Source organism: Myxine glutinosa, chromosome 8 (genome assembly GCF_964187855.1).
Source record: "Myxine glutinosa chromosome 8, kmMyxGlut1.1, whole genome shotgun sequence".
In the NCBI taxonomy this organism is placed as follows: Eukaryota; Metazoa; Chordata; class Myxini; order Myxiniformes; family Myxinidae; genus Myxine; species Myxine glutinosa.
This window is the reverse complement of record NC_136268.1, coordinates 112539914-112612002: the sequence shown is the minus strand read 5'-3', so window position 1 is coordinate 112612002 and position 72089 is coordinate 112539914. Positions and strand designations below refer to the sequence as shown.

The window sequence follows — 72089 nt, the reverse complement described above, 5'->3', positions numbered from 1 at the left end:
ACGGTTTTGAGATTTGCACATATTGATCATTAAAGGTTAAAGGGTTGCCCCCCATAGTTAGTTCCATGAGCAACACGTAGGCCCACTAGTAGTATTAGTTATGTCATAGTATGTGTAAGTATAGGCCATTTCCCCTATTAATATCTGCGTTGTGTATAGACATGAGATTAGGTCCCGCTCACTTTTGCGTCCACCCTCCAATTCCACCTCAATGGGCATAATTGATCCCGCGCCCCATTTGGCTGCCCACTCAGTTTATTACGCTTTGGCTGCCCACAGCATTTGCTGCCCTTTGCTCGCTCACTAGTCGAGTAACACGAGGTAGGCCCGAGAAGGTGGAGCGTGAGGTCAGGGTGGGGGCGGCGTCAAGATCGGAGCGTCAGAGGCGAAGACGGTAAGAACCACCAGCCAACCAGGGCTCGAACAGAATGACATGAGAGGGCGTGGAGAGGCGCGTCTGGTGAGTTCTAGAAGGTTCACGGGGCGTGCCTATATAAGTCACTGCACAAGGCCCTTGAACAGGACTGGTGGAAGAGGACTTATCAGGAGGACTTGTTGGGGAGGACTCGCGTGCACACGGCAGTGGCGATATGACTTGTTGGGAGAGCACTTACATCGGAGGACTTGAGGGGGCGAGCGCATTGTGAGCACTTGGGAGAATTTACGAGCCGGACTTTGAAGGAGAACTTGACTCGCATCACTCGCTTTGAGGCATTGAACTGTAACTCGCCATCGTATAACGTACGCGCCAGAGGAGAGGAAGAAGAGGTGTTGAGTACACGGCTGCAGCCAGACGCGCCGGTGGCAAATAGCGCCTACTACAGCCACGTGAGTAAACGTGGTAATAGCCTGCCAGTGATTAACCGCCAGAGCCCACACCCTACCGTTCGCCCCGTAATAACCCTTGTGCATACAAACGACACGCGGAGAGCTCCTGCCTTCTCTACTTACCATCTGCACGGGACGAGCCGGAGACCGGACGGAGCTGCAGGAGAGCCATTCCTGGACGCGGACCATCATCCCGCAGCTGCAAGCCCCGTGTGATTGTGTGTGTGATGGGCCCGTTTGTCCTGGGTATTAATTAAGACTGTTTAAGGCTGCAATGTGTCCCCTTTTTCTCTGAACCATTGTGAATAGTTTAAATAAATCTGTTCTTCCTTTTTCCAATTCGACCGCTTTTGTGACTTATCCATTGACTAAGCGTGGCACGAATAAGATCGCTAGAACCGGGTTCACCATCGAAATGGCACGGATCGCGTGTACGCACCGCTCGGCGTCTCAACATGCGTGGTTCGTGCGGGGCTTATTTCCTCGTTTCAGGGCAGCACGAGTAATTAGGTAATAGCGAACTTTAGTCCTAAAACCCTATTTCGCGCTGTCCGGGAAGGACGTCATAGGTCCCGGGTCCCGCCAGGCCAGTCAAAGACAAGGGGACTAATCCCCCCTTGGTAAGGGGAGAAGGCCGGCGTCGAGATCCACAACAATATATATATATACATATATACCAGTATAAAGCCCGTCAAAACTGACGGGCTGGAACAGTTTTTGATTGTGAGCCACATACCGTATGCCAAAGTCTGAAGTCTGGGCCTTGTGTCAAGTGTGCTTTTTTGATTTTTATTTGTTAGACATCCTACAGACGTAAATGAACACTCGTTTTACTCTGTGCGCATTGTACATTACGTGCAGCAAATTTCACCTGCCTGCGCCTTGTATTTATTGTGATTTAAAAAATATCACTTCTGTACACCGACCTTGAGGCTCAGTTTGCAAGCCACCGTCTACAATTCCAATGAAAGAAGCATAATAATTACTCTTCAAGAGGGTTCGGAGTCCTTGGGGTATTTTGTGTCTTCGGGCTCATTTGGGTACTTGGGGTCTTCAGTGTCTTCAGCGTCTTTTGGGTCTTCTGGTTCATCGGTGTATTTTGGGTCATTTGAGTCTTTTGGATCCTCTTCGTCTTTTGAGTCATTCGAGTATTTTGGGTCCTCAATCTGGATGTATGGGGTATTTAAGGGTCTTCGGGGTATTTTGTGTCTTAGGGGTAATTTGGGGTCCACTGGGTCCTCAGGGTCTTTGGGGTATTTTGTTTCTTCAGGGTCTTTTGGGTCTTCGGGGAATATTGGGTGTTTGGGGTCCATTGGGTCTTCAGGGTCTTTTGGGTATTCGGGGTATTTTTAATCTTCAGAGTCATTGGGGGTCAACTGAGTCCTTGGGGTCTTTGGGTCCTCTGTCATTTGGGTCCTTGGGGTTGTTTGGGTCTTTTGGGTCTTTGGGGTCTTGGGGTCTTTTAACCGGTTGACACACAGTCATGTTCAAAGATTGCCTCTCAAACCCCGTTACTCAAATCCCTCCGAAAGCACGACTCAAAGCCTTTAAAACCTAGCCTTATGAAGGGAGACAGACACACAAACACACACACACATTTTTTATATGGTAGATATTGAGGACCCATATATTGATACCCATATACCCAGATTGAGGACCCATATATACATATCAGAACCTATAATTTCCGTTCTCCAACCTAATGAGCGTGTGACATCACCACCACGTAAGTACGCCTTGCCTGCCAAGCTCCAGAGAAGCCATCTAGCAGTGCGTCATAATTTAGATCTTAGTTCAGATACAGTCACAAGTGTATCCAAAACTTGCAGTTACCGACCTGGTTTCGCCCTTGTTGGGGCTTCATCGGGGCAACGCAGTGAGTCTTGCATACACTTGTGAATCTGAAAACCTTTCGGTTATAAACCAGACATCATGAGACTCCACACCATCAGTGGTGAACCGCCTGCCTCACGGTACATTAAGTATCACTCCCATTCAGGTACAGCGATAGCTGGATGTGATACCTTAATGGCGGTTCACCACTGATGGTATGGAGTCGCATAATGACTGATCGCATAATGAATGCGTGATACCTTAATGGCGAGCATCGCATAATGAATCTTATAAACATATTGTTACAGATCGCGGTTAGATGTTATAGACCGAGCGGTGGTGTAAGACCGCGACCTAACAAAACTCACCCGATTCACCCAGACTTTGGCCGTATCGCACCCCAGCTGCTCAATGAGGGAAAAGACGAAAACGACGCAATGCAAAGAGGAAAACGAAGACAAAAAGGTTGGAAATACTACTAAATTTATTTACTATTTACACACATAAGCAAAAAGAAAGCAGTCACGTTTATTTACAAGCACATAAGACGCAGGTGACACAGGGAAAATACTAGCTTATCTAACAGTCTTAATTAACCCAGGACAGAACAAACAGAACACTGACTCACGCGGGGAATGCCAGGAATGGCAGAAGGTGGATGGCTGGAGGTGAACGCTTGGTGGAGCCAACACGGAGCTTGGTGGAGCCAACACGGAGCTTGGTGGAGCCAACACGGAGCTTGGTGGAGCCAACATGGAGCTTGGTGGAGCCAACACGGAGCTTGGTGGAGCCTTGGTGTGACGGGTTCTCTCTTCTCTGTGAAAGCTCAACCGTCTTGTCTCTGGTAAAAGCTCAACTCTTCCAGTCTCTTGTAAAAGCGAATCTCTCTGACTCCTCTCCACGGCTTGGGCTCCCTTGTGTCTGCCGGTAAAAACTCATCTCCTTTGGCCACACCCCTGCCTTGGGTTATATAGGCCCCCGCCCCTCAACCTTTGCGAACCTCCCCGACCGCTCTTCCTCCGCCCTCTGTAGCCAAACCCCTGGCTCATGGTTGGTCGAGCGGGGCTGGTTCACTCCTCCCCCTCTATGACGAGGTGGAGACACGCCTTTCTTCCCCAACCCTGCCTCGTGGCCAATGGCGGCAATTGGATCGGAGGTAATTGGTGATGGGAATGGAAGGGAATCTATCTCTTTCACTGGTGCAATGGAGTACTTCAATTAATGGGAGACACAGCCTTACCCTAAAACACAGAATAAGAGATAACTATCAACAGGTATATTCTATTACTTGGCTGACGTGTATGCTTGTGGACTATGGGACGCCCTTTTGGTCTTTACACAGCTCCGGAGGCAGGAGGCACAGAATAAACAATAATCACAATAATAAAGCACACAATAAAAAAAATATACAGTCCTCATATCCGCAACACTGCACCCTCCTCCTCTTAGGCACGTCCCGGGCCTACAACTTTTATTTAGTGTGACACGTAGGTGTAGTTCCCTCTACTTTTAACCTGACCCTGAGTGCGACAGTTTTAAAACATAAATAAATGTGTCCCACTGCTCCATTGCACCCTGCCGAACAGACTTACGCCCACAGTTAACCGAATTGCGGAATGGTCTTCAAACTAAACACTGACGGTGGGGAGCATTATTTACACTGACGCTATTTTTATTTACAAAACTAACCCAGGACCTGTAATTGTTCTTTCTGGGGGGGAGACAGTCTGCTCTGCATCGACGCACCATGAACGCACCCAAAAACGCACCAATACACACCCAAGCACCAATCGGTGCAGTCACCATTGTTCAATGAATGTTCAATAAAAATAAAATCAACAACCCCTAACCCTGCAGGTGGTCTCTTGCTCTTCGGCTCCCTCTGCTGGTTATTATTATTTCTTCCAGTTGTTGTCATTCTTTTGCTTTGCTTACTGGCGGCCTATTTTCAATAAAGTGTGCCCAATGTGTCCTTTTTATTTGCTTTATTTATGGCCCACAGGGCCGACTATGTGTGGTTCACCTGTGGGGCATCGGTGCCCTGTGGCCAAGGTCCGCCAGCAAGATTTCGGGCCCTCATGGCCGGTTCCAGCAGAGGGGCCATGCCCCAACCCATGGGGTCCATAAGTGGTGCTCGGCCACAGGCATGTGGTCCATAATGTGGTGCATCGATGCAGACAGCTGGTTCTGGGAATTTCGGGCGCACAATGGCCGACCCACGCACGCTCCCCTCGGCGCCCAACGGCGCACAGGTCATGTGGGAGACAAAAGAAAGACAATTGAGCGAGGGGTAAGGTCACAAGGGTACACGTCAATAAGGCAATGCAAGGCGAAATGCGTACGGAGGGCGAAGTGAGAAAGCTCGTCCCTACCGTACGTCACCCCCCTGTCACCTAGCCTACCCTTGCCCTTACCCCATATGTACAAAATCTACACATTACCAATTCGTCACTACTGTCACGTCTTCCCCATATTTCCCCTATACCAAATTCGTCACCACAATCCCTCTACTTCAAAAATTTGCCATCATCAATTCATCATCAATCCTCATAAGGAGGAAGAGATGGAATTACGCACAATGTCACACCCACGTCATGATGCGTCTCACAATCCAAAACATTTGCATCATAAAAATAATTAAACATGGCATGGTGTGGAGTACCTGTCACCTCAGGTGAGTGGATGCAGATGGTGCGAGGAGATCCTTCATCCTAACTATCCTCTAAATGATTTTAACACACTTTACACTACCCGGGGTCTTTCTCCGGCCAAACCATTGGCCCTCTTACACTATGGGTTCTAAAAACCAATTCCCATTGGCCAAACTGTGGTGCTTTTCAATTTGGGGTCTCACTCCCCCGATTCATCTCTCGGTGCCCTCGCACAATTTCTGGGCTGCGACGTGTAACTCTCCCAGCAGGTCTACCCACCTGCACACCCCCACCACTGCAGTTGCCTCCGAGCTTACCTGCTCCTTACCCTAACCTAACTACCTGGGGAAGGCCCTCTGGCGCTCTCCCCACTCGGTGCCCTCTCTGGCACTGGGCTGCCCGATCCACACCCGGGATCCTCAGGCACCCACTCACAACTACCGGCTCCCAGAGCCCACCTGCGGCCTCACCTGGCCGACATCCTCACAGTGGTGGAGTGCCCAACCAACTACACACACTAACAGGCTACATGCCCAGCCATTTCCACGACACTAATGCACCCATCCAAATACCATTCTTTCACCTCGCACCACAGATGCCAATATCCAACCACAATTTACCTATACCCTCGACCTAACACTTGCACTACCCGCCCCGGGTATCCGTGATGGGGGTCCACTCTTCCCCCATTCACACCATCGCACCATCCACTCCACTCCACAATTTCCACCATACTCACTCCACGACCATCCATTCCAATACTCCATACCATTTATTCCATACACCTGTCTTTCATTCACCTGTCGTTGCACACCTGTGCAATCCTACCTGGTGCCACCTGCACCCTCCTCCTCTTCCTGGACCAGTTGGTCAACACAACACACAATCACCACTACTCCCTCATACACTGCTCCACACACCTGTTCAGTTGCACACCTGTGCAATCACACCTGTTCAATTCTCACACACACGGCATCATCTCAGCTAACTACTCCCCTCTGAAACTTGCGCTTCCCAGTCGCCCCTTTAAACTATTGCGCTCCCACGTCATTATAATCCACACTAATCTACCTGCGTCCCCACTACAGGTATCAGTCACTAACTAAACTTAACGTCACCTAATGTCATCTTCGCTAGATCCCTACACACAATATAACCTAACCCACCCGGGCTAGTTTTCACTGCCATACACCCCATAAACTATTGCTCCTTTGCCCCCACTGTGAGGGATGGTGGATTTGCCATCCCACCACATCGGGGGTCTCTCACTATCAATTTTGCTTACCAAATTCCAACCAATCAAAAATTTGCCAATCACTACTCATCATCTGCCAATCATTACTGCCAATCCTTTGCCAATCATCAAATTATGTTTTTCTCTAATTTTGGGTCCAAAACACTATCACTATCACGATCACCATCATCACAGTCCGCTATATCCTAGCCTCGGTGCGTCATGACATCATTAAACTCGGCTTCGTAAAGCCGAGCAATGAATTCGGGTGGTTTGGTTGCCTGCAGGTTGAATCCGTCCGGCTTTCGGTTCAAGGGAGGTGGTTTGGTTGGACCGAGACTCCACGCACCATCTCGGCGCGGCACCTTGCGGTCCCGGGCCCGATGGCTCAATCTCCCCCGGTCGGAACCCCGTCCCCACGAGGGGGCACCGTTCCGCCTCCTCCCACTCGCCCTTGAACCGGACCGGTCGCCTCGCCCGACAAAGCCCGGAAACGACCGTGCGGGGCGGGGCCAAGCCCGAATCGGCAACGACGCTTCGAAGAGAAGCGACGCAGCATCGATCCGCGCCGGGCCTCGCACCCAACAAAGCACCCCACGCCCCGAGTGCTCGCATCGGCTATCCGTCGCCCTAACCACTACCCTGGTTACCGTCGACGCTTTACTTGCATGCTTACAAGCATACGCTACCCCTTTCACCCTCACAAAACCTGGCGTTCCAACGCCGTCCGTACATTCCACCAATGCTCTCTCTGTTACACACCACACCTCTTGCGCACACTTCGGTCCACACCTCTCCTCCGTTACGTCCTCCGTAACACTCACCATGGGCGTGCACTCCGTATTGCTCTCACTCCCTGTGTCACACCCCGTACACACCGACGTGCATTCTCGCTCGCACTCGGTTTCACTCCCACACTTTATAACACACCCACTCGCCGACGCACACTTTTTCCTCCCACGCGTGCCATTTCCACTCACACGGGACCCTTCACCAACGCCCGGGTGCCATATCGATCCCAATCGCGCGACAATTCTTTTGTCGCTAAACATCCATTTACAAAATCTCCCCGCACAATACACAACAGCACGACTCACCTGGGGGATCCTTTTCTCCACGCGAACCTGCAAACTTCCATTCGGGTTAAGCACAGCATCGTGATGTGAGCAGGGACTTTGTACATAATCCATTTCTCCCTGCAATTCTCGGGCTACCTCCGTCATCTCTTCAATTTTAATTCCCGCTACTGCTTTTTCTTTATTAACCTCGGCGACCGTTGGCTTTAATAAAACACCCTCCTCTACCTCAGCGGTCGCCGGCTTTCCCAAACCCCGTGTCGCGATTTCTACCCCCGTCATTGTACCCGTGCTTTTCTCCGCTTCGCTCAACCAGCGCTTTTCGACTCGCGATACCTCCTCGTGCACCCCTGGGACCCTTTCGCCCAACTTGCGGTCTCTGTCCCTCTGCTCCCTTGCCTCTCTATCGGCCCTCATTCCGTTCGTTGTTGCTTCAATTTGGTTACTCAACCGCTCACTGTGAGCCTCCATTTCCTTACTCAATTTCTCCCCGTCTATTCTCAGCATCTCGGCGAATTGCGCCATGAAGGCTTGCATTTGGACCACCGTTGGTAGTACAAAGGGTGCGGCCGCAGCTGCCCCCTCAACCACGTGCGCGAGGCCGCCATTTTGTGCACCTGATACACCCTCAACCACACCTTCTTTACTCTCCTCCACCATTTTTTTTCCTAAGTCCTGGGTCGATTCTACCCCGTCTATCTCTCCCACCGGCATCCCGTCGCCTTGAACAGCCATGGCGCGATTTCAAAATTCGGGTTTTATAAAACAAAACAAATTTCGGCCGCTCCAAATTTTGACCAAATTTTTTTTTTTTTTCCTCTATTCGTTTTTAAAAAAAAAATTTGGTCGGGCCTCGAATCCCACTCCCAGACACCAATTGTTACAGATCGCGGTTAGATGTTATAGACCGAGCGGTGGTGTAAGACCGCGACCTAACAAAACTCACCCGATTCACCCAGACTTTGGCCGTATCGCACCCCAGCTGCTCAATGAGGGAAAAGACGAAAACGACGCAATGCAAAGAGGAAAACGAAGACAAAAAGGTTGGAAATACTACTAAATTTATTTACTATTTACACACATAAGCAAAAAGAAAGCAGTCACGTTTATTTACAAGCACATAAGACGCAGGTGACACAGGGAAAATACTAGCTTATCTAACAGTCTTAATTAACCCAGGACAGAACAAACAGAACACTGACTCACGCGGGGAATGCCAGGAATGGCAGAAGGTGGATGGCTGGAGGTGAACGCTTGGTGGAGCCAACACGGAGCTTGGTGGAGCCAACACGGAGCTTGGTGGAGCCAACACGGAGCTTGTTGGAGCCAACACGGAGCTTGGTGGAGCCAACACGGAGCTTGGTGGAGCCAACACGGAGCTTGGTGGAGCCTTGGTGTGACGGGTTCTCTCTTCTCTGTGAAAGCTCAACCGTCTTGTCTCTGGTAAAAGCTCAACTCTTCCAGTCTCTTGTAAAAGCGAATCTCTCTGACTCCTCTCCACGGCTTGGGCTCCCTTGTGTCTGCCGGTAAAAACTCATCTCCTTTGGCCACACCCCTGCCTTGGGTTATATAGGCCCCCGCCCCTCAACCTTTGCGAACCTCCCCGACCGCTCTTCCTCCGCCCTCTGTAGCCAAACCCCTGGCTCATGGTTGGTCGAGCGGGGCTGGTTCACTCCTCCCCCTCTATGACGAGGTGGAGACACGCCTTTCTTCCCCAACCCTGCCTCGTGGCCAATGGCGGCAATTGGATCGGAGGTAATTGGTGATGGGAATGGAAGGGAATCTATCTCTTTCACTGGTGCAATGGAGTACTTCAATTAATGGGAGACACAGCCTTACCCTAAAACACAGAATAAGAGATAACTATCAACAGGTATATTCTATTACTTGGCTGACGTGTATGCTTGTGGACTATGGGACGCCCTTTTGGTCTTTACACAGCTCCGGAGGCAGGAGGCACAGAATAAACAATAATCACAATAATAAAGCACACAATAAAAAAAATATACAGTCCTCATATCCGCAACAATATATACAGACTTGGCATTTAATATGGAATATTTTTTTTTCTTGACTTGGGTTTACTTTCTGAACTCGGTATATCAATCTGGTGAGTTTGTTTTACGCTTCGGTGATTTCTTTGTTAAAAGAACCATGTCACTGATTGTCTGTCGCAGCAAGAAGTCAATAACAGGATTATATCACAGGTGACGTGACAAAATGTACGGACAGGTACATTTGACGATTGGCTTCACAATCGGGTATATAAGGGTTGTTGCGTTCTGTATTAGTGGAAAACAACTGCTGCACGTCTACAAAAGTTATTGCCGCTTCCCCTGGAGATGGTCCGTCAACTCGACAATGCTGTTTGTCATTTAGTGGTGGCTTTACGAAATTCCGGCATGAAACAGCGTGCTATTGCTTGGCAGTATGGCATCACTCAAGGTCAGGTGTCATATATCCTGAAACGAAATGCTCAGAGGGGTGTCCCTACTCCAATACCGTGGCCAGGACGTCCCCACAGAACCACAAGGAGGGATGATCGCCAGCTGCACCGGTTAGTCCGCAATGGCCGTACCAAGTCAGCTAATCGGCTTAGGGCTGAGTGGCAGCAACTGACAAATGTGCCTGTATCCAGAAGGCGAGTCAACCAACGACTGGTTCAAGCAGGCTATCGTGCCAGGCGTCCTCTGAGAAAGCCACATCTGACCAGACAACACCACCAGCGCCGATTCCAGTGGGCCAGAGAGCACCGTCAATGGCAGCCAGGACACTGGAATCACATGTTCTTCAGTGACGAGTCTAGATTTCTGGTCTATCGTCAAAATGGCCACGTCCGAGTGCGCAGACAAGTGAATGAAGCCTACAGAGAAGATTGTATAGTGCCAAGAGTCCAAGCTGGAGGTGGTGGGGTGACCGTTTGGGCTGCTTTTCATGCAGGGGGCAAAACTGACCTGGTTGTTCTGAATGGAAACCTGAACCAGTTCAAGCACAGGGCCATTCTGGAAGAAACATTTGTTTCCATTTGCTCGTGCAGCCTTTCGAGGAAACTTTGTCTTCCAAGATGACAATGCACGGCCTCATCGTGCTCGCATGATCCAAGACTTTCTTGCTGACCGTGGTGCAGAGCATATGGATTAGCCTCCCATGTCCCTGGAAATGAATCCGATGGAGAACTTGTGGGCAGAATTAACGCGTCAAATCGACAACTTGGACAAGCAGCCTGCCTCTGTGCGTGAATTGCAGCAGGCTATTGTCACTGCATGGCAAGCGATTCCTGTCCAAACCTTGGCAAATCTCGTGAACAGCATGCCTCGACGTGTACGTGCTCTCCTGAATGCTCGTGGGGGTTACACGAAGTACTGAACTGTAATTTTACTGTCCGTAATCCCAGTCGTAATTTCACTTTTGTTTGTTAAAAAAATTTTTGGCTAATGTGCAAAATAAAGAGATACTTCTGGAAAACGCACAGAAGTTTAACACAGTACTGTCCATGAATTGAGTTCGATATCAGTTTACATCACTTTCAAGGATCAATTTATTTGCTTCGAAATGTCAAATGTGGTTTTTGTTTCTTTTAAAGGTCACATTAACAAAATCTAGAATAATTTCAACATATTTTCCAATGAACTTTTGGTTCTAAGTCATCTTGAAAAGTAAGTTCACACCCACAAAAAAAATATTCCATATTAAATGCCATGTCTGTACATATATACATATATACATATATATACATATGAAGGAGCTGTGCTCCAACGCGACTCGAAAGAATTGACGCGACCAAAGACGGAAATTCCTCCGAGTTGCTTTATTACACGTATCAAACTTGGGTACTCTGAAATGCCCGTTTATCGGGCAGCAATACATATACACATTTATGCCCAAGCGTTTGCCCGGGAAAAGCGAGACCGGGCATGCCCGGGTGTCAAGGGCGAGACCTGGAAAGGCGAGTCTGGACATGCCCGGGCGTCCTGGACGCGGCCTGGCAAGTCGAGGCTGGGCGTGCCCGGGCGCTCTGGGCGAGCCCTGGAAAGGCGAGAGCGGGCATGCCCGGGAAAGACGAGACCGGGCGTGCCCGGGAGGTTCGGGCGTGCCCGGGAACAGCGAGTCCGGGCATGCCCGGGAGAGGCGTGTCTGGGCCCGTCCGGACGAGCCCGGCATGGCGATTGCACCCTGGCCGCATCCTGGCAGGTGCAAGGCGATTGTGTACATCCAGCGGGAACCGCTGCACACGCCCCTCCAGAATCGACCTGCACCGGCAGGGTCAATTTAAGGGGGGTCTGGATGACCCGGCCTAAGTGACCCCTGGAGGGTCATGGGGGGGGGGGCAATGTGGTGGTGGGTGGTCGAGCGGGGGGAACTGTGGACGGGGGGTGGCCTCGCCGTGGAGGAAGGGCCAACCGTGGTGGTCGGTCGACGTCCACGTGCACCGGTTTGAGGCGGTCCACAGAAATCCGGTCCGACCGGCCACCGAAGTCGACGACGAATGACTTGTCGCCCCGTCGCAGGACCCGGAAGGGCCCGTCGTATGGCGGCCGGAGTGGCCCCCGGTGTGCGTCATGACGCACAAAGACGTACTCCGCTGTGCGAAGCGCCGGGGGCACGTAGGACTGGGGGCCACCGTGGCGGGACGTTGGCACGGGGGCAAATCGTCGGGCGGCCTCCTGGAGGTCCGAGCGCTGGTGTGCGGCGGACCAGGGACTGGTAGCGTCGGGCACGAACTCGCCCGGGACGCGGAGCGGCTGGCCGTAGACGAGCTCGGCGGCGGACGCCCGGAGGTCCTCCTTGGGGGCCGTGCGGAGGCCCAAAAGGACCCACGGCAGCCGGTCGGCCCAACCGTCGTCCTGAAGGCCGGCCATGAGTGCGGCCTTCATGGAGCGGTGAAACCGCTCGCACAACCCGTTGGCTTGGGGGTGGTAGGCCGTGGTGCGGTGCATCTTGACCGCCAACGAGCGGGCGACCGCGCCCCAAAGTTCGGAGGTGAACTGTGGGCCGCGGTCAGACGAGATGTCCGCCCGTGCGCCGAAGCGCGCGACCCAGGTGGCGATGAATGGTGCGCCATGTCGGCGATGGTGGTGGAGGTGAGGGGCACGGCCTCCGGCCACCTGGTGGTCCTGTCCACCATGGTGAGCAGGTGGGTGAACCCCTGCGATGGGGGCAGGGGACCCACCAGGTCCACGTGGACGTGGTCGAAACGCAGTTCAGGCACGGTGAAAGGTGCCAGCGGGGCCTGGGTGTGGCGGTGGACCTTGGCCCGCTGGCAGGCCGTGCAGGCGTTGGCCCAGTCACGGACGTCCCGTCGAAGTCCGTGCCAGACGAAACGCGCGAACACCAGCTTTTGAGAAGCTTTCCGGCCCGGGTGAGAAAGGCCGTGGATGGAGGCGAAGATGCGGCGCTGCCAGGTAACGGGCACGGTGGGGCGAGGCTGGCCCTGGGAGACGTCGCAGAGCAGGACAGTGTCCGCGAAGGGGATGTCGGCCAGGCGGAGGCCTGTGTCCGCCGCGCGGAGGGCCTGCACCGAGGTGTCGGTGGTCTGGTCGGCCGTCATGAGCGCAAAGTCCACGCTGAGGTGTACCGCGTTCGCGCTGGCCCGAGAAAGACAGTCGGCCACGGCGTTGTCTTTGCCGGCGACGTGCCGGATGTCCGTGGTGAATTCCGACACGGCGGAGAGGTGGCGGTGCTGGCGGGCCGACCACGGCTCCGTGACCTTGGCCATTGCGTAGACCAACGGCTTGTGGTCGACGAAAGCCATGAACGGGCAGCCCTCCAGGAGGTGTCGGAAATGGCGAACGGCCAGGAATAGACTGAGCAGCTCGCGGTCGAACGTGCTGTATTTTAACTCGTTCGGCCGGAGTTGCCGGCTGAAAAAAGCGAGTGGCTGCCAAACCCCGTCCACCCATTGTTCATGGACGGCGCCCACCGCGTAGTTGGAGGTGTCCATAGTGAGGGTGATGGGCGCGTTGAGCACCGGGTGAGCCAGCAGCGTTGCGTCGGCGAGAGCCCGCTTTGCACTCGTGAAGGCCGCGTCCATGGCCACGGACCAAACGATGTCATGCTTGGCCGGCTTGCCCCAGAGAGCCTCATAAAGGGGCCGCATGAGCTGAGCAGCGCGGGGCACGAATCGGTGATAAAAATTCACCATGCCGAGTAACTCTTGTAGGGCCTTGATGGAGCGGGGACGCGGGAACGTGGTCATGGCCTCGACCTTGGTCGGCAGTGGCACGGCCCCGGTCTTGGTGATGCGGTGGCCCAAAAAGTCAACGGTCGTCGTGCCGAAGTGGCATTTGGCCGGGTTGACAATTAAGCCGTGCTCGCTGAGGCGACCGAACAGTGTTCGGAGGTGGAGGAGGTGCTCGGCGCGGGACGTGCTGGCGACGAGGATGTCGTCCAGATAGACGAAAAGAAATGGCACGTTGCGCAGCACGCCGTCCATCAAGCGTTGGAACGCCTGGGCCGCGTTCTTGAGGCCAAACGGCATCCTCAAAAATTCGAACAGGCCGAACGGCGTGATGACGGCCGTCTTCGGGACGTCGGCCGCCCGGACAGGTACCTGGTGGTATCCCCGTATCAGGTCAATTTTTGAAAATATGACCCGTCCCGCCAAACGGGCGGAAAAGTCCTGGATGTGCGGGATCGGGTACCTGTCGGGGGTGGTAGCATCGTTGAGGTGGCGGTAGTCGCCACACGGGCGCCATCCGCCCCCCGGCTTTGGCACGATGTGCAGTGGTGAGGCCCACGCGCTATCGGAGCGCCGCACGATGCCGAGGCGCTCCAACGCGTCGAACTCGGCCTTTGCCATGGCGAGCTTGGCCGGGTCAATGCGGCGGGCCGTGGCGTAGACCGGCGGGCCCGTAGTGGGTATGTGGTGCTCAATCCCATGCCGCACTGCGACGGCCTAAAACGTCGGCCGCGTGAGGGCCGGGAATTCCGCGAGCAGGCGAGCGAACTCGTTCGCCATCGGTAGGGCGCATGCCAGTTCGGTCGGCGCGGAGCTGCTCATCGTACACGCCAGGGAGCTGAAGGTCTCGGCGTTGACAAGGCGACGTCGTTTGACGTCGACCAGCAGCTCATGCGCGCAGAGGAAGTCGGCGCCCAGCAAAGCCATGGGGACGCTGGCGGTCACAAAGGCCCACTGAAAGCGCTGGCTGCCGAAGCAGAGGGTGACGTCACGTGGGCCGAAAGTGCGTATGGCCGAGCCATTAGCAGCGACCAAAGAGGGGCCGCAAACGGCGTTCCGCCTGTCCTGCTCGGAGGCGGGTATGACGCTCAGTTGGGTGCCGGTGTCACAAAGGAAACGCCGCCCGGACGCTTTGTCCCAAATAAAAAGCAAGTTGCCCAAGTGGCCAGCGCTCATGGCTGGGAATGAACGCCGGCCCGGCCGTTTCCCGACTTGCCGAAAGTGCACGGGGGTCGGCATGTCCGAGCCTTGTGTCCGAACCTGGCGTGGTAATAACACCATGCCTGATCAGGTGGAGGCCCCGGCCGTCGTGTCGGAAGCGGTCGGCGCGGCGCGGCGGCCACCAGTTGCACCGGAAGTTCGGCCTCCAACCGCGCAGGGCGCTCGGGCGTCGTGGGCGTCGCCTCGGATGGCGGCGGGCTTCAGGTAGCCGCTCCGATGTGCTGGCCCGCCGAGGAGATCTTGTCGGCTTCCCTGGCGAGGGCGTGGGGATCTGTGATCGACGTGCCAGCCAGGGCGAGGCGTACTGGGTGAGGCAGCTGGCGAAGGAACAGCTCGCGGAACAGAAAATCCGGACAGTGCTCACCGAGCAACGAGAGCATATAATCCATGCGCTCGTACGGGCACGTGTCGCCGAGCTCGGGCAGGTCGAGCAGGCGCCGTGCGCGTGCCACCAGTGAGAGGGCGAAAGCGTCGAGGAGGAGCGTCTTCAGTGCGTCATACTTGTCAGCAGCCGGCGGGTGCTCGAGGAGGCTCAGGGCGCGGGCCACGGTGGCGGAACCGAGCGCTGCCACGACATGGTGGAAGCGGGTGTCGTCCGCGATGATGCCTCGCAGGGCGAACTGGGAGTCCGCCTGGGCGAACCAAACAGCCGCGTGAGCCTCCCAGAAGGTAGGCAGTTTAAGAGTCACTGCCGTGTCCATGTCGGTCGGTCACCAGTGAAGGAGCTGTGCTCCATCGCGAGTCGAAAGAATTGACGCGACCAAAGACGGAAATTCGTCCGAGTTGCTTTATTACACGTATCAAACTCGGGTACTCTGAAAAGCCCGTTTATCGGGCAGCAATATATATACACATTTATGCCGGAGCGTTTGCCCGGGAAAAGCGAGACTGGGCATGCCCGGGTGTCAAGGGCGAGTCCTGGAAAGGCGAGTCTGGACATGCCCGGGCGTCCTGGACGCGGCCTGGCAAGTCGAGGCTGGGCGTGCCCAGGCGCTCTGGGCGAGCCCTGGAAAGGCGAGAGCGGGCATGCCCGGACGCTCTGGGCGAGCCCTGGAAAGGCGAGAGCGGGCATGCCCGGACGCTCTGGGCGAGCCCTGGAAAGGCGAGAGCGGGCATGCCCGGGCGTTCTGGGCGAGCCCTGGAAAGGCGAGAGCGGGCAGGCCCGGGAAAGACGAGACCGGGCGTGCCCGGGAGGTTCGGGCGTGCCCGGGAACAGCGAGTCCGGGCATGCCCAGGAGAGGCGCGTCTGGGCCCGTCCGGACGAGCCCGGCATGGCGATTGTGCCCTGGCCGCGTCCTGGCAGGTGCAAGGCGATTGTGTACATCCAGCGGGAACCGCTACACATATATATATATATATATATACATATATATATATATACATATATATATATATATATATATATATATATATATACATATATATATATACATATATATATATATATATATATATATATATATATATATATATATATATATATATATATATATAAATATATATATATGTATATATATATATATATATATATATATGTATATATGTATAGATATATACAGTATATGTACATGTATATATACGTATATGTATATATATATTGTTGCGGTTTTGAGTTTTGTATAATAAAGGTTAAATTTCCCCCTCATAGTTAGTCACACAAACAACATGTAGCCTCGCGATAGTGCAGTTATCTCTTAGCATTTGTGTGCATAGTCCTTTTTCTGTGTTAGTTATGCGTTGAGTCGAGTAAGGAGAGTAGGTCCTTCTCATACTTCCATTGCCTTATCCCGCCTCCATTGCCTTATGCCTCTTGTGCTGCCTTTGGCTTTTTGGCACGAATTAACACGAGGCCGGCCTGGAGGGTCAGGGCAGGACCGAATGAGGGCGGCAAAGAAGCTGACGGTAAGTGCGAGCCGCCAATCAGGGCTCACAGGGTGTGGCTGCGGCAATACGTCACAGGGCGTGGTTGGAAGGTTCGAGAAGGCTCAGGGTCTGTCGATATAAGCCGTTGTGAAAAGCCACCAGGAGCAGTAAGTGGAGTCGAGCATCGAGCAAGGAGTTGGCGGTGAGTTGGCATTGCGTTAGGAGTTGAAGGAGCGCGGTCGGCAGTAGAGCTCGAAAGATACGAGATCAGAGAAAGACGCGCATGAACCAAGATACGCGCTCGTATGAAAGTGACGCTCGGTTGAGCTTGAAGCCGAGCCACTATAGTGCATTGAGTTATGCTAGTGATAGCGCGCTGGTTGCAAAACGCGCTGTGGAACCGCCAGCCGCGCTGAGAGACGCGTACATTCCGCCCACCTTCCTGCTTCATCAGCTGCTTTTGTTCAGGAGACGTGCTACGAGGATCCTTCCACCGCCTGCTCGCCATCATCGCGGGATGTACTGTGACCGAGGAGAGCCGGACGGGGCCGTTCCTGGACGACCAAGCCGGCGCGTTTGGCCTGAACATCATCCTGCCTGCAATTCCCTGTGTGAGTGTGAACGGGCCCGAGTCTGGGCTTTAAGAATAAGACTGCTTCAGTTCTGCTCTGTGTCTCTGCTTCTACCGATCATTGTACATAATATTGGGAATAATAATTAAACCTGTGTTCTTCCTTCCATTCGATTGTTCTTGTGTTTTCCCTCATTGACTAAGCAAGGTACGAATAGAACCGCTCTAATCGGGGTCCAACATTAACGGTGACTACACGGACCACGTGGTCCGCAATCCACTCGGTGTACTCAAATTACACGTGGCTCGTGCGAGGCTTGGTTCCCCGCTTCCGTGGCGGCGCAGGTATTTAGGTACGAGCGAGACTTCGTCCCAAAACCCTACCTTGCGTTTGCCCGGAAGAGGTGTTTCAAGTCTCTCGGTTACACCAGGCCCAGAAAGAACAAGGGGCTTAATCCCCCCCTTGGTAAGGGTACGAAGGGCGGCGGAAAACAGTAACAATTGGTATTCAGGAGTGGGATTTGGAACCCTGGGAAAAAAATTTGGACACCAATTGTACATATTGGCCATAACAATTCGTGTCGGGGAGTGGGATTGGACCGGGAGTGCGCTTCACGTACTCGGAAATTACGAGCGACCGAAATTTAGTTTAAGAATCCAAATTTAATTCGTAACATGGCTAGCCAAGACGGTCGAATGCCGGTGGGGGTAGAAGTAGAGGTAAAATTGATAACCCAGGACCGAGGGAGACAGTTGGTAGTGGAGGAAGCCGAAAAGGGTGCGGCAGTTGGCAAAGAAAATGGCGGCGCCTCGCACGTGGCAGCGGCAGTCAAGCCCGCTGTGCGAGCCTTTTCTAACATTGAATTGCTCCTAATCCAACTGAATGCGAAAATGGACAAATCAGGAGCAGAATTGAAAGCAACAATGGATGCCCAAAAGGACGAAATTCGGGAAATGAATAACAACATGAATAGAATGAATGGGAAAATGGACACCCAGAGAGATGAAGCAATGAGTAACATGGAAAAATTGGGAAGCAAAATGGGTGGCCAATTGATATAAATGGGGGACAAATCCACCCGGGAATTGGAAAAATTTAGGGTGGCGTCGAAGAAGGACATGAAAAAAGCGGGGGAGGACATAAGGTGCAGGTTGGGCGAGGAGGTCGCATTGGTACACGACGAGGTGACGCGGTGTGAGGAACGCGTGGAGAGCGAGCTTGGGCAGAGCGCAGCCAAATTGATGGGGGCTATAGAAATCGCCACGCGGGGTGTAGAAGAACCGACGGTCGCCGAATTGGACAGGGAAAATTCATGTGCGTCGGTGGTCGTCGAATAAATAATGGGGATTAAAGAAACAATTGGGGCCGAAGAGACGGCAGAATCAGAAATTAAACAGAGTGAAGAGATGGGATTTACACAAAGTTTGTATTTGCATCGTGATGTCGGGCTTGCTAACTCAATAAAAAGTTTGCAGGTGCTGGCGAAGAAGCCGGGAAAAGAGGTCCCCAAGGTGAGTAGGAATAATGGTGTGAATGGGTTTTTGGTGCGCTTGGGAAAGAAACGAAACCCGGCGGTCGTGGAAGGTCCATTGTGCGGTGAACGAGGGCGACTGGTGCGCGTGTGAGAGAAAAGTGTGCACCGGAGCGTGAGTGTGAGTGAGAAAAGTGTATGACGGAATGTGTGCAGGAAGAGTGTGTAACAGGAGAGTGTGTTACAGAGAGTGTGCAGGAGTGCACACCAGAGCATGTTGCAGGGTGTGTAACAAGAGAGTGTACACCCGAGGGTGTTACCGAGTGTGTAACGGAAGAGTGTGCACCAGGGTGTGCGCGAGGGTGTGCGATGATTGGGTGTGCAAAGGGAGAGTGCACACCCATGAGGGTTACAGACTGTGTGTGGGAAGAGTGTGTAATGGATTGTGTGGAAGGTATGAGTGCGCCTAGGTGTGCAGGTGCGAGTACGGTGTGCGAGGGAGAATGCACACCAGAGAATGTGGAAGGAGAGTGTGCGGTAACGGAGTGTATGGAAGGCATGAGGACGCCTAGGTCTGCGAGTGCGGAGTGGGTCGTGAGTGGCGAGAATGCGGCTCAAGCATCGACACCGACCGGGGTAGCGTTTAGCGCGACAAATAGCCGACGTGAGCCCTCGGTGAGTTGTGTGCGGCCGGGACCGGCGGGGATCGATGCCACGGACGTGTCACAAGGACGGACGTGCACGATTCGTGCCGGCCCCCGCCCTGTATGGTTGGTGCCGCGCCGTGGCGGCAAAGGCAATCAGCGAGGTTCAAGGGGAGGTAGGAGATTTCGGAGCCGCGCACCTTTGCGGGTGCGGTGCTCCGACCGTGGGCGGTTGGGCCATCGTGCGTGGGACTGCAAGGCACCGTGCAGAGATGGGGCCCTGAACCTTGGCCCATCCATGCCTCCTCCCCTGGATCGAAAATGCCAGACGGACCCAACCTACAGGAGACAAACCAACTGCATGGATCGCTCGGCCTTTCGAAGCCGAGCCGTGATGACAATGTATTTCCACACAAAGAGGCTCAAGTGTAGTGGACGAATGAGGATAGTGTACCCTACGTGGGGGAATGGTTGTTTAACCATTCCTCACACAATCAGGGCCCATGAGCATTAGATTAGGGGGATGGCAGTGACAGGCGCATGGAGGTGCCAGCGATGGTTACCTCTATGGGGCACCGAAGCTAGCCGAGGGAGGGCTAGGATAATTGTTAGGAAATTAGCGGACTTCAGAAGACATGAGATTTAAGTAGTGACATTTGTACTGTAGTGGGGACGGAGAGAGATTAGATGGATGATAATGACAAGGGTGTGCTTAGTTTAATGGGATGACGGGGAAGCACGGGTTTTAGGGGAAAAGCAGCTCGATTGATGATGCTGTGTGTTTGAGGAATTGTGTAGTAGTGTTTGAGGGATTGTGTATGAGACAAATGGAATTGTGTATGGAAAAAGGTGTGTGAGCACAAAAGGTGTGCGAGGAGAAAGGTGTGCGAGATAAAAGGTGTGTGAAATAATTGGTGTGCGAATAAATGGTGTGAAATGCTTGGTGTGGAATAAAAGGTGTGGGATGCATGGTGCGAAGGATTGAATGGGGGAAGAGTGGAACCCATTCGCGAAAGCCCGGGGTGGGTAGTGTAAACCCAGGTAGAGGGCTTAGGTAAAATGTTTGGATATTGACACCTGTGGTGCAGGTAGTGGCAAAGTAGTGCTTTGGAGGGTGCACAAGTCAGTGACATGGCTGGGTGTGTGGTTAAATTGGTGCGTATGGTTATTGGGGCACTCCGCCACTGGTTGTTTCTCAGCCAGGTGAGGCTGCATGTAGGCCCTCGGAGCCAGTTAGGGTAGTTGTGAGTTGTTTAGTGAGGCCTGAGGATCCAAACGAAGGACCCGGGTTGCCCAATACCAAGGAGGGCATCAGGGGGTAAAGAGCCAGGAGGGGCCTTCCCCAGTTTAGGTAGTCGCAGGAGCAGGTAAGCTCGGGTGGCGACTTCAGTGGCGGAGGTGCGCAGGTAGTTGGACCTGCTAGTGGAGCCACACGACCCAGCCCCAAAATTGTGCAAGGGCACAGTAAGAAAAATTGGGGAGTGAGACCCAAATTCGGAGGGCATCACAGGGTGGGCAATGGGAATTCGGTTCTTAGAACCACATAGTTTAAAGATGGCCGATTGGCAGGGTACGACCCCGGGTAGTTTAAAAGAGTTAATGTCAGTTAGTGTAGTTGGGAATTGAGGAATTCCCTTCGCGCCATCCACAGCCATTCACCGAGGAGGACGAAGCTCCACACCAGGACCAAGTAAACTGTTTGAGTGTAAGACGCATCATGACGTAATGGGATATTGTGTTTGTTCCATTCCTTCCTTCCTGGGAGGGATTGGGAGACGAATTCGGAGTTAGAGGGGGATATGGGAGACAAGACGTAGAGACGAATTTGTAAATACAAGGAAGGGCTAGGGTAGTGTAAGCTGACGTTGGGGGGTATGGATGATTAGGGACGAGCTTGCTGTGCTCCCTCTTCCGCGCCCCTCATGCTGCATTACCTTGTATTGCTGTGTACCTTTGTGCCCTTTCCACTTTGCTGGTCGTGCTTTGTCTCTCCCCCCACCCCAGGACCATTTTGGAGGTGGAACTGTGCAGCACCATCGACCTGTGCAGCATTCCTTGCTGCACCTTACTACACCTGTGCAGCATTCCCTGCTGCACTTTGCTACATCTATGCAGCCGAACGGCGCAGCACTTTGCTGCCATATTCCTTTGTTGTAACTTTGCTGCACCTGTGCAGCACTTTGCTGCCACAAACACTTTGCTGCACATAATATACTTATGGACCACAGGTATTGTGGCCTTACACCTCTACTGTGCAGCACCTTGCTGCAAATTCACCTTGCATCTTCGGACCACTTGTTTTGAGTGGCATGAATGTCACGCAGTCGGATCACATAGGGTTGGCCCTGCTTGGCAAAGAAATACAATAAACAAATTATTTGTGTATTTTTATAATGGTGTGCTAGGGACGAGAAGAGTTGTAAGTTTAATTAGCCCTGAAGAGCAGGAATGGCCTGTATGCCGGTCCGGGGGCTAGCCGGTTTGATATATGCATCCAGAAGATGCAAGAAGCAAGATGCAAGAAGCAAGCAGCAAATGTGATGATGATGAGTGTGTTTTTATGCTTTGCTGTGCTTTCTCACCCCTCCAATCTTCTTTCCAAAAAGGAAAGGTCCTGGGTCATAGAACTGTAAATAAGGTTAAGTTTTTTGTGCTTGTATATAAAATGCTGCCCACCGGCTATATGTTTGGCTTGACAAATTCCGGATTCGGTTAATTGTGGGCGTGATTCTGTTAGAGTAGCTACTCAACGCAATAGGGGGGACATATTTAGTGTTTTAAAACTGTCGCATACACGGGTTAGAGTAAATGTTAGAAGGAACCACATCTATATGTCACATGTAAAAGTAAAAGTTAATTTCCAGATCTTTCTCAAAACCGGTCGTTCCAATTTTGTAGGTTCGACTTAGGGACGAGTCTGACGAGGGAGAGGGGTAGTGTTGCGGTTTTGAGTTTTTTATAATAAAGGTTAAATTTCCCCCTCATAGTTAGTCACACAAACAAGATGTAGCCTCGCGATAGTGCAGTTATCTCTTAGTATTTGTGAGCATAGTCCTTTTCCTGTGTTAGTTTTGCGTTGAGTCGAGTAAGGAGAGTAGGTCCTTCTCATACTTCCATTGCCTTATCCTGCCTCCATTGCCTTATGCCCCTTGTGCTGCCTTTGGCTTTTTGGCGCGAATTAACACGAGGCCGGGCTGAAGGGTCGGGTCGGAACCGAATGAGGGCGGCGAAGAAGCTGACGGTAAGTGCGAGCCGCCAATCAGGGCTCACAGGGTGTGGCTGCACAATGCGTCACAGGGCGTGGTTGGAAGGTTCGTGAAGGCTCAGGGCGTGTCGATATAAGCGGTTGTGAAAAGCCACCAGGAGCAGTAAGTGGAGTCGAGCGTCGAGCAAGGAGTTGGCGGTGAGTTGGCATTGAGTGAGGAGTTGAAGGAGCACGGTCGGCAGGAGAACTCGAAAGATACGAGATCGGAGAAAGACGCCCATGAACCAAGATACGCGCTCATATAAAAGAGACGCTCGGTTGAGCTTGAAGCTGAGCCGCTATAGTGCATTGAGTTACGCGAGTGATAGCGCGCTGGTTGCAAAACGCGCTGTGGAACCGCTAGCCGCGCTGAGAGACGCGTACATTCCTTCTCTCCTTCCTGCCTCATCAGCTTCTTTTGTTCGGGAGACGCGCTACGAGGATCCTTCCACCGCCTGCTCGCCATCATCGCTGGACGTGCTGTGACCGAGGAGAGCCGGACGGGGCCATTCCTGGACGACCAAGCCGGTGTGTTTGGCCTGAACATCATCCTGCCTGCAATTCCCTGTGTGAGTGTGACCGGGCCCGAGTCTGGGATTTAGGAATAAGACTGCTTAAGTTCTGCTCTGTGTCTCTGCTTCTACCGATCATTGTACATAATATTGGGAATAATAATTAAACCTGTGTTCTTCCTTCCATTCGATTGTTCTTGTGTTTTCCCTCATTGACTAAGCGTGGTACGAATAGAGCCGCTCTAATCGGGGTCCAACATTAACGGTGACTGCACGGACCACGTGATACGCAATCCACTCGGTGTACTCAAATTACACGTGGCTCGTGCGAGGCTTGGTTCCCCGCTTCCGTGGCGGCGCAGGTATTTAGGTACGAGCGAGACTAGGTCCCAAAACCCTACATTGCGTTTGCCCGGAAGAGGGGTTTCAATTCTCTCGGTTACGCCAGGCCCAGAAAGAACAAGGGGCTTAATCCCCTCTTGGTAAGGGTAAGAAGGGCGGCGGAAAACAGCAACAATATATATACAATTTAATAAACAGGAAGTAAATTCCCATGTGGGGCTAGTGTGAAAAAATTCTTACTCAACCCAGGACTCGAACCCACGAACCTCATCACTTATGCAGTGACAGCCCACTGAGCTATTGAGTCTCTGGGATATCCTCAGAAATTTCTCACACTAATACATATATAATCAGAGATTTCATATATATATACACTACATGACTAAAAGTATGCGGACACCACTTCTAATGATTAGATTCGGCTATTTCAGCCACACCCATTGCTGACAGGTATATATAATGAAGCACTCAGCCATGCAATCTCCATAGACAAACATTGGCAGTGGAATGGGCTTACTGAAGAGCTCAGTGACTTTCAACATGGCACCGTCATAGGATGCCACCTTTCCAACCAGTCGGTTCGTCATGTTTCTGCCCTGCCCTGATCAACTGTTAGTGCTGTTATTGTGAAGTGGAAACATCGAGGAACAACAACAGCTCAGCCACGAAGTGGTAGGCCACACAAGTTCACAGAACAGGACAGCAGAGTGCTGAAGCGCGTAGCGCATAAAAATCGTCTGTCCTCGGTTGCAACACTCAGTACCGAGTTCCAAACTGCCTCTGGAAGCAATGTCAGCACAACAACTGTTCATCAGGAGCTTCATAAAATGGGTTTCCATGGCCTAAAATCACCATGCACAATGCCAAGCGTCAGCTGGAGTGGTGTAAACCTCGCCACCATTGGACCCTAGAGCAGTGGAAACGCGTTCTCTGGAGTGATGAATCACGCTTCACCATCTGGCAGTGTGACGGACGAATCTGGGTTTGGCGGATGCCAGGAGAACGCTACCTGCCCGAATGCATAGTGCCAACTGTAAAGTTTGGGGGAGGAGGAATAATGGTCTGGGGCTGTTTTTCATGGTTCGGGCTCGGCCACTTCGTTCCAGTGAAGGGAAATCTTAACACGACAGCATACAAAGACATTCTAGACGATTGTGTGCTTCCAACTTTGTGGCAACAGTTTGGAGAAGGCTCTTTCCTGTTTCAGCACGACAATGCCCCTGTGCACAAAGCGAGGTCCATACAGAAATGGTTTGTCGAGATTGGTGTGGAAGAACTTGACTGGCGAGATGTGTTTTACCTGACAAAGATAAATAAATAAATAAATAAACTAACACCAGAACGAGAATCCCAGCCTCACTTAAATAAATGCATCTATACACTTAATTATAAAATCAAAAGATATGGTAAATATTGTCAGATTTCACTCCAGATTTGGACATTAATTCAGCACCCAGTCCACAGCATCCAATCCTCATATCCGAATCCAGATTTTGATGGCATGCTTCAATTTATGTAATGATAATTAATCGATCATGTTTCCAAGGCAAGGCACATTTGAGTAGGCCGAAACAAAATGGCAGCTTAAGAACCCAGCGAGGTGCAGTTAGCTGACCAAGATGGTGGGCCGCCATATTGGTAAACCACCACATCAGGTTTTTTTCTTATAAGCACCTCGTTAATCATCTTTAAAAAGGATGTTATAACACACCCAAACACCCAGTTTTCATCCTTGCAATCTGTTGGAGGTCCAGGTGTATGCGTGCAAGATTTGGGTCCGCTATATTTCATGGTTTTGGAGTTATGGAGGAGACAGACAGACAGACAGACGGACGGATGGACACTGCCTTTTATTATTATAAGATATATATATGTAATTCCAAAATGTTTGTGCTTGTTTGTTTCACTTCAATACACTCCTGAACCGCTCGACGCAATGAATTAGTAAATATAGTGGTTGCAGTCGAGGGGTAGGTTTTAGGTCATACAGAAAATCATAGTCCCCAGAGGTGTGTGGTCGGGATCAGAGTACGCAGGTTCACACACCGTATAGCGTCACTTGGTGTGTGTCGGCATTAAAATACATCTAATATCAGCACCTTTGTACGGTATATAATAATTTGGAGGGGGCGGTTGATGGCTTGAAGAAATAAGGGGGACACAGTTGGGAAAGGAGATTGAGGCTGGTGGGGGGCTTGAAACTTGGGGCTGGGGGTAGGGCGTAGTTGAGAACTTCAAAAAGAACGGGATTTTTGACTTTTAAGTCACATTTTACATTATTCAGAGTTTCCTTGGGTCCCTGCCATTATGCTGTCAAAGGACATTCTCAGCAAACTCCCCAAATATTCCACAATATATTGGGAACAAATTCCCTAACTGGAATTAATCCTGATGGATCCTGATGATGATGGATCCTGATGATCCTGATGATGGATGATTAATCCTGATGGATCCGAGTTATCTGCTGCTAGTCTATGCACTATGTGAGAGGAGCCGAGTTTCTCCGTCCATAACGCTTAAATATTCTAAAGAGTTTCTGCTGTTCTACAACAATGCAAAGAATACCGTTGGAAAAGTGATCATCAATTTCCTTGTTACCTTCTGTAGCAAAGTTTATGTTTTCATCCCTGCGTGTCTGGCTGTGAACACGATATCTCAAACAGTTATGGACGGTTATGATCTCAAACAGTTATGAAAAATTTCTAAAATTGGCAATTTTTGGCCGACTGAATTGAAATTTGAACAGGAGTTTTCATATCAGCTCACTTAATTCAACCAGCAATTATTTTTTTAGGTCAAAATAGGCCAAAAGGTCAATATAGGCAAGATTTCTAAAATTGTCTATTTTCATCCGATTGACTTGAAATTTGAAGAAAATTTGCGTGTCCGATTATTAAATTCAACCGCCAATTATTTTTGAGATGAACATAGGTCAATAGGTGAATATAGGCCAAAGGTCAAAAACGCATTTCAAAGATCTTGCAAGTATCGACATATTTATTGTTTGTTTGTTTGTGGGTTTGTTTGACTTCTGTACACTCCTGAACCACTGAATAGAATGACTTGAAAACCGGTGGTTGCTCTGGGGTTTACATGGGAAGCATACTCATACTCCAATCATTACAAAAATCATACTTCTGGACACCAAAAATGTTTTAATATTTTGACAACATTATAAGAGGATATAACAAACAGAGACGCTGAGCATGATGAACATCGTGAAGAATGAATTGCTGAAAACATGTCAAACAAGAAAGAGCAATCAGAGATTGCAAACCCTCGCCAGGATGTATTTTCAGTGGTTTTAAGGCTTTTGTGGTAAAACAAATATGGCGGCCGAGCCAAGTAACCGATGACATCATCATAGTTTTTTTCTGCATCAATTTATTACTAGATTATGCTCAAGAAATTTCATCTTGATCGGATGAAGTTTTGTACTTGTCGAATTATGACGTCATAATGGAGTCACCTATGACATCATCATTAACATATTTTATTCCCCATGGAGAGTTCTTTACAATGAGCCATTTCTCATTCTTTTCTATTCAGCGCTTTCGGAGATATAGATTATAGAGGTGCAAAGTTTTTCGGTTTTTCCATGATGGTGGCCGAACCACGTGAACCTATGACGGCCGAACCTATGACGTCATGATTATCATTAAAATTATTCTACAGGTGGAGTTAGTTCCTATGACGTCATGATGTTAGTTAGTTCCTATGACGTCACCTATGACGTCATGATTATCATTAAAATTATTCTACAGGTGGAGTTAATTGCACCTATGGTGAAAATTTCCTGTCGATCGGACCAACTGTGGCAGAGAAAATCATATTTATTCTGTGCGGACAAACAAACAAACAGACAGACAGACAGACAGACAAACGGACTCAAATGCAATACCCTCTCCTCAGGCGAGGGTAACTATCCAAACGATGAAAGTTTCCCAAATGATGAGATAATGGGGAACTACAAAAGTTGAATTTTACAAAAGGTGTTTAGCAAGCATCTTGCTAATACATGCCGAACCCTTTAATAATGACAAAAACATCTTTGTATGTGCACAGCGAATCGAACGTCTACTTCGATTCGAATCGAACAAAAATAGCAATTTTCGAAGGGAGATTAACATCCTTTCAGTTGTGCATGTCTAAACAGCCGATTAGCCTGTGGAACACCGCCCATATCTCCAACATCCATTTGAAATGATGCACTTTCATTGAATCGCAGCGCCACAGACAATTATTGTTTGAGAGGATTCAGTGCATTGCTCCTCATCATAGGTTTGTCCAAGTCATCTTACACTAGATTCAGCAGCCAACAAAATGAGTCCTTTGAGAGTCTGGAACTCCGAGCAAATTTGATATTGTCATACTTCTCCAGAAGATTGCATCTATCCTCGAATATTCTCAATTCACATTGGCGAACTGCCCTATTCCTATCCTCTTCTGTCTCCTCTTGAGCTAATTCAAGCACTCCTAACGCATCCATATTCACCGTCCCATGTAAACAACTATTATAAGCAATGCAATTCTTATACATCCCTTTACTATAGCTATTTTCTGCAGAGTACTGTAATTAGAACTGTAACCAACTATAGTTTTAACTCTATCGTATTAAGGAGCAATTCTCTGCAAACTCCTGTAAATAGAACTGTATAATCACTTCAGTTACTGGCAATCATTACTGCAGTATATAAACCACAATAGCGGAACCTATAGTCATTCTCGAGTTAACTTAAACTGCTAGGAAGTATATAAGAGTACAACTGCAGTTCTATCTATACCATTTTTGTCTAATCCTTGCTTCAAGGCCTTACGCATGTGCATTTAAACATATACCACAAACACACACTCTTAACCATGCGCTCACACTCTTAAACACACAATAACACTGTTAAACATGCCCTCAATAAACATGCCCTCACTGGCATGTAAAAGTTTATTCTTATTTAAACGCTTGTGATAAGGTTTTGATCCGCATTAGATAATCACTCTTCGGCAATAGGCGATTAACTTTGAGCGGGTGATCATCGCACAATTCGCGATTCTACACGCATCTAACTCTTAAACACCTTTCATAAATTTGGCCCCACATGTTTAGTCTCTTTTCAGCTTGCTGTTCCTCACATTGTTTTTCGCAATCGCAAATATTTCTCACTGAAAACACCTATCAAATGTAATTTTATTGCATACGTAAGAAATTGTATCCAAAAGCAAGCCCTTTGAGGTGCTTGATGGAGATGCCAATAATGTTGAGAAGTTAAGATTCCACAGATTCCATGAGAGACAAATGTGATGTTGGGGCACCTGCCAATAGGGGAGAGCAAGATTTTTAGGCTTTTGTCAATAGCTGTGGTTAATTCTGAATTTTGAAGGAATGACTTGGAATGAAGGAGGAGACCCAGTGTACAAATGCCTCTGGAGGATAGCTTTGCGATGTGGCCGAACCAGAAGGGGCCATGGCTGATGGTGAGGCCTGGATGTTGAAGGGACTGAACCTCTTCCAGTGGCTGGCAATGGAAATAGATATGTACAGAGTGGCCACAAAGTCCCTATGCACGCAGTTAGAATTTACTTAGAATTTATCTGTATGCTCCCCTCCATTCTCCACACAAATTTGAATTTTTCTCCATGTTCTTCTGGGCATTCTCTTCCATGTTGAGGGTTGGAAGTCATAAAAGCAGCCCCTGACAGCTGTTTTGAGGTCTTCAACTGTTGTTAGGCGGCAGATGAGAAATTTCCTCTTTCACAATGCCCCAAAGCAAGTTGTCACATGTTGTTAAGTCCGGACTTCGAGGAGGCCACACTATCTCAGATGCACGTCCAATCCATCATCCACTGAATTTGTCGTCGAGATATTCTCTAACTGTGAGAGCATAATGTGCTGGTGCACCATCTTGTTTCAGGATAGCTGTTGCCTCGAGACCTCTCTCATGCAGTTGTGGAACAAACCACGTCCGAAGCATGTTCAAATAAGCAGTGTGATTGACACTTGTATCGAAAAATATGGCCCTATGAAGTGATCTTCTGAAATTGCTGCCCACATCATGACATGAGGAGGATGCTGTTCAATTTCCTCATAAAAATTTGGATTTTCTTTGCACCAAAAATAAACATTCGTGGATCGACTGCTGAGGCAAATAGCACACTCATCCGAAAAAAAATTCACTTTGTCTTGATTTAATGGTAGGAAATCGCTGCAGAAGTGCAGTGCTCTAAATCAAGTCAAATCAAGGACGCTCCCTGTTGAAAAAGCCTTCTTCTCCCATGTCTGCATCGTGTCGTGCTTAGGAGCTGGCTTATCGAACCTCTGCGAAAATCTTGTCCTTATATCTTCAAAACTTACTCCTTCTCGCGAGCGGTCATGAACCTAAACACAAGTAATCGGTCTCTCTTCTACCGTGTACTCACTGGTGTCCGTCATACTGAAGCCGTACCTGGAAAACAAATAAAACAAATAAGTAACAGAATACACACTATTATGCATAGCGACTTTGTGGCCACTCTGTAGGTTTGTTTGATAATCCCTTTAGATAAACAGGGTGAGACTGTGACATTTTACAGAATTTAAGGACAAGTTCCATTTCATCCATTTTCGTTCAGTAATTCCACTGCGCAATAAGGAGAATCCATTGAACCCCACAAATTAGATGTGTTTGTTGATTGTTTTAGAATTCAGAGACCAAGGCAAGTGATATGAAAAACATCACCTTGCACTTATCTCAGGATTAAATGTGGATATAAACAACCTTTCACCAAGAATACATTAATTAATTTGGCCCAAAGGTATCTGTTTCTCTTTCTTCAATATCTGCTTCGAGTTCAGCATCTGTTTCTTTGACCGTTGAAGAATCATCATATTTCTTTATGCAAATATTCTATTGCGGTAAAGTTCACAATCGCAGCAGTTCTCATGCATCTCAATGGAAGCTTTTTTGCTTTTTCTTTTCATTATAAAGAAGGGGGGGAGAGAAATCAGCTACACGGGCACTCTTAACGTGCTTATGGGTTTGAAAGACGTTTATAAAATTGGATTTAAGGCCTTGAAAGCTAAAATAAAAGTTGAAAAACAGTTTGAGCCTGTTCGGGTACCCGGACAATTTGTGCGCTTTTTTTTGACGCAATTTTTGGCGAGACTGTGACCAAAAACGCTTAAACTGCCGGGAAAAGGGCTTAAAACCAGTCGAAGGTAGACGACTGGTATATCCCTCATACATTAACAGAGCTGCCAAATCCACAGAAGTCAAAGGAGTGAGCCTGGCCAACAATTTTACTAACAATATATTTTTCATTACCCTATGTGTGTGAAGTTAAAAGCGGGGTTAAGCAATTGGTTAATTTTGTCTATCTGTCTGTCCACAAACGTCAGTTTATGATCGAAGAACAACTTAAATTCAATCAGAACATTACTTGGATCTTTGCTCAAAGCCAACAATTAAGCATGGAGGATGTTCAATTCAAGTTTGAGGATGCATGCCCTCAAGTGGTGTTGTAAAATTTCTGAAAATTGATGATGTATTGACTGCAGCAAGGTACAAACAAATTGTAATCTGCCATGCTATCCCCAGTGGTGCAAAACTTATTGGTCCAAACTTCATCTGACAGTAAGATAATGATCCAAAACACTCATCTGAAGAAATTTAACTTATTTGCAAAAGGAAGAGGAAGCCAGAGTCCTTCAATACATGAAATGGCCCCCTCAAAGCCAAGATCTCAATATCAATGAGGCTGTGTCGGTCAATTTGGACAAAGAAATCGTAAAGAAAAAATCCCAGAAACGAAGACGATCTTTGGAAGATCTTGGAAGAAGTATGGACACCTTTCTGCAATAGTTTATAACAAATTTACTTGAAATTGTCCTTAAAAGAATGTAAATGATTTGAAGGAGAAGGGTTGATATACTTGCTATTACTGTGTATCAAGGTACAGTATATTGTTTATAAATCAGGTTATTTGGTTATTTGAAAAAAAAAAATCTTTTTCATGAAGGTTTATTTGCGTTGAACACAAAGTTTTAGTTTCCCTATGTATCAGAGTAGAAAAATTCAAAATATCTAAGACTTTTGCACAGCAGTGTATGCGCACACATTTTTTTTTTTTTTTTTTTGTATACAACATCGAGGCTCATGTAAGAGCTAATATTAATCACCCAAAAACAAACGGACACATTAAAAAAACATATAATAAAGGGAGTGGGAGACAAGATGGGAAGAGAGAAGGAAGCACACAAGTACAACAGTAGAGAACAGGGACAGCGGGAGATCTGTGGGAGGGAGAGGGCTTGGGGGGAGGAGGCATGGGAAAGGGGGGGTGGGGGTGGGGGAGGTATAAAACACCAGGACACTGCTAGGACTTCAAGGAAAGAAGTCAGTATTTCAAAAAAGTGTATCTGGGGTGAAATTAACGGGGGTAGAAAAGATCAAGGTTTTGGATGGGGGAAGATAAGAAATGGTGGTGAACAGCTCTTTTAAAGACCTGGAGGGAGGAGTGGGATTGAAGAGAGTGGGGGAGTTTGTTCCAGAGGCGGGATAAAAGAGGAATGAAAGAGTGAAGGTGAGCAGAGAGTCTCGATTTTGGCAATTTCACCAGAAGAGGTTTGCTGTCAGATCTTGTGCGACCTGTAGGAATATTTTGGGGACAGAGCACAGACAAGAGCTGGGATAACTAGGCTGGAGAGGAGTCGGTAGAAGACAGAAAGACCATCTACCTGCCTGCGGTGAGGGGGTGAAAGGCCCTCAGAGTTAGCTTCATCGTGGGAGATTCCAATGATTCTGAAAGCTTTGGTTTTAACAGCGTGAAGCCGAGCCAGGTGTGAAGCAGGAGCACCAGCCCAGAGGGGAGAGCAGTATTCCATTGAGCTGTGGATGAAAGCCTTGTATGTGGTGAGGAGCTCAGGTGTGCGAAGGAAGGACTTTACACGACAGAGTATGCCCAGTCGGCGGCTGGCTTTGGAGGCCAGCTTGGAAATGTGTTTTTCCCAGGAAAGATCATGGCAGATAGTGAGACCCAAAAGCTTGAGCGACAGAACTACTTGGAGAGGATTGTTGAGAAAGTAGATGGGAGGGTTGTCCAGTCGGTTTTTTCGGAGAGACATAGTAAGAGTGTGAGATTTGTCAGGATTGAAAGACATGTTCCACTTGTTTGACCAGTCTGTGATTTTGTCCAGGTCTGCAGAGAGTGAGGAGGCTGCAGACTGCCGATCTGAGGGATGAGGAATGGAGAGGCAGAGAGTGGAGTCATCAGCAAAGAGACAGCGAGGATTTTCCAGAGAGTCGGAGAGATCATTGATGAAGACCAGAAAAAAGCACAGGGCCCAGAACACTGCCTTGGGGAACTTCGGCCTGAACAGGAAGGGGAGATGAGAGAAATCCATTAAAGGGCCACACGTTGACTATGACCATAGAGGATATTTAGGATATTTAGACATAATTTTAGACATTTAGGACACATAATAGGATATTTAGACTTTCGGAAAACATCAAGAAGTTGGTTGTGATCTAAGATTAAGAATTGAAACTTTGTATGGTGAAGTTGACTTTTGGTGTGTGAAAAATCATAGTCTACAGCAAAAAGAGGTATACAGTCACGTGAAAAAGTAAGTACACCCCATGTAAAGTGTTGACTTTTTCAACATATTTCAACATACAGCTATTTGATCTTCATTTCAACAATATTGATAGATAAAGGTGAAATAATATAACAAATATCATGAAACATTTACATTTGTTGTCCATTGTATAATTAAAATAAACATAAATGCAAATTTCGCATGTGGAAAAAGTAAGTACACCCCTACATTTATCACTACTTCAAATACCTAAAATTAGAATCAGGTGCACCAGCTCAGGTGCAAATGATTCGAACATCGTTAGAGAGGATCTTGGAGGATCCTGTCTTATTTAAACCTCAGATATTTAGTTTGGTTTGCTCTTTGTTGTTGAAGTGTGCGGCGTCACCATGCCTAGATCAAAAGAGCTCTCTGAGGCCTTCAGAAAGAAGGTTATAGATGCCTACGAGTCTGGGAAGGGATTTTCAAAGATCTCCAAACAATTTTAAATCAATCATTCGACTGTCCGGAAGATCATCTACAAGTGGAGAAGATTCCAAACAACTGCCAACTTGTTCAGGCCAGGCCGCCCCAGCAAGTTCAGTCCGAGAGCAGACCGCAAGATGCTGAAAGAAGTCTCCAAGAACCCCAGAATGTCATCATGGGACCTACAGGTAGCTCTTGCCACTGTTGATGTCAAAGTGCACGAGTCTACCATTAGAAAGAGGCTGCACAAATTTGATCTACATGGGAGGTGTGCCATGAGGAAAGCTTTGCTGTCCAGAAAGAACATCAGGGCAAGACTAAAGTTTGCCAATGAACACCTCGGCAAAGACCAGCACTTCTGGAACAATGTGCTCTGGACAGATGAGTCAAAGGTAGAGCTATGTGGCCACAGTACCAGAAGACATGTTTGGCGAAAATCAAAGACAAAATTTGCCCACAAGAACCTGATACGAACTGTAAAGCATGGTGGTGGAAATATTATGGTTTGGGGCAGCTTTGCTGCATCAGGGCCTGGGCAGCTCACCATCATATAATCCACTATGAATTCTTCATTGCACCAGGGGGTGCTTGAGGATAATGTGAGGCCATCTGTCGGAAAGTTGAAGCTCAACCGAGGGTGGACCTTGCAACATGACAATGACCCTAAACATACCAGTAAATCCACCAAGGAATGGCTGAAAAGAAAGAAATGGAGGGTTCTGGAATGGTCAATTCAAAGCCCGGATCTAAATTAGAGCCAAGGGTGTACTTACTTTTTCCACAGAAGGAAATGGCATCTCTGTTAATTTTTTGTTGAATAAATTATTGCAAAGTCAATCGTTCATTGTTTTTTGTTCAATTAGATCACCTTTATCTATAGATACTGTTTAAATGAAGATCAAATATTGATATGTCCACATATGTTAAAAAGATTTAAAAATATTTCATGAGGTGTACTTACTTTTTCCACATGCGAAATTTGCATTTATGTTTATTTAAATTATGCAATGGACTACAAAATGTAAATGTTTCATGATATTTATTATATTGTATCACCTTTATCTTTCAATATTGTTGAAATGAAGATCAAATAGCTGTATGTTGAAATATGTTGAAAAAGTCAAAACTTTACATGGGGTGTACTTACTTTTTCACTTGACTGTATATGCAGCCAGGACCTCTTGGTCGACAATGTTGCAGATATTGCTGTGTTGTGTTTCCATTTTAGTGTTTTATTTGTGCCTACTCGTGATCATCCAACATATATCTGGCCAGCTGTTAATGTGGCAGGGTTGGAGGTGTTGACCAGCCGAATGCGTGAGTGCAGTCCCAACTCCGCCGCTCTCCCAGCAGAGGTAGTGATACGCAACCGCCAAACAAATGTGAGTGAGGTACGAAGCGAGATCCCTGAACGTGCCGTTATTTCATGTCTATCTCAACTTCTATCTCTCCATCCATAATCTATCCATCCACTGACTTGCCGCTTTTGCCAATTATTCAGGTAGTACATAAACCTTTCGTCTCCATTGAGGTGCAGGGTCTAATGAGCAATTAATCATTTAGTACTACTTTTTTCTCCATTGAGGTGCATGGTCTAATGAGCCATTACTCAGGTAGTACATCTACCTTTCCTCTCCATTGAGGTGCAGCTTCCACTAAGCAATCTGTTAAGGTGGTTGCATTCCTCGATCCTGAGCATGAATTTGGAATTTGGTTGGTATTCAGGTACAAATTGATCAACCCTTAAAGCCACTATGTGTTGTTTATGGTTCACCTGAAAATGTTAGCAAATGGGACAACCAGCTTTACCTCCCATCCTACGATTGACACACTTATCAATGTTACAGAATACTATTGTCTATGAAGGATGTTTCAGTCTCCATCTACAGACAACATAAACTTTTTATGAATTTGAATTGAAATTTGAATTTGGATTTTATGAATCTTTATGGATTTTTAATGAATTTTTATTTCATGAATTTGTCTGCGAAATTTGTCATTTTATGAATGATTAAATTTGAGTATATTTACTGCCATGGGAATCGAGATGCAGCTGACGTTTTGAGGGTTAGAGTGCTTTGTCAGAACAAAATATTTCATTCCGACGAAGGGCTAATGCTCGAAACGTCAGCCGCACTTGGTTTCTCTCCAGCTATCAACTTTTCGTTTATAAAATCCATGGTTTATCACCGATTGTCTGCCCAGTTTGTAAAGAATCACGAAGTCCGCTTATAGTCAGACCGGTGATTGAATCCAGATGAGACAGCTGAAAGATCAGTGCGCAATACCTGTGCGCCATGCTGCCAGTCACTCCTCACCACCTGTTGCAGGTGCGCTCGAGACGAAAGATTCCTCGGTACGGATGTTGGTCGCTCGTCAAGGTATTCGCCTCGAGAGTTCACACTACTGTATACTTATGGCATCTCAACAACGAAATACGAACGGATATACCGATTGGTGGATTTTAGCAGACAGTCAACTTTATAAATCCCATCTATATACATATATACTCGTGCAACCTTCGACATATAAAATAATGGGCAGCAAAGTGAGTTCTCTCCCCACCCCCGTTTGTAAAATATTCTCGTGAATTTTTAATAATCGCAGCAATAACATCAAAATGAAACAATATAATGATATAAAGCCTACTGCTGCTTTATATACGATATTACACTACATTCGACGGTGCACGAGTACTTGGTGAGAGAACGAGGACAGTTGAGCACAGAAAAACAAACAAAACACGTACAATTGTATAAAACTGTTTCGAAATCGGGGAAAGAAAGAAAATGCGCCTTTTTTTTTTTACTTACAATGAGGATCACTCGTATACTATAAGTCAAGAAAAAGAGTGATTGGAGGTGCCATTTTTATATATGTATATGTGTGAGTGTGCGTGTGGTCAAAAATAAAAAAAATGATCCAGGTTTATTGAAATTGTTCGATTAAAAGACATTTACTGCATGCACACCTACACGTCCGATGCACATCCTTATTTCTGCAAAACGAGCAAGCATAAATTTTAATACGAGCCGAAAGAAAATAAAAATCCAAACAAAGCTCATGCCGCATATAAATGACGTCGAGTTGAGCATCTGTTTCTCTGACCGTTGAAGAATGATCATATTTCTTTATGCAAATATTCTATTGCGTAAAAGTTCACAATCGCCGCGGCTCTCATGCATCTCAATGGAAAGCTTTTTGCTTTTTCTTTTCACTATAAAGAAGGGGGGAGAGAAATCAGCTACACGGGCACTGTTAACGTGCTTATGGACTTTGAAAGACGTTTATAAAATTGGATTTGAAGCCTTGAAAGCTAAAACAAAAGTAGGAAAACAGTTTGTGCCTGCTCCGGTACCCAGGCAATTTTTGCGCTCCTTTTTTACGCAATTTCGGGCGAGGCTGTGACCAAAACGCTTAAACTGCCGGGAAAAGGGCTTAAAACCAGACGTATTCAAACTCTGGCGATTTATCTATTCTGCTTACTTAATTCCTTCATCAATCCGGGCACATTTGCCGACAACACGGTGACGTCCAGATCGGGTGAACTTGGCGAGCTCGTCCATTGCTGAAAGAGGCAAGTTTACGCATGTTCTTTTGCAGGTGGCAGGGATAATACGGTCGCACCAGCTGGGTAAGGCGCGCTTTTTATCTGTCCCGACCATCGTCTTGATTAAAATTTCGGTTTGCGAACCCATTCAAGGCTTTCAATGGACATTTATTCTAGAAGAATGGGCCCCCAAATTGAGGCGGCGCACGCGCAGGCGGTGAGCGGGCGGTCTGGCTGGGGTGCCAAGGCAGCGGAGAGCACGATCAGCCGGCCCTGCTCGTGTGCCTGGCACTCCGCACACCTGCCGAGGCGCGGCGAATAGAAAGGCGCCGAACAAAACGGGCCCGCACGGGTAACCCCCGTCCCACGTGCTGGCTCAATCCCCCGCCCCCTCCTCCCGAGGACCATGCGACCCACGCCGAGGGACGGTGTGCTCGTCGAGCACGCACGTGCGCCGGGGGTGGTTCGAGGTGTGCCTCGGGTTCGCACACCGACTGTCCGCGTGCGCCGTGACCCACGGACGAGTGGGAGGCGTACAAGGTCCCGGGCCGCGTTGAGACCGTCGGAGTTGCGCAAAACTTTGTCCTTTCGCATTTCGCGCCCTGCTATTAAGATGTTAATAGGCGTGCCACGTGATTCGTCGAGGGCTCCACGTGGAACAGAGAAGTGGGATCGCGGCCCCATCCGAGGAATGGAAAATACATAAACATCGGCGGCGGAGACATAATCCTTGGAGTCATGGTAATCGCGCGAGTAACGTTTTCCTGCAGCATCCCATATAAATAGATTCACCGAGGACACGTCGGTCGTCGCACGCGACTGCAACACCGCAAACACAAGCTGCAGGCAACTCGCTCCAGATATGGCTTCGGCTAAAAAGCTGCGCAAGGTATCGGTATAATATTATATCTTTGCCTCACTCTTTCCCCCATTCTCTGTGTCATCACACACGCGATGTAATAACGAATATGGTGTCATTTCTCACCAACATCATCATGCTTATATTGCGTGCGATCCGTGAACGTGTGCTTGCATTTTATAACTATGCCAACGTCCCCCCACCCCCCTCCCTCGGTTCCACCCACCTGTCTCACAAAGGGCGGTTCCGTATCACACAAGGTCATTGAGAAACGGCGTCGTGACCGCATTAACCACTGCCTTGCTGAGCTCGGGAATACGGTACCAATGGCTCTTGCCAGGCAGGTAAACCCGCCGAGTGTTACCTTTGCACCCCACGTGTGTCTAGCACCATCAGATCTGCGAGAAGTATGTCGATACTTTGCATTTCCTTGCTACTTTGCATGCATGACGATCCATTTAATGTGCACCTTGTGAATGCGATAACATGGAGATGTGCTGTCCGGGCAGGATAGCGGAAAGCTGGAGAAAGCAGAGATCCTTGAGATGACGGTGCAGTACCTGAAGGCGTTGCACTCCGCTGATCTCCTGCGGGGAAAGGACAAAGGTACAGGTTATTCACTGATAAATGCGTGTTCCAACATGTCCCCATATAACAAGATCGTGATTAATGATCCGCCATTTGGCTCGGATCACGGAATCCACCAAGCCTGGTGTTGGCTTGAGATCTTAGGGTCTTGAGTTCAAGACCCTGTCGTGCCATTGAATTAACATCAGGTGGGTTGATTCAGCCTGCCGTCCTTCCGAGGTAGACAAAATTAGCACCGCGACTGTTAACAGGAGCACTGCGTCAGCGGCACAGATACGCTTCCAAAAGTGATGCAACCAGCAGTCGCGTGCACGTTGCGCACGAAACAACAATGGCACGCTCCAAATCCGACCCACAATCAAACAAACCACGAGCTCAAGGCACGACCTGCCCATAGACAGGTATCGTAATTGCAGAAAGCTTGGCTTTAATGACGTGTATAATGATGTACGGAACAGCATATGTGTATACGATGAAAATATTTAATTCAATAAGAGGGCATGGGCTGGCAGCATCTAATTAAGAGGTATGTCACATTTGAGTTGTCCAGCCCGGGTGTGAATCTCGACCCAACTATAAATGTTTTTAATGCAGGGAGATGCTTGTCATACTTAAACATGCGTGCCATCCATCGGAAGGATGTTAAGCTGGAAGACACATCTGCCAAAACTAATGGTGGATTGTTGAATATATCACCCTGTCTTTTACAATGAGTCGGAGAGTCATCACCATCACCGTGAACAGACAACACATTCCTGCCACAGGTGAATATCAGGCATGCCCCGATACTTCCAGAAACACTTGGGCCAGAACCATGATCCCTGGCTAACCCCACAAGAAAGTAGGAATAATTGGGGTAATCAAAGTGTAAAGTGTGATGAGTACGGTATATTTTAAGATTGAGATATTTAGAGAGTAGTGTAGTATGTTTAAAATTACTATTTTTTGGGAGTAGTGCAGTATATTTGAAAATTAAGATACCGTATTATAAGAGTTGTGTGGTATACTTTAAGATTATGGTACTATGAGAGTAGTGTAGTATATTTAAGATTATGATATTTTGGGTGTAGTGTAGTATATTGTAAAATTAGGATATTTAAGAGTAGTGTAGTATACTGTAAGTTTATGATATCATGAGAGTACTGTAGTATATTTTAAGAATATGGTGTTGTGAGAGTCGTGCAGTATATTTTAAGATTATGATATTTTGAAAGCAGCTTATTATATTTTCTAATTATGAGATTATGAGTGTAGTGTAGGATATTTTAAGATTATGATATAAGGAGTGTAATATTAGTACATTTTAAGATTATGATATTATGAAATCAGCATAGTATATTTTCTGATTAGGATATTATGAGTGTAGTGTAGGATATTTTCAGATTATGACATGAGTGTCGTGTAGGATATTTTAAGATTATGATATTTGGAGTGTAATATTAGTACATTTTAAATTATGATATTAGGAGTGTAATATTAGTACATTTTAAGATTATGATATTAGGAGTGTAATATTAGTACATTTTAAGATTATGATATTGGGAGTGTAATATTAGTACATTTTAAGATTATGATTTTAGGAGTGTAATATTAGTACATTTTAAGATTATGAAATTGGGAGTGTAATATTAGTACATTTTAAGATTATGATATTAGGAGTGTAATATTAGTACATTTTAAGATTATGATATTAGGAGTGTAATATTAGTACATTTTAAGATTATGATATTATGAAATCAGCATAGTATATTTTCTGATTATGATATTATGAGTGTAATGTAGTATATTTTCTGATTATGATATGAGTGTTGTGTAGGATCTTTTAAGATTATGATATTAGGAGTGTAATATTAGTACATTTTAAGATTATGATATTAGGAAATCAGCATAGTATATTTTCTGATTATGATATTATGAGTGTAGTGTAGGATATTTTCTGATTATGATAGGAGTGTAGTGTAGGATATTTTAAGATTATGATATTAGGAGTGTAATATTAGTACATTTTAAATTATGATATTAGGAGTGTAATATTATTACATTTTAAGTTTATGATTTTAGGAGTGTAATATTAGTACATTTTAAGATTATGATATTAGGAGTGTAATATTAGTACATTTTAAGATTATGATATTAGGATGGTAATATTAGTACATTTTAAGATTATGATATTAGGAGTGTAATATTAGTACATTTTAAGATTATGATATTAGGAGTGTAATATTAGTACATTTTAAGATTATGATATTAGGAGTGTAATATTAGTACATTTTAAGATTATAATATTAGGAGTGTAATATTAGTACATTTTAAGATTATGATATGAGGAGTGTAATATTAGTTCATTTTAAGATTATGATATTGGGAGTGTAATATTAGTACATTTTAAGATTATGATATTTTGAGAGCAGCGTATTATATTTTAAGATTATGATATTGGGAGTGTAATATTAGTACATTTTAAGATTATGATATTTTGAGAGCAGCGTATTATATTTTAAGATTATGATATTGGGAGTGTAATATTAGTACATTTTAAGAGTATGATATTTTGAGAGTATTATAGTTTATTTCAAGTTATGATATTATGAGAGTAATGTTGTACTTTTTAAGAATATGGTGTTATGAGAGTAGTGTCGTATATTTTAAGATTATGGTATTATGAGAGTAGTGTAGTATATTTTAAGATCATGATATTATGAGTGGAATGTTATTACATTTTAAGATTATGATATTTTGAGTGTAATGTTATTACTTTTTAAGATTATGATATTTTGAGTGTAAAGTTAATACATTTTAAGACGATGACATTTTGAGTGTAATGTTATTACATTTTAAGATTATGATATTTTGAGTGTAATGTTATTACTTTTTAGGATTATGATATTTTGAGTGTGATGTTATCACATTTTAAGATTATGATATTTTGAGTGTGATGTTATTACATTTTAAGATTATGATATTTTGAGTGTAATGAATGTTATTCAACAACCCCCTAGTCATCAAGTTTGGAGGTTAGTCATCATCAAGGTTCGTCATCAAGGTATTATCAAGGTTGGAGAGTCCAACCTAGTCATCAAGTCATATGATATTTTGAGTGTAATGAATGTTATTACTTTTTAAGATTATGATATTTTGAGTGTAATGTTATTAAATTTTAAAATTATGATATTTTGAGTGTAATGTTATTACTTTTTAAGATTATGATATTTTGAGTGTAATGTTATTAAATTTTAAGATTATGATATTTTGAGTGTAATGTTATTACATTTTAAGATTAGGATATTTTGAGTGTAATGTTATTACTTTTTAAGATTATGATATTTTGAGTGTAATGTTATTAAATTTTAAGATTATGATATTTTGAGTGTAATGTTATTACATTTTAAGATTATGATATTTTGAGTGTACTGTTATTACATTTTAAGACTATGATATTTTGAGTGTAATGTATTTATATTTTAAGATTATGATATTTTGAGTGTACTGTTATTACATTTTAAGATTATGATGTTTTGAGTGGAATGTTGTTACATTATAAGATTATGATATTATGAGAGTATTGTCATATATTTTACGATGACGATGTTATGAGAGTAGTGTAGTATATTTTAAGATGATGGTTTAATGATATAAGTGTAGTATATTTTACGATTATGATATTATGAGAGGAGTGTAGTATATTTTATGATGATGAAATTATGAAAGTAGTGTAGTATATTTTAAGATTATGGTTTAATGATATAAGTGTAGTATATTTTACGATTACGATATTATGAGAGTAGTGTAGTATATTTTAAAGATTATGGTTTAATGATATAAGTGCAGTATATTTTACGATTATGATATTATGAGAGTAGTGTAGTATATTTTAAGGTTATGGTTTAATGATATAAGTGTAGTATATTTTAAGATTATGGTTTAATGATATAAGTGTCGTATATTTTATGATGATGATATTATGAGAGTGGTGTAGTATATTTTAAGATTATGGTCTAATGATATAAGTGTAGTATATTTTACGATTATGATATTATGAGAGTAGTGTTGTATATTTTAAGATTGTGGTTTAATGATATAAGTGTAGTATATTTTACGATTATGATATTATGAGAGTAGTGTAGTATATTTTACGATGATGATATTATGAGAGTAGTGTAGTATATTTTAAGATTATGGTTTAATGATATAAGTGTAGTATATTTTACGATTATGATATTATGAGAGTAGTGTTGTATATTTTAAGATTGTGGTTTAATGATATAAGTGTAGTATATTTTACGATTATGATATTATGAGAGTAGTGTCGTATATTTTACGATTATGATATTATGAGAGTAGTGTAGTATATTTTACGATTATGATATTGTTATGTCTGGGGGTAAAGCAATATCTAGAGCCAGGTAGATCTGAGTAGGTAACATGCTTCGAGATGTCGCGATAGGGAATCTACCTGTCATAAGTTCTTCATGTTTAGGCATTTGTCGGGATAAGATGTATGATTGTGGATCTACCAGGAGATTTGAGTGTTAAGTAGTTAGGGATTAAAGATAACGCCCTGGTGATTCCAACCTAGTCATCAAACCTTTGTCTATTATGGCACTGCAAACCACATAAACAATATAGTTAGGACCTTTAGTACAACACTAAATGACGCCCTCCTCCCTGACATGACTTAGGAAGAAATCGGGCTGGAACACCGCCACAATTGGCCGCCACCATTTACACCTCCGAAAGGCCTACCCACCTCGCATAGCACGTGCTATTACTGAGGAGCAGCATTGGGGAGAGCGGCCGTGGTGCAGTTGGCGTGCCCCTGGACAAGCCGGCAAGTCGTGGGAGGCTCTGATTGGCAGAGCAGTGCGCCAATGTGACGTCATCGGCCAGGGATATTATCGAGGGTCAGACGCCATTTTCGGCAGTCGAGTTGAGTGCAGTCGAGTTGAGTGCAGTTGAGAGAGAGCAGTTGGTTCAATAAAGAGAGAGACGGAGAGTCTTCCAGAGAGCTCTCTTTTTGCCCTTCCTTCGTGCTTGGACGTCATTCGTTTTTCTTCCTGCTTGACTCTTGGAGATTGGAGTCAGAGAGAGATTCCCAACCCTGGCAGTTTGCAGTTGACCAGTTCGGTTCGCAGTTCACGGCTTGAGTTGGCACTCCCGGTGCGATCCCGAGTTTGGAGAATCCTGTCCCTGGTCGAGTGGAGAGTTGCAGCTCGAGCAGCTTTAGTCCCGGCCGGCAGCCCGAGTGGAGTTCGCTTGCTTTGTGCAGCCCTGCGTTGGACCTTTGGAGCGAGGGAGCTCGTGGTGTGCCGTTGAACCGACGAGGCCTGGTGGCGCTCAGAGGCAGACGGAGAGGGCCGCGGGGCCGTGTTACACTGAAGACGACTAGAGCCAGATAACCCCGAGCTCCGCGTTTACACTTTACATGATGAGACATTTTATTTCGTATTCATATTCCCTCGTCTGTACCTGAAATGTGTGTGGGGACTTCCCGATTAGGACATTTTATTACCGGCGCGTGCTTTTTCACTGTCTTTGCTTTTCATTTAATAAATCGTTGTATCATTTTCTGTATATATCTGAACGCAGTTTTCCCGGGTGTTTGATTTTAATAGATAAGGCTGCGGGGCTATCGTCGTTCCCCTCTATCCTGCGCCCTTTTGTTTTGGAATCCGCTATTGAGTTTTCTTCTCGGGAGTTTAAAGCGTCGTAATCGGCTTCCGCAACCCTGATGTTAATCGCAGTTGCGCGACAATATTATGAGAGTAGTGTCGTATATTTTACGATTATGATATTATGAGAGTAGTGTAGTATATTTTAAGATTATAGTTTAATGATATAAGTGTTGTACATTTGACGATGATGATATTATGAGAGTAGTGTAGTATATTTTAAAATTATGGGTTAATGATATAAGTGTAGTATATTTAAGGATTATGATATTATGAGAGTAGTGTAGTATATTTTAAGATTATGGTTTAATGATATAAGTGTAGTATATTTTACGATTATGATATTATGAGAGTAGTGTAGTATATTTTAAGATTATGGTTTAATGATATAAGTGTGGTATATTTTACGATTATGATATTATGAGAGTAGTGTATATTTTAAGATTTTGGTTTAATGATATAAGTGTCGTATATTTTACGATTATGATATTATGAGAGTAGTGTTGTATATTTTAAGATTATGGTTTAATGATATAAGTGTAGTATATTTTTAGATTATGATATTATGAGAATAGTGAGGTGTATTTTAAAGTTATGGTATAATGAGATGAGTGTACTGTAGTATGTTTTAAGAGTATGGTAGTATGTGAGTGGTGTAGTGTATTTTAAGACTAAGGTATTTTGACTGTGGTGTAGTTTATTTTAAAAGTATGATATCATGAAAGTAGTGTTGTATATTTTATGATTATGATATTATGATACTTTAACGGTTGTTTAACGTGGATGGCTTCAAATCTTTGGCTCCTGAGTTTAAGCCGCTGTCATGCCGTTAAATAATACCAGGTGGGTTGACTCAGCCTGTCGACCTTAGGACGTTGGCAAAATGAGTACTAGCTTACTGTGAAGAATGAGCTATTCGAGTATCCTTCGTTGGAGTGGCGACCCGTCCAGGATTGTGTCCCCTAACCAATGTAAAGCTGCCCCGGCATCCCCTATGCTTGTTCAGTCGTAAAAGGGTTGGTCCTTCTTGTTTTTGAGTGTAGTGTAGAATATTTATGAGTACGGTATTATCATAGTCGTGTATTTTATTTTAAGATTACGGTTTCTTGTGGCACTAATGTAAATCCACAACAAAGCAAGCGGGAAATTCAGGATACGGACATATCCTTATTGTTTATTTATTATTTGTTTTGTGGACAGCTATATAAAGACGGTTTGGTTTGGGGGAAAATTTGATGACGATTTAAGTTTGGAGAAAATAACCCCTCTTTAAAAAGGAAGACCGTTTGTTAAATTTGTCATGTGTCCTTGGAGTTCAAACAAAAGCAAACAGGTTGTTGTGGTCCGTTCAGCAATTCTGTAAACAGGTACACAGGTAGAGCTCAGCCTAGAATGGATGCAATTTGTTGACGTAAGACACTTCTGAATACTAATTCCATTACACTTGCCTCCGTTAATGTGATGGTAAGATAGTCGACATATACAGCAGTGGATAAGAATCTGAAAATAATTTGAAACACAATGAAACCTTCTTACAACCTTCCAGATGAAAAGATTTAACGATTTAATGATTTTTTTAAATTGAAAATATTGCCACGTGATTCACGTGGTTCCATGTCACATGTCCTTGGTCCGACCCTGCAGGCGACCTGCTCCGAGAATTGTCCAGCTCCTACCAGGCAGGATACCAGGAGTGTCTGCGCAACCTGGTGCATTACCTGACGGCCGTGGAGCGACTCGAACTCAAGGACTCGAGCTACCTCCGCGTACTCGCATTCTTGCAATCGCGAGCCCGGCGTCCCTGTCCGGTCGGAGGCCTCCTGAGGTCTACCACGTGTCACGGTTCGACAACCTCTGCAGGACCCGTGCGCAATGAGCCCTTCCCAAGCCAAGGGCTGCCGTGCCTGCCTCTGGCTCCACAGCAGGCGTTCTTGCCACACACCGGCCAGCAGGCGGTGCACCAACCGCTGCACCTCCCTCCGTCGGGCCACAGGACCATCATGGCTGCGCCCGGCGGGCCCTTCGACTGCCCTTACGTGACTTACTTGGGCTCTGTGCCCGGAGGAATGCCTTGAACCCGCGCATCAAAGAGCCTTTCCTAATTGACATGACCATTCCGTCGACCCTTGTGGGTGGTGGTCGAGGCCTTTTGCCTCGTTGTGTACCCAAGTCGATTTGCTTTTACACCCCGTTTTCTCACGAGGGGTCATTTCTGACCGTTTTAAACAGTTATGTGGAGGTAAACTGTGCTTTATACAATGGTGTCATCGACATATAACAAATAAAAGGTGCCTGTGTGCACATACTCGTACTCTTTGTAATATTAGTGGGTTTGCTACTATTTTCACCGTGCACACTTTGTGTAATGACCGCATCGGCCACCCACAATGGCGAGTGGCACAGAGAGTGTCACTTGTCGAGCATCAGCTCAAGCCTAGTGACGTCTTCGGTGTGCCAAGTTGGGAGAGGGTGGACTGCAACACCAAAGCTGGTAACTGAACTTCACTCGAAACCCTCATAGATCATTTTACATGCCACCCCTCCCCTCTGCCTTACCAAAAAATGATACTGTGACATTAAAAATGGATGAACCCTCTCAATCTGTGTTGATGTCATTCATAAATTAATTGTGTTTACAGAAAGAAAGCTATTCACGAATGGCTTTCCTTAACTGGAACAGCACTCAGTAGTGAGAGCATATCTCTGCCAGGCTGAACAATTTACATTTTGTATCCCACTGATATACTGATGTCAAGGGCGGATCCAGGAATTTAAAGACGGGGGGGGGGGGGGTGCATGAAACTGTTGCGCTAGGGGGGGATAAAGGGGGGTCTGGGGTCGTCCCCCAGGAAATTTTCAAAAATTGATCGTCAGAAACGGCATTTCGTGCGTTCTTGGAAGTTTCTGCAGTTCCTTGTGTTCTTCCCTGGTCCAACAGTTCAACAGATTCGCACCGCCTGCACCCTCATCCTGGATCGAAGGGGGGGTGCACACCCCCTGCACCCCCCCCCCCCCCCACCCTGGATCAGCCCCTGGATCTGGATCCGGACCTGAACCAAAATAGAATCTTCTTCTTCTTGTCGTCTAACAACTCATCCACCAAGTTTTATCGTACGTCGTCCACAACGTTTTGAGATATCATGCTTTATATCGTTTTTGGCCCCCATCTCTCATTGCTGAAGAATCAATTTAAAAATTCTCGTATCCGGACCTGGATCTTCACCAAAGTCGAATCAATTCAGCCTTTTTACAAACCCAACCTGCCCATCAAGTTTATCCTGCTCACAGACGGATAAACAAACAGACAAACAAACAAACAAGAAAGATAATACTTGCAAAATTCTCCCTCATACCCCCCAAAAAACTTGCCATGGATACATCAAATTGTCCATTTCATTAAAATTAAAATTGACGATCTTAATCAATGCTCAGGTCAATCAGATGGTTATTGATTATATTTGAGATTAAAATTGATTTTAGATTAAAATTGATTTTAGAAAGTTGACCTTTGACCTTTTCACCCAAATAATAATTGAATAACCAATTAAGTGATGCAATTATTATTCAAATGTGAAGTCAGCCTGATGGAAAATGATGATTTTAGAAATCCTGACCTTGAATTGACCTTTGCCTTTTTGACCTCAAAAATAGTTGCTTTCCCAATTTGTTGATGCACTGTGCAATGGCTGTTTTATTGTCAAGTCGACAGGATGACAATTGATAATTTTTGTGATGAAAATTTATGATTTTAGAAGTTTGACCTTGAGTTGACCTTTCAACCTCAAAAATAGTTGCTTTCCCAATTCAGTGACCCAATGTGCAAATCCTGTTACACTTTCAAGTCAATAGGATGAAAAATTATGATTTTATAAATGTGACCTCAAGATGACCTTTGACCTCAAAAGCAATAGCTTTCTCAGTTTTGACTAAGTCTACAACATGGTGAAGTTTCATGACGATCAGTTTAGAATTGTGACCTGGCGGAGATTGACAGACAAACAAACAAACAGACAGAATAAAAAGTTGACCAACCAATATACTGTACTTGCAAATCTTTGATTTTGCAAGTAACAAACGGACAGACAGACAGACAGACATGGTTGAAAACATTACCTCCACACACTTTCAGTGATGGAGGTAATGATGCAGCTAAACTCAGCATTTTCTCGAGGAAATGTTCAACCACAAAGGCCATTGTGCTGACGACATTGAAAAATCATTTCTGATAAATTGTAGTTGTATCATTATAAAAACAAACTTTGTCCAAAGAGCGAAACTGCAGTGTCCATAAGCCTTCAGGGAAGTGTCACAGCCTTGGTTTAACATCATCATCATCATGAGGATGTCACCGGATCACGATGGGCCTGTACCAGTGGTAATCATTAATTGGGTGGTCGACTCTAAATTAATAAGACAATAAACAAAACAACGATCTTAGGAACATTGGTGCCGCGAAAGTTTTACGTAAACAAGATTAAATCTGGGGGTTAATTTGATTGCGGAATTTTGAGACAATTGGAAGGGAAGGAGAGAAGAGAAAGGGTGCAGGGTCGGGCATTTGGGCCAAATTAAAGGGACATTAAATATATGGGAAAGGGGGGAGGGGGGTTAACGTATAAGCGAAAAAAAAGAAGAATACAACTCAGTGGATTTTACTGCAATTTCTCTTAGGACAGTTATGCCTTTGTGGGCCGTGAAATGCACGTGACGCTTCACAGCCAATCAGGGACCCACAAAGGCGGAGGCAACATGAGATGGCCTCTGCAAAAGTTGATGCGAAATTCAGTTTTTCTTAACATGATCTCAGGCTCGTGAAAGTGCTGCAACATACATGACCCATTTATTGATCAATCATATTAATTTTTTCACCGCAGGAGGTAAAGTGAAATATGTGATCATGATCCGATCGAGTTATTCTGTTTTCGCAAATGTAACTTTAGTTTCCCTTTAAAGAAACTTTGTCGTGAATTAACATCCAAAGCAGTTCAACCAGCATTTGCAATGCTTCCATAACACTAATTGGTAACAATTTTACATAATGTGCTTAGTGCATCTGGTATCTGTACACCATACATGGTGTTTGCACAACCATGAGAGTAAATAATAAGTTCTTGCAAAAATTAGTTAACCTTCGGGAGTCGAATATGCAATGAAATACGGACATGTGACATTTATTAATCACCTGATGCCAGCGCTGTTTCAGGTAAATGCGAAACAAATGAATCTTATTTTAAAAATACCTTATAAAATACTTCGTGATGCCATTGAATTGATGTTGTGTCCACTACCTGGGCAACGTTACAGCTAGCTGAACGTGTCAACAATATCAATTAATGGCGTTTTTAAGCAACTAAAGCTGCATCCTCAAAAGCTTTGCATTCTCCATGAGGATCAAGCTGCTTGCGGGTCATATTGTTATTATCCACAATGTATCCAGCCAGTTCATTTTTGGACTATGGGTGGAAGGACTGATGTCACACCATTGGTGGGACAGCTGGCCCAACTCCACCCACAAATGCAACCGAAAAAAACAACAAGAAGAACAGATACATCCAAAGTACCTCCATGCAAAATAAATAAATATCCTCCAGCGTGGCATTGCCAGGGCACCCGGAAATACCGCCATGCAGCTCGTAGAGACTGAATTGGGTGGGAGAGGTGTACAATAATTGATTGATTAATTGTATAATTAAATTCATTAAATAATGATCATAAAATATTTTCTCAATCAATTGGCTAATTGCATTCCTAAATTACCAATGCTTCATGCGAAGCTGTCACTTTTTGAAAAATTAATTGAATAAGTCGTGAATCGAAAAAATGAAACAATTAATTGATTAATAAATAAATTATTAATCGATTCATTGATTAATCAATAAATCAAAAATATCCTTTATAGCCACACGAATTGGTCACTGCCATGTCCAAATATCAGCTTCCTAGCTCAAATGGTGCCTGAGATATTGCCCAGATGAGAAAGAAAATAAATAAATGACTAATAACGAAAAGAAAGAAATAATAATCATGAAATAATTAAATAATTAATCAATTGGCTAATAGAATACATAAACCACCACCGTTTCATCCAAATCTGTAACTTTAAATTTTTTTTATAATTAAGTGATTAATCGATTAATTAAATAATTAATCGATTAATTGATTAATCAATAAATCAAAAATTGCCTTTACAGCCAAATCACTTGGTCATTGTCATGTCCAAATATCAGCTTCCTAACTCAAAAGGTGCCTGAGATAATGCCCAGAAGAGAAAACAAATAAATAAGTACTTCATTAATCGATAATAATTAAATAACTAATCAATTAATTGATTAATCAAAAAACAAAATATACCGTTTTTGTCAAAGAACTTGCTCACTATTGTGCCGAAATTTGAGCTTCCTAGCTCAAAGGATGGCTGAGATATCACCCGGACAAACAAACAAATGAAAAATCGGTCAGAGACCGAGGACTTGCCGGAATGTAGTTTTTTATCGGCCATTTTGGATCACGTTTTTTGGCTTTTACAAGATGGCGGCCGAACCACGTGACCGATGACGTCATCATTTTTTTTTTCCTAAACTAATTTATTCCTACATTATGCTCAAGAAATTTCATCTTGATCGGATGAAGTTTTGTACTTGTCGAATTATGACATCATAATGGAAGCACCTATGACATCATCATTAACATATTTTATTCCTCATGTAGAGTTCTTTACAATGAGCCATGTATCAATTTTTTCTATTCAGCACTTTCGGAGATATAGAGGTGCAAAGTTTTACAGTTTTTCCAAGATGGCGGCCGAACCATGTGACAGATGACATCATCATTTTTTTTTCGCCACCAGTTTATGCCGACATGGCGCTCAAGAAGTTGCATCTTGATTGAATGAAGTTTTGTACTTGTCGAATGATGACGTCATAATGGAGGCCTTGGGCCTGGAGAGCTAAAAATTGGGCAGAGTCTATTCCAGGGCAAGACAAATATGTGTGTAAAGTATGGCGATTCTATGTGCAATGGTGTAGACGTAGTACTGTGCACAAACATACAGACAAACAGACAGACAAACCAACCAACCAACATACTTGCTGGAATCTATTCCGGCAAGTAACAAACAGACAAACCAACCAGCCAACATCTTGCCAGAATCTTTTCCAGCAAGTAACAAACCAACCAACCAACATACTTGCCAGAATCTTTTCCGGCAAGTAACAAACAACCAGAGTGAAAACTGAGTACTCCCTTTCAGCGCACATCATCGTCAGGCCCCCTTTGGTGCAGACAAACTGCCCCCTTTGGTGCCCAGAAATGACGTTATGCAGCGCCTCGAGATGGCATAGGAAAGGAGCGGTGTACAATCAGACAGCCGCCATTTTGTGAAGCCAAGCCGCATAGGCCTCGGCCCTTCGGCCCACCAAATTGGAAAAGACATTGAAGGAGTATAACTTTGTGCAGTGTCACTGTCGTGTGTAGTGTGTATGGTGTGCGTGTCACCGCCATCTTGGTTTGCACTACTCAAGTCACCAGCAAAGCAGATCTCGTTGTTTTTGAACGCACATTAAAATGAATGCTCTGTGAAAGTGCTGTTTTGTGCAGTAATACACCACTCGAATTGTTTACTATACAATTTGTTCTATTGTATTGTTTACTACAATTGTGAACAATTGTTTACTATGCAAGGGTTGTGTAATTTGAAGTTTCACTGGTAATTTTATATGTTGCTGAACAGGCATACTGTAAGTTTACTCTGAAATATCACTGCATTATCACAGATTTCGTTTGACATTCATCACATGAATTGTAGTCCGACGCACATAAAATGCTGAAGGGAAGCATCATAAAACTTTGATGATGTTTGAATTTGATGAAAACTGATTGAAGCACTATTATGTAGAACATGTATGAAAATAGTTTCCTCTCTTTAATAAAACGAGCAACGGTACCCGCCCTATGGGCGGGGCTTCAATTGGGAAGCCCAAATGAAAAGGAAAAATATCAGAAATTGAAGGCTTTTTTTTATTTTAAACGATTCATATAAACATCCGTTGAATTATATCACACGCAAATCATAAAAATCTAAACAGTACATGCGCCCATTTTGAAAAAAGATTGAATTCTGCAAAACGGAAGCGGCCACTACACGTCTTTCTCAGTCGCACGTTTATGTGTGAAGAATCTGTAATATACCACTGAATAAAACACTGCAGGGGAGCGTTGAAACATATTTAAACAGAACCGTGAAGAACAGTTTTCTATTCACAAAAATACCAACGGGGAGAGGGCCTAGAGGGACAACCATGAGTCACATGAACAGGGCAAAAGGTGGAAGGCAAGGAGAAAATGGGGGCGGGGCGAGACAGCGCACGTGGACAGAAGCACACGATGGGACAACAGTACACGTGGAGAAAGGGAAATAAATGTTGTTGTTTTTTGTTGTTGTTTTTGTTTTTTGGTGGGAGGAGGGGGTTTAAAACGTTAGACAAAGAGTAGATGTTCGGGGAAGTTTGGGGGAGAAGGGAAAAATCTAAGAACCAAGCAAAAACAGCGAAGGAAGGAACAAACTTCGACGGGGGAAGCCTCGGGCTACAAGGCCGCACATGCGCGGCAAACAGAAACGATTAATTTATGACAGACTAGCCAAAAGCACCCGGCGATGCCTGGGTTCTTTTTGAATGAATTTACTACTATAATTCAGCTTTGACTCATGGCCGTAGAAGATTGACTACTATAAATCAGCTCAGCTTTTAATTGCGAAATGGGACAAGCCCGGCCGAGGCGGCCTCAACCGGCCTAGCCACCTAGCTTATAACCTTCCCGGGGCCCGTCCCAACATTTTCAGTTCTTTTTGAATGAATTTACTACTATAATTCAGCTTTTACTCGTGGCCGCAGAAGATTGACTGCTATAATTCAGCTCAGCTTTTAATTGCGAAATGGGCCCAGCCCGGCCGAGGCGGCCTCGACCGGACTCGCCACCTAACCTATAACCTTCCCGGGGCCCGTCCCGACATTTTTTGTTTCAGAGGTTTCCTCCTATCTTTCACCGTTCAGGGGATTAGCGCATGCAGTATACAAAAAAACGAGAAACTTCCAAGGGACACACTATCGGTACACACACCGAAAGATAATACAGTTTCGACAAAATACAATTGTGAACAATTACTTAACTTCCAAAACGTGGAGAACGTGGACAGCTTCGAAAATCTGTGCCGTTGCTGGCAAGATCTCGCGAGATCTCCGATGCTTGAAATAACGAAAACAGTTTAAAAGACAACAACAACAACAACAACATGCATTTTAAGGCCATTTTCCCTGCTAGAGCGGGGGTTAGCCTTGCGGTCGCCATGACAATCTTCTCCATTTTGCCCTTTTTTCTGCATCTCTCCATGTTAAACCCCTTGCCCGCATTTCTTCTTCCACCATCTTTAGCCAAGTCTTTCTCGGTCTTCCCCATCCTCTACTTCCTTCTACATTCATTTCCATCACTCTTCTCAACCAGTCACTTTCATCCTTCCTCAACACATGACCAAACCATCTCAACCTGTTCCTCTTCACAGCATCAATCACAGGCTCTATTCCCATCATTTTTCGCAATTCATCATTTTAAAGAAAAGTTTAAAAGAAAATACAAAAATGAAAATTGATGATTTTATGCAGCCTTGACCTTTAAACTTTAGATCTAAAAAAATTATCAGCTTCTGGCTTTTGATTGGTCAAACAATTCTGTGACTCAAATGCAAATTCTTCAAATTTCAGGTCAATTGGACGTAAATTTACGATTTTATGCAACCTTGACCTTTGACCTTTCGATCGAAAAGAAACAAACAATCTGAGTCCTACAGGTCATTTGGATATTTTTGTGTGTGTGTGTGTGTGTGTGTGTGTGTGTGTGTGTGTGTGTGTGTGTGTGTGTGTGTCATGGCCGATTTGCAAATTCTTCAAATTTCAGGTCAATTGAATGCAAATTGACGATTTTATGCAACCTTGACCTTTGACCTCTTGATTAAAAAAAAAAAAGCAATCAGCTTCTAGCTTTTGATTGGTGAGCCAATTCAGTGACACAATGTGCAAATTCTTAAAATTTCAGGTCAATTGGATGAAAATTGATGATTTTATGTGAATCTGATGTTTATCCTTTTGACCTTTTGACAAAATTATGAATTTGTCTTCTCCATATTATCATAATAAAGCTTTCTTGAAAATTTTATGACAAAACTCAAATGGTAAAATTAAAATTCAGGTCAATTGGATGAAAATTGATGATTTTATGTGATGCTGACCTTTGACCTTTTGACCTTTTGACAAAATTATTAATTTGCCTTCTCCATATTATCATAATAAAGCTTTGGTGAGAATTCGATGACAATAGCTCAGATCGTAAAAAGAGTTAGGGCCCGGACACACACACACACACACACACACACACACACACACACACACACACACACACACACACACACACACACACACACACACACACTACAGAAGTTTCCTTCATGTATGTAATCTAAATAAAGAGATGAGTACCGTAATTTGCCTGTTTTTGTTGTTATTGGAGTTGTAGTTGTTTTTTTTAAAGATGGCGTCTGTTGAGGTAATGTGTGTGTGACTGTGTATAATGGAAACTGTGTATTTCGCTGACAAATTGCTCCCCTCACTGCTAAGGCAAAAGTAAAATAAATTATTAGTTTCTCATCCAGGATTTTCAAAAAAAAAGGAGGAGGGGACCTTATTATTTGATCGTAGCCAGATGTCTTCTTTTTTTTTTTTTAAATGGCCGCCACATAATGAAGTCCTCCAGACCAAAGACTGGCACTACCACCAACACACATCCCATATAGTATTAAAATGACTTTGGTCATATACCCGATACATCAACATCTACTGCAGCAGTGGCACTGTCTGCTGTACTGTGGGCTTGTACGTACTGAACCAGTACTGGATATACAGTCACTTGAAAAAGTAAGTACACCCCATGTAAAGTTTTGACTTTTTCAACATATTTCAACATACAGTTATTTGATCTTCATTTCAACAATATTGATAGATAAAGGCGATATGATGTAACAAATATCATGAAACATTTACATTTTGTAGTCCATTGTATAATTTAAATAAACATAAATGCAAATTTCGCATGTGGAAAAAGTAAGTACACCCTTGGCTCTAATAGGTGGTATTGCCCCCTTTGGCAGAAACAACCTCAAGTAGACGTTTCTTATAACTGTCTACCAGTCTCTGACATCGACTGGGAGAAATTTTTTCCCACTCCTCCATGCAGAATTATTTCAGCTGTGCGATGTTTGAGGGGTTTCTTGCATGCACAGCTCGTTTCAAATCCCCCAACAACATCTCGATGGGATTTAGATCCGGGCTTGACTTGGCCAATCCAGAACCTTCCATTTCTTTCTTTTCAGCCATTCCTTGGTGGATTTACTGGTATGTTTAGAGTCATTGTCATGTTGCAAGGTGCACCTTCGGTTGATCTTCAACTTTCCGACAGATCGCCTCACATTATCCTCAAGCACCCTCTGGTACAATGAAGAATTCATCATGCATTCTATGATGGTGAACTGCCCAGGCCCTGATACAGCAAAGCTGCCCCAAACCATAATATTTCCACCACCATGCTTTACAGTTGGTATCAGGTTCTTGTGGTCAAATGCTGTCTACGGTTTTCGTCAAACATGTCTTCTGGTACTGTGGCCAATTAGCTCTACCTCTGACTCATCTGTCCAGAGCACATTGTTCCAGAAGTGCTGGACTTTGCCTCGGGGCTCATTGGCAAACTTTAGTCTTGCCCTGATGTTCTTTCTGGACAGCAAAGGTTTCCTCCTGGCACACCTCCCATGGAGATCAAATTTGTGCAGCCTCTTTCTAATGGTAGACTCGTGCACTTTGACATCAACAGTGGCAAGAGCTACCTGTAGGTCCCATGATGACATTCTGGGGTTCTTCGAGACTTATTTCAGCATCTTGCGGTCTGCTCTCGGGCTGAACTTGCTGGGGCTGCCTGGCCTGAACAAGTTGGCAATTGTTTGGAATCTTCTCCACTTGTAGATGATCTTCCGGACAGTCGAATGATTGATTTCAAATTGTTTGGAGATCTTTCAAAATCCCTTCCCAGACTCGTAGGCATCTATAACCTTCTTTCTGAAGGCCTCAGAGAGCTCTTTTGATCAAGGCATGGTGACGCCGCACACTTCAACAACAAAGAGCAAACCAAACTAAATGTCTGAGGTTTAAATAAGGCAGGTTCCTCCAAGATCCTCTCTAACGATGTTCTAATCATTTGCACCTGAGCTGGTGCACCTGATTCTAATTTTAGGTATTTGAAGTAGTGATAAATGTAGGGGTGTACTTACTTTTTCCACATGTGAAATTTGCATTTATGTTTATTTAAATTATACAATGGACTACAAAATGTAAATGTTTCATGATATTTGTTATATTATTTCACCTTTATCTATCAATATTGTTGAAATGAAGATCAAATAGCTGCATGTTGAAATATGTTGAAAAAGTCAAAACTTTACATGGGGTGTACTTACTTTTTCACGTGACTGTATATGCAGACTTGCACTACTGACCTTTGCTGTCTGGTAGTTGGCATTGATGGGCGCCTTCTGGTAGAACTCCCCATTTGCAAATTCTCATTGAGAATATCCTCCAGAGTCTGGGTTCCGTCAAACACCGTACGAGTGTACCATGGCTTCAGAAACCTTCTGCCAGCCTTCCAGATACATACACAAATGAAGATCATTTAAAGATATATAAGTACGGTACTTTGTCAGTAGCTCAATTAAAGCTACCAAGAAAGTTCGTTCTTGAGATCGATAGCACGCACGCTATCGCAAGAGCTTGCTAGCTAACTTATCTTCTCCAGGTTGAATCATGCTCTTCTTCAGGTTAAATGGTGAGCTTTGCCTGCCTGTGCAGCTTTTTCAAACGCAGCATGGGAAACGACCGCCATAAACGGGAGACACAAAAAACAGACACCATCATTTGAATTATATAATAGATTGCATATGTACCACCTCCAACGTAACAGTACTTTTGATGCTTCCTACAGAGTGGCCTATGGAATGTCACACTTATGGCAGCAAAAGCTGACTGGCAGGATGGTTAAGAGATACACACACTCACCTCTAAGCTGTCTAGTTTGGGTTCGAATCCCGACCCAGCTGTAAACTGTCATCCCGGTGTTTCGCAGGCAGGGTGATTCATCAATGTGTGTGCCATTCCTCAGACGGAGTTAAACTGGGTGTCCCATCTGCTGGCATTAGTTGGTGGATGTTAAAGATCCCACAGTGATATTCGTGAAGAGGAGGTGAGCTATCTCCAGCAACATGGTTAAATTCAAAATTCCTAATCTCCAGAGGGCACAGCTGTCAATGGCACTACCAGTAATGCCAGTAATGCTACCCGCAGCCTGGTGCTGCATACAAAAGAAAAATTGAAAAAGAAAAGTCTCAATATGTACAAAACAATAATTATGTAACTTATTCAACAATTATGGCCATTGTTTGGATATATGTATTTATTGTAAATTATATATATGTTCATCGATGGCACCATTCTGTTTTCAGTTCTACCAGCCCAACTACACCTTCATTGAATATGGGAAGACTAGCGTTGGCTTTACGGTTAAGGTGGTTGGCTTGAGATCTTAGGGTCTTGAGTTGGAGCCCCTGTCGTGCGGTTGAATTAACACCAGGTTGGTTGACTCAGCCTGTCACCCTTCCGAGGTCAGCAAAATGAGTAACAGTTTACTGGGAAGAATAAGCCATTCAAGTATCCTGCGTTGGAGTGGCGTCTTATCCAGAATTGTGCCCAACAGCCAAAAAACTGCTTCGGCAGCCCATGGCATTTGAAGATGAAAAAAAGAAGTAGTCTATTAGGATTATGTATCGAGACTCCACGATATGTGGGTTTTCCAAACGCCAAAACCCCAGCCATGTTGGTTGCCAGCAATCCCAGCTTAGCAAACTGAAAAGACAAGGAAATTCTGCCATCATTTCATGGACCACCTTGTTTAAACCAGCTCTGGACCTACTTTACCTAGATCAACAGCCCTATCACCAATTACATATGGCCTAAAGTGTCCCATTAAAGCTTCAGCTTCTCATAATCACGCTTCAATCTGCCTTTTAAAAGTGACATTGAAGACCTTTATTTTCACAACAAAGCAAGACGTTGCCAATTAAAGCTCACATGTATTTGTACCGTTTTAGTTTCTTTGTGAGGGGCCAAAGAAAAGCGGGATCTGGCGCTGGAAGGCGGGTTTTGCCTTTCTGGTCCCTAATAATGGCCGAATGAAAGGGCCGAAGGAAAGCATTAGGCGGAAAGTAAACAACGCCCAGGCCGGATTATCAGGCCTTTCAGAGCAGTCGGCTTTGTGACTTGGTTACTGTGGCGCTTTGGGCGGCCATCACGCGGGGTGCGGACATGTCCCGGCATCAGCAGTCATAACCGCGAATCCACAAAAATTCTCAGGTCATGGAGTCGGAGGACGATGGGATGTGGGGGGAGGAAAGGAGGTGAGAATGGAGAGGCAGATTAAAAAGAAAATAGGAGGTTGTGATGTGGATGAGATTCCACAACTCTCCCTTCCATATATATATGTATATATATATATATATAAATATATCGTCATTGCAGATGTGTAATGTCATCTCATGCAGGGCAGATGTGTAATGACACAGGATCATTAGACTGTATGTCCTCCTGCCAAGGGAGGATGGAAAGGATGGGGAGAGTTCATGGAAGGAGGAGAATGTGCCTTTAGTGCAAGAGAAAGCCACGAAGAGAGGAAGGTTTCAAAACCTCATGAGTTCTCATGAGAAATTAGTGGGACTTTTCATTCGTAAAAGTAGCATTTTCAGATTTTTTGCGACACAGAGTAATTTTGCACAAAACCGATAATATATTCATGTGATGCATGTAATCATGCAGATTACTTTGGAACTGAATATCATCAGGATGTGTGTGTGTGTGTGTGTGTGTGTGTGTGTGTGTGTGTGTGTGTGTGTGTGTGTGTGTGTGTGTGTGTGTGTTATCTGTGTGGATATATATATATATATATATATATGTATATGTATATGTATATATATATATATATATATATATATGTATATATATATATATATATATATATATATATATATATATATATATATATATATATATGTATATATATATGTATATATATATATATGTATATATATATATGTATATATATATGTATATATATATATATGTATATATATATATATATATATATATATATATATATATATATATATATATATATATATATATATAGTATATATATATATATATATATATATATATATATTGTTACGGATTCGTCACTTCCGCCTTTGTTGCTATTATGTACTTGTAGGATTTTTAGTTTCAGGTAATATTGTTGTTAAGATTTCTGTTTGAAATGCAGATGACTTTTGTAAAAAGTAAAAAATAAATGTTTGTGGAGGAAAAAGAAAAATGCGGCAAAGAAACCAGAAGAGGACGAAGGAGGAAAATCAGCAGGGAGAAGAGACGGCCATGAGTTGCATCGAGGTTCCTCGATATTGGTCATGAATGAATTGAGGCTTCCCGTGAAAGGGATTGCCCGTGTCATCGTCCCATATTGCGATTGCAATTAAACCTGTGTCTCGGGTTTTTGTACCAAGCGTGAACTATTGTTGGCGGTAAAGCAAGCGCCTTCATTACAGGCCGATCCACCATTTTTCCTCGAGGAGGTCGTCCGCCTGTTGCATTGTGTTTTGTCGTTGATATTCCCATATCCACCTCATCGTGTGGATCGCCGTTGGTTTCCATATCGGCTTAATTCCCATATCGACCTCTTCATGTTGATCGCCGTTGGTTTCCATATTGGCTTTATCGTTGGTGGACGTGAGGCGTGGATTGCACTCGCGTTTTGGGGGATCGTTACCCCGTGCCACTAGCTGCTCGAGCTCTCACCTCGTAACTCCTCGTCCACAGCTGCAACGATACCTGCCTATTGTTCTTGCCATTCTGCACGACTTTGACCTTCGCCCAGCTTGGGGATTCATGCACGGACTTTGGGATTGTTACATTCCACTCACGTTTGGCGTATCGTGAGTTTATTGCTTTGAGAGCATTGGGGAATGGTGGTACCATCATATGTATTGTTCATGAGATGCAAGTGATGTTTTCATGGTACTGTCTTTAAGAGTGTTATTATTGTGTATGTGACAGTTCTTAATACAATTACTTGTGTTGTTCTACACAATTGCATTGGTGTGGTTTTACCATGGTTTAATAGAATCCTCAAAATAACAAATCTTTCTGCCGAGTTCCCTCTCGAGACTCTGAGGGGCACCGTAATCAGGTTTTGGGGAGGTAACACGTAACAAGATATATATATATTGTTGCGGTTTTGAGAACCCACACTTATAACATCATTAAAGGTTAAAGGTTGCACCCCATAGATAGGCCACAAGCAACACGTAGGTCACCATAGGACGTCAGTTATTTCTTAGTACGTGTTTATATAAGGCCCTGTCCAGTAGTTGCATCTGCGTTGTGTCAAACAAATAAGAGTAGGTCCCCATCCATTCATTTTGGCAGCCTCCCTTCATCGACGCCATTACGCGCTCCCCAGTCTATACCCCATCGGCTCTCCCAAATTGTTATGTGCCTTTGCCAGCAGCGTTCGCAATCCTTGAGCTTCTGCTCAAACCAGCCCAAAGGCCACGAGGTAAGGCCCGAAAAGGAGGCGGAGCGCCAGGATGGAGGTGTGGCCACGTCAAGCAACCATCAAGGCGGGGCCGGTAAGCCACCACCAGCCAACCAGGGCTGAGCTGAGGTCGCCTGGCAGGGCGTGGTTTTGGCTCCGAGAGCGTTCGCTGGCTTGAGTTATAAAAGCGCGAACACAAAGCCCTCGTAGGGACTCGCTGGGGGAGAAGGACTGATGAGAAGGACTTGGACAATTTGCGCTTTGCAAGAGGACTTGTGGGAAGGTTGGCTTATGAAAAGAACTTACGGAGCAGCGCTCATTGTGAAAGGAATTGCGCTTTACGAGAGGGAGAGACGCGCTGTGGCCACCAGCTTTACCAAGGGCGAGCGCGCGGCACGCATTTGCCGAGAACTGCATCGTGCATTGGGGAAGGGGCGTTTGGAGCGGGTAACACCGGGAGCGCGGGAGCGCGTGTAAAGGCGCCGGTGCACATATTACATACGCGACCAAGAGCTACGAAGTCGTGCTAGCCCAGCTTACCCTTACCTCGTCACGATAATTGTCTGCTATGCGCTTACGCTACGTGGAGAGCTGCCTGCCGGGTTTCGTCTGCTGGTACGGGTCGAGGACCGGAGCCGGACCGGAGCCTGGATGCCATAGCCGGACCTTCCACCCTACCTTCGTCAAAACCTGTGTGAGTGACCCTGAGAGTGAGTGAGAGTGATCGGGCCCGTGTCCAGAGAATAGAATAAGACTGTTTAAGACTGCCCTGTGTACTTTTCCTTCCTCTTTCTTTCTTGTACATTCTTTCGTTTCCTCTTCCTTTTGTACAAATTGTAAATAAATTACCTTGTTCTTCCTGGTTTCTTCCTAAATTCGATCGTCCTAGTCTTTTCTCCATTGGGGAGCCCGCCTCGGCCCTGATTGGTTCGTGAGGGCTCATTGGTCCGCCTCTTGATGGGACGTTGACGGGGCCACGCCTTGCTCCTGACGCTTGGCCGACTCCTCCCCCCTTCTTCTCTAGCTTGACGGCGTGCGTAATGGCGTCTTGGGGATAGAAACCCACCCGCACTGAAGTTGAAGAGATTGGGGCCTATTCTTATTTGATTAATGCAACGTAGATTCAACTATTGGGAACAGATCCTTACCTGAAACACATACTAATGAGATAACTATAGAGAAGGTCCTATGGTGTCCTACGTGTTGTACATGGCCTAGCTATGGGTGCGATCTTTGCCTTTTAGAAAAATGGGGATATTTACAGGGGATTATTTATAAGGGATTATTACAAATATTTACAAGTGAAGGGTTCTCAAAACCGCAACAATATATATATACTGTGTGTATATATATATATATATATATATATATATATATATATCAGTCACTATGCGATTTCATACCATCAGTGGTGAACCGCCATTAAGGTATCCCATCCAGCTATGCTGTACCTTAATGGGAGCGATAAGTGCCATCTGCCACATGGCACATTACCTCTGGTATCCACTCATTATATGGAATCCCCTGGATGCAGCCGGGAGCAAACCAATCCAAATATATGTGCAGTTCTCCAGCTTTCAATGAGCGCAAGTAATGACGTCACTGCCATGTACATACGCTCTGCCTGTCAAGCTCTCAAGAGAACCCTCTGACAGAGCAGAATTTTGATCTTAGTTCAGATACTAAGTGACGTAATGGCAGTGACGTAATGGCAAGTAATGGCAGTGACGTCATTACTTGCGCTCATTGAAAGCTGGAGAACTGCACATATATTTGGATATATATATATATATATATATATATATATATATATATATATATATATATATATATATATATATATATATATGTATGTATGTATGTATGAGTAGTGTATATATGTTGCTTCTGGGACACTCTCATTTTCCCATTGACTTACATGTTAATTTTTCCCCTCCCTCATTGCCCCTAAACACCTCTATTTCTCTCACCCTGTTCTTTACGAACCTTCTAACCTTTTGACATGTTATCCTTATTCATTAGACCACTTAAACAATGGTCCTTCTGTGTGAACCTGTGATCCTTCTGACCTTATGGACCTTTTAACCTTTTACTCTTAATATCATCTGGTGAATCATCTTTGACCCACTCAAACAACGACCCTACAAATATTTGTTTATGCGTGGGAAATAATTTAATTATCTTGCCACTCCCTTCACCGTCTAATACATTAACAAAAAATATGTTTGAGTTTGGTTCTTTCTCAAGATATTTTAACTGAGCTAAAATAAAATGATAAACCTCCCTCAATGTTATTGTCTGAGCGCCTCCACTGCCGCCCACTTTTTGGTAAGCTCCGTCCACTTTTTTGGTAAACCACGCCCACTTTTTACTAAGCCCCGCCCACTTTTTGCTATGCCCCGCCCACTTTTGCTAAGCTCCGCCCACTTTTGCTAAGTCCCACCCACTTTATAAACTCTTCAGCATTGTATCATTTCCAGGTAATACATTACATCATTTTCAGGGAATTTCCATCACATCATTTCCAGTTAAGACACGCCCAGGTTTGCCCAGGGAATTTCCACAGGAAATGACACACACCCAGCCCTTCTTATAAAAGGCACCGACCACACAGGCTTTTTCAAACACGCTTTCTGCTTCACTTGAGAATGGACTACTATGCCGAAATGGAATGGGATAACTTTGCTATTCCTTGGAGTCCTACTACCTGTGTAGAACTCAACCTTCAGATTGATGAACTGGACTCGAACCTCTTATCAATGGAGGTAAGTTTGTTTATTTATTTATTTATTTATTTAATTTTTTTTTTTTTTTTTTTTTTTTTTAGATGAGACTCATGTAAGAGTTAACAAAGTTTATTTTAATATTCATAGAGCTTGATTTATACAAATAAAAATATTGTATTAAATTAATACATTGTTATTTTCTTTCACAGGAAATTGTATCTGAGATACGAAATGAAAATTCTGCTTTTAACACAACTTGGGATGAAGTTATTTTTTTGTTTGAAGACATTTTGAACAACCAAGACCCCCAGAACGAGTTCTACCTTGATGACCCAGCCAAAGAGTTATACCTTGGAGATCCACAAAATCCTGAAAAAGAGTTTTACCATGATGATACTTGTTGTGAGTTATCAAAACAAAACCCACTGAACAAGTTCTACCTTGATGAGCCAGAATACAAGTCATACATTGGAGACCCACACATTTCTGAAAATTGGGAAAGGGGAGTTCTCCCTGATGGTCCGCAGTTATACTATGTGAGACACATCATAGAAACCCTAAAAAATTGTGAAATGGGAATTCTCCCTGATGGTCCGCAGTTATACTATGTGAGACACATCATAGAAACCCTAAAAAATTGGGCAAGGAGAGTTCTCCCTGATGGTCCGCAGTTATACTATGTGAGACACATCATAGAAACCCTAAAAAATTGGGCAAGGAGAGTTCTCCCTGATGGTCCGCAGTTATACTATGTGAGACACATCATAGAAACCCTAAAAAATTGTGAAATGGGAATTCTCCCTGATGGTCCGCAGTTATACTATGTGAGACACATCATAGAAACCCTAAAAAATTGGGAAAGGGAAGTTTTCCCTGATGGTCCGCAGTTATACTATGTGAGACTTATCACGGAAACCCCCAATATTTCTGAAAATTGTGGTTCTACCTTGGGGACTTGGAAAGATGGTTATATTTTTGGAGACTCGGAATGGGGGTTTTGTTTTGATGACTCGGAATGTGATACCTATCTTGGAGGCTCAACAGGAATGTGGTTATACCTTGGGAACTTGGAAAGTTGGTTTTATTTTGGAGACTCTACCTGTGGGGTCCATCTTGGAGACTCTTTGGATTCTAAAGCAATGAACAATGTTCTTTGTTTAATGACGCTTGATTTAAGCAATATCAAGAAAGTTCGAGGAAGAAAATGCTGGAAAATTCTTTCTTCCCATTTCTACTTCTTCAAACTTGAAAGCCTTGAAAGACAGAATTGGCAGAAGAGGAAAAAAAAAAAAATGAAATACATATTTTAAAAAAGAAGAAAAAAAAGATTATGTTAGGGTTTGGGTGGGATTTTGAATGTGAGGGTTAGGGATGGGGTTGGGTTAGGGTTGGGATTTTGAATGTGAGGGTTAGGGTTGGGGTTGGGTTAGGGATGGGATTGGGTTAGGGTTGGGATTTTGAATGTGAGGGTTAGGGATGGGTTGGGGTTGGGTTAGGGATGGGGTTGGGTTAGGGATGGGGTTGGGTTAGGGATGGGGTTGGGTTAGGGATGGGGTTGGGATAGGGATGGGGTTGGGTTAGGGATGGGTTGGGTTAGGGATGGGGTTGGGTTAGGGATGGGGTTGGGTTTGGGATGGGGTTGGGTTAGGGATGGGTTTGGGTTAGGGATGGGGTTGGGTTAGGGATGGGGTTGGGTTAGGGTTTGTATATTATTATGACTCACTCACACATACACAAAAGTTAAGCCCCAACTGGAAAGTTGAGGGATTCTGTGTTTGGGGTTCACAGATTTAAAAACGTATCCCCATTATACACACACAAAAGTTAAGCCCCAACTAAAAAGTTGTGGGATTCTGTGTTTGGGGTTCACAGATTTAAAAACGTATCCCCATTATACACACACAAAAGTTAAGCCCCAACTGAAAAGTTGTGGGATTCTGTGTTTGGGGTTCACAGATTTAAAAACGTATCCCCATTATACACACACAAAAGTTAAGCCCCAACTAAAAAGTTGTGGGATTCTGTGTTTGGGGTTCACAGATTTAAAAACGTATCCCCATTATGCACACACAAAAGTTAAGCCCCAACTAAAAAGTTGTGTGATTCTGTGTTTGGGGTTCACAGATTTAAAAACGTATCCCCATTACATTTTATTTATTTATTTATTATTTTCAAGGGTATTATCTGCTTACTTGTGTTTTTTGTAATTCTTGTGAGTAAAATGAACCCAAGATTTCTTCTCCATTTAAATCATATAATTTGTAGGTCCAAGGGACTGTATCCATTACATCAATGATTTTAAATAATTCACGAGTCCATTTTTGTGTATAACCTTTCTCAAAATGACTTTTCCATTTGTATATTCTTACAATATCACCAACTTTAAACTTGGGCTTTCTCAAATTAATCTCCTTTTCATATTCTAATTTTGTAAATGTTTCCGATGGTTTTGATTTTGTTGATGAATGAACTGTATTATTGTAATTATCTACAATATCCTGAATTAAATACACCCATTTTTGAGAACCGAGTTGTGTGAATTTTTTATATAGTCTCTCTTTCAAAGTACGATTAAAACGCTCAATAACAACTGCTTTTCCTTCATTAAAGGTGCTGTATAATTTAATACCCTTCCCCTTAAGAAATTTCATGAATATTTTGTTATAGAACTCTGTTCCCTCATCAGTCCATAACTTCTTTGGTTTCCTTTTATCCCGATCAAATATTAGCTTAAAGGCTAACATTAAAGTATCACCCCTTTTATTTTTTAAAGGGACAACCCAGGCAAATCTACTCCTCAAATCAATAACGGTTAAAGCATACCTGTATCCCCTGTCATTATTCAATTCAATTAAATCAGCGGACCATATGTGGTCGGTGTATTTAGAATAAACCTTCCTTCTTTTAAACTTTGTGATTATAGGTTTGTGTAATTCTTCAGCCAAAAGCTCCTCAGTCTTGATGACATCATTAGAGCCTAATAGTTTTTTGAGGAATAACCAAGACCAAGTTTCAATTTAGCATTTATCAAATTTCTCACAATAAACCTATCAACTTTCTCTCTCAACGTTGGATTTTGTATCAAAGACAAATTATACAACATTTCGCTGTCGGCTTTATGTTTTTCAGTCAACGTAGTGGTTTTCCCATAAGCAATATCATGCTTCATACACACTTCGTCAACCCTATTTGGAGGTTTAGACCAAGGTTTGGGATTGTCAGCCTCATCTAATCTTTTATCAAAGTTTGTTCCTGGACCACAGAAAGAATACCCTGGAAGGTGTAATTCCCCTGGAATTCCAGTTGTTGTAAATTTACTTCCTGACAGAAACTTTTGTATGTCTCCTCCTCTTTTAGGAGAGATGAATTGGCACTTTTTAGAGCCACATACTTGACATATTCATTTTTGATAAACTCTATTATTTTTAGCTTTAACATAAGAGATATTTTTAGATTTAGTTTTCTTTTTACATTTGAGACAATAACTCATATTTATTTATCAGAAAAATTCCGACAGAGTATCAAAACCTTTTTGGTTTTCAACATATACATTTCAATCTTTATTTTTAAAACATAAAGAATCCTAAGGAATGCCTTCACTCTCTCCTCCATTTATTTACAAATAAAAACTAACTAAAGTCAATGACACCAACATCATCAATCACATAATCTTTTCCTTCTTCTTCTTCTTCTTCACCACTTTCTCGTTTAAATCTCCTCCCTGAAATTGAAGACATTGACGTTGTTATTTTTGAAACCATTATCTTCATAAGAGTTGTTAATTCTTTAATTTCCTCTTCGGTGCGTTGAGATTGATTTATTTGCTGTAATACACTCAATCTTTTACGAATCTCACTGATTTCCATCTTTTTATATTTTTCCTCCCTCTCTCTTTGCTCCCTTTCCTCCCTCTCCTCCTTCTCCTTTTTCTCCCTCTCCTCCTCCTTTTTCTCCCTTTCCTCCTTCTCCTTTTTCTCTCTTTCCTCCTTCTCTTCTTTAACTCCTTCCTCATTTATCTTAGCAATTTTTGATATCAATATTTTCACAGCATTCATTCTTTCTTTATTTTCCTCTTCGGTGAGTTGAGATTGATCTTCTTGCTGTAATACATCCACTCTTTTTTGAATCGCTCTGATTTCCATCTCCCTCTCCTCCCTCTCTCTTTGTTCCCTCTCCTCCTTCTCTCTTTTCTCTCTTTCCTCCTTCTCTTCTTCAACTCCTTCCTCATCCCTTGCTACCCTTGAGTTTAAACCCCAAAGAATATTATACATATACTCATCTGGATTTTGAGATATTCTTGTATCTATAATTATTTTTCTCATAATAGGATACCAATAAGATTTGTTGACGATTTCTAAAAGAGTTTTATATTTCATAACTTTGAGAAGTTCATTTTTATTTAATACTTTAAACAAGTCTCTATTTGTGGGTTTAACAATATCAGTATAAGGCCAGTTTTTTATGACAAAATTCCCATGTATATGCTCCAAATCATAAGGTATGTAATACCGAGCACCCTTTTCTTGTAGGTATCCTTGAATACAAAAATTATAATTCTCTTGTAGTCTTCTTCCTGCCATTTATGTATCAGAAATATATGTGAGATTAATATTATGACAGGTAATACCACCCCATCTTCCCACTACCAAATTGGTTTGTATTCCTTGGCTTTCTATCCTTATCTCATGACCTTCCTTCTTTGTCATGCTAACCATCGCTATACTATCATATATTTTTCTTTTCTTAAAACCATGTATTTGTTGTTTATTAATTGTACTTCCACATAAATCCTTATCCTCACCAAGTGGATAATATTCTTCTTTACGAGACTGATTAAAATCATGTAGGTCTTCTATGTTTATTGAAAAAGACCAATTATACCCTAAATGAGGCATATCATACCCCCATTTATTAATTAGCATATTAACTATATGTCCTTCTTTATAAAATTCAATTGTAAGCAGGTAGTTAAATTCAATGAGGAAAGGTGTATGGTCAGTATAACCAGGTGTTGTGGTTGTAAATTTTACTTGTTTAACAAAACGTGCTGTTTTCTTTAAAAATATATATTGTGATAAATCACTAAATCTAATTAAGTCATTTGCATCTGTAGGGTTTGGATAATTGATTAATTTATAAGTATTCTTCATATTAATATTTTTACTTACACTATATTTTTGTCGTTCAGCCTGTGCCTTTGTATAATAATTTGATAAATCAATATCCTGAGAGGATTTTCCAAAGATAGAACCATCTTTTCCAACATAAGTCATTTATATTAGATTAAAAATGATATCATAAAAATTTTCATTATTGTTGAGTTGAAATAATACATATAAACATAATTGACCACAACATTTAGAATTAATTTCTTGAACTTGAAATGTTTGATAAACACCATTCTGTAAGAATTGTATTACTTCAACAGGTGGTGGCATACCATAACTATCAAAATAATATTTATCCTGACTATTATGAATACAAACCCAATGAGAACCATTCTGTGTGTCTAAATTCATAATAATATTCTTTGTATTCTTATTTATATGTATTAATTCATCTCTCATACAAATAACCACATTATCAATTTTTAGTGTTTTACAATACTTAGTAAGTTCTATATTTGACGTTGTATTCTTTCCAAATTGTTTAAACCATTTATCCATTTATTTATGAGAAAGATACAATCCATTACCCCGTTTAGTTAGTTTAACACCCGCTTGAGCGATAGAGGAAAGCATATCTCCAACCAACAATCTAGCTTTATCAGGTAGACTTTCAAGTTTTTGAGCAAAATCTACAATTACACCACTTCCACTAATTTGTTTCTCCAACTCCTTGTTATGTCTTTCCAATTCTTTTTGAGCTTTTAGTTGTGCCTTCCTTTCGTTAGCAGTTTTTACCGCTGCTGAAATACCACCAGTCAATGCTCCCGCCGCACTTAAACCAGCAAATAAAGGAATTAGAAATGGGAGAAATCCTCCTCTTGACTCGTCTATTGAATATTTCTTTAACATAGGTTTCGTCATTTTAATTTTAAGTGAACCAGTATCATTTAGTGTTTTTACTTGTGTGTGTGTGAGTAAAACATCAATTCTTACAGCTCCTTTTCTTTGAATTGTATTAACATTAATAATACAAGGCTTTTGATTTTGAATACAAGATGTTAATTTATTAAGATTGATTTGATTAACATATACCCCAACCATTTATTTATGAGAAAAAACCTATGTGATATTAATCATAACACCATTATCTGTATTAATCTGTAATTCTGTTTCCTCCAAAAGCAAACAATATGCATTAACCTCTTCACTCTCCCCTCTTTCAATGTATAGAGAAGTATCCACTCGATTAGACTTTATAGTTTCCTTTTGAGAACTCAGGTCAATTGCGTAGATTGTATAAAGTTTTTGAAACGCAACCATATCCAAAATAGGATCATTATTACCATTACTTTCACATACCTTTTGGTAGGACTTGTAGGCTTCCACATAATCATTTTTTTCCCAATCAATTTCCAATCTATCTCGCGGATAAAATGTGCCATCAAGAGAAACCCGAAGTTGTTTCACCTTAGCATTATCACTCAGCGCATTATTCTTAATAGTACCGTCCTCTCCATCTGGTTTTTTAAAAATGAGCCAGAGGTATCGTGGCTTTCCTTGAAGAACACCCAAATTCCAAGTGTAGGTAGTGTGTTCCAGTTTAACGTGTTGACATCTTCTTTTAAGGTATGATACATTTAGCGGTTTCTTTGAGTTAAGTCTTCTATTTAACATCTCTTCCGTTTTAAGATTAGGAGTATATTCACTGATATACCAACACAAATCATTAATAACAAATTTATTGTTGTCTCCAAAAGCATTTTCATCCCCAAAAAGCAACCTATTTACATTATCATTCCTTTGTAGTTGAAATCTAATTTTAAGACCATACAAAACTTTATCATAATCGCAAAATCCAAATATACCTTTAAGAGGTACTGCTATGGTAAAACTATTCACTGCTTTTGTTTCATCATTATACATTGCCTTCCTTTGACTATAACCAGGGTCAGCATTTGTTCCCGTTGACATATCAGGAATAAAACCTTCAACAGCTCCCTTACCCATTCTATCACCAAACGAATATAGTGTAAATTTCATCATTTCAGATGTAGCAGAGACATAATCAACCGCTTCAACCTCTTGTGTTCCAATATACAGGCGGACACTGTCAAACATTTTCCAGAAGAAATCATTTACGAGTGTAGCATTAGTATTATTCGCAGCCTTAGTGAATTTAAATTTACACAGCAAGAAACTATCAGCTATATTCAAGTAAGTTTGTTGATTATTTATTTCAAAACTTTTTGTTCCGTTTGAATTCCAGTCTGTTCCAGTTATAGCATTTACCTTAAAATAGTCTTCCTTTTTTGTGGAGTTTGAAATGATAATTGTATCATCCAAATCATAGATACTATCAATCGCTTCCATACTTGTATTTATATAGTACTAGGGCATGCCCGTACTATATCTATATCTAAAATTATATCCCCCCCCCTCTATTTACATGAAATGGTTTGGTCCAAAGCGAACGGCTTGCGAGTGGTGACAATCCCCCCCCTCTATTTACATGCAATGGTTTGGTCCAAAGCGAACGGCTTCCGGAGTTTGGTAAAGAAATCGCCATCGCGTGCACAAACGCGCAGGAAAGCGAATGAATCGCAAATTCGTTTTTATTAGTTGTAAAACATAGTTTAACGCCAACATAGTTTGCAAACGTGAAATAAATGAATACGCTCTCAAATGTGCCATCCGAGGCAGAGTGTGTCCGCCACGTTCGGCACACGCGATCGTTCGCTGCTCTCTGATTGGTTGAATCGTTTTTTGGACATAGCTCGGTAAGTAATTGTCCGATTAATATGAAACCTTGAAAAGGCACATCCTCGGGTCCCCAGCAATATACCTGGCAAGTTAAAAGTATATCGGACCCGTGGTTGTCGAGAAACAGCGGTCACAGACAAACAGACGTACAAACGTACAAACGTACAGACAGAGATTACTGGAATTATAGATAGATTAAAATCGTTGAAACCCTGACCCAAGTATTTTAATGATTTTTTGTCGTTCTTGTGAAGATAGTTGAGTTTTACCTTTTTTTATTTCTTTGATTGCTTGTAATTTATGAGACTCCTTTTGAGCATCTTTTATACTCTTTATAGCACCCGCAACGGAGCCCACGGCAGAAGCAGTTGAACCAATTAGGTCTTTATGTTTAAGGATGGT

General features: G+C 43.8%; 1 protein-coding gene across 1 annotated transcript; it reads left to right on the top strand.

The window, feature by feature from the left end:
* The first annotated feature begins 38114 nt into the window (after positions 1-38114).
* LOC137433176 (hairy and enhancer of split-related protein HELT) lies at positions 38115-46443 on the top strand. The gene is made up of 4 exons (XM_068125628.2): positions 38115-38141; positions 38351-38455; positions 38621-38717; positions 46013-46443. Exons 1-4 carry the CDS (start codon positions 38115-38117, stop codon positions 46441-46443), a joined length of 660 nt encoding a protein of 219 aa, XP_067981729.1.
* Positions 46444-72089: the final 25646 nt, after the last annotated feature.

Excerpts from the sequence above, each read along its gene's own strand:
- LOC137433176 (XM_068125628.2), top strand. The coding sequence starts at position 38,115 with ATGGCTTCGGCTAAAAAGCTGCGCAAG. Across the intron at positions 38,142-38,350 it reads CGGCTAAAAAGCTGCGCAAG|GGCGGTTCCGTATCACACAA; the intron begins GTATCGGTATAA and ends TGTCTCACAAAG. Across the intron at positions 38,718-46,012 it reads CCTGCGGGGAAAGGACAAAG|GCGACCTGCTCCGAGAATTG; the intron begins GTACAGGTTATT and ends CCGACCCTGCAG.